Source organism: Globicephala melas, chromosome 2, assembly GCF_963455315.2.
Source record: "Globicephala melas chromosome 2, mGloMel1.2, whole genome shotgun sequence".
Taxonomy (NCBI): Eukaryota; Metazoa; Chordata; class Mammalia; order Artiodactyla; family Delphinidae; genus Globicephala; species Globicephala melas.
This window is the reverse complement of record NC_083315.2, coordinates 44,128,792-44,200,880: the sequence shown is the minus strand read 5'-3', so window position 1 is coordinate 44,200,880 and position 72,089 is coordinate 44,128,792.

The window sequence follows — 72,089 nt, the reverse complement described above, 5'->3', positions numbered from 1 at the left end:
AAACAGGTTTTCTTCTTTATGCTCCTCGACTGTGAATAAACAGAAATTCCAGTGCAAGTGCAAGATAATCTGCACATAATTCATCCCGGGGCTCCGTTTTCCAGATGTTCAGCCACTACCGGATTCCTGTGTCTGCGAGGCTTTGTTTCTTGGAGACGCAGGAGTCCATGAAGCTGGATCCCACTCCGGATCTGAATGCCGGCACCCCAGCCAGGCCGCCTCACCTTCGCCCCAGCTCCCCGGTGTGCTGCTGTCTGAGAGCCTCTGCTCTTTGGCCACATGGACTTTACATGCTTCACTTTTTATGCTTCAAAACTCAAATTGAATTTACCTTTATAAAGGAAACGTTTCTTATTTAACGTGGAGGATTTGTAGTTCCCTCTTGCTCACCTGTGAAAGATCTCTTTTAATATTGAGAAGCAGCTTCTGAAGTTTTTAAGATAATGCTTTATTTTTTATTGAGATAGAAAGGAGCTAAAGAACTGGCTTTTCCCCACCCACATTTTTGGGCCTCCTATGAGCCAGACACAGCTCAGCACTTCACATATCATTTACTGGAGCCTTTCCGGACGACCAACGTCAAACGCTTTCTCAATGCTGCTCAGCATGCTGTCCACGTTTCTAGTGAATGACTTGGGATAGGATCACAGAATTTGCTGAAGACTATGTGGGTCTATTCTGCTGCCCCAGTGCTCCCTAGCTGTGTGACCTCAGGAAGCTAAGCTACCCTACTCATGCTTCTTTTTCCTTACCTGTAACATGAAAGTTGCAAGGGTTGTTATGAGGGTCAAAAGAATATCTATAAAGTGCTTAAAGCAGTCCCTGGCAATAGTAAATAGTTCATAAATATTCTCTATTGCTAATTTATCCTATTTAGTCAGCACTGAAAGTTGTTATTTGTATCCTTGTTTTCAGCTATAAAAACACTAAGTCTTGGATTGATCTCATGTCTTAAACTAGGAGTCCAGCTAAATTCATAGTCATTATGTCTGAATTCAAATCCTGTGAACTTCATGCTACTCTACATCACTGTTCTCTCTGACTTTACCTTCCGTAAATGAACCTTGGAAATTCTGTATTATTTCCAGGTTGGCAAGGAAAGCAGCAACAAAATAAACTGTATTCAGAATATAATTTTCATCGCTGCAACATCTGTCTCGTTGGATTGGGTGTGTAGTTATTCTTCTAGCATCTGGGCAATTTAAATAATATTTTGCTTGTTTGTATCAAACATTTTCATGCTTTTCCAAAGCAAGGTCAATCCTGGTAAAATTAAACTGTTCGCCTGGCCAAATTTTCATTATTTCACATGGATATCTCCAGTGTCATTTCAAAGGGACATTAGCCTAGTACAATTATTCAGTTCATCCTTCCTGGCAATAATCATAGATATCAATTTGGCATTTCTCTATTGATGACCACTTCTAATCTTTAACTTCTCTCCCCCTGGTGACCTTTGTATTCCTGATTCTATGCCATTTGTTTCAGATTTACTCTTTGACTTTCTAGCAACTGGTGCATGAAATGATTCTGTGTACAGAAAGTCTGCTGGAAACCAATGGGGTTACCTACCATCACTCCCCTCAGACTGGTTTCACGTTCAATTGATGAACAGGAGCTTCATATGAATCAACATTGCTCAGGCTATATATTGCTCTACAAATATAATGTATCAGAAATACTTAACTTTATACAAAAGAAAATTGTTCATATGAGTCTCTGAATGAAAATTCACAACAATTTTATGATGTTTCGTTTATTCCCATTCTGTTAATTAGAAAACTGGGATCCAGAGACACTTGGTGCACTGGTAATTACCCACAGCTATACCGTGTGACAGAGGGGGCCCCAATCTGTCTCCAGTTCCACGTTCTCCCTTCATGGGAGTATTACTCATTAAGGTGGTGGGTTTAACATGGGCTTCATCATTTTAAAACATGACCAAATGTTTGTTTTCTCATGGGAGTATTACTCATTAAGGTGGTGGGTTTAACATGGGCTTCATCATTTTAAAACATGACCAAATGTTTGTTTTCATGAATAAGGAAAGTAAGAATTCCAAAACCTGTAGGAAAGGGAGGAAAGGAGTCTCTGCTTTCTTCTATTTTACAGATAGATGGTGAGAAAGACTGCTTTCTACTACAGAAGATAAAGAGGGGTGGAGCCTTCATCCCTCATACATCTTGTAATATAGTGTTGTGTTTACAAGCGAGCACTGCCTCAATAAAATCAAAGAAGAGGAATCTCCCGCATCACACAGGGAGGTCCCTTGACCTCTGGGAATACAGCAAAGCAGAAAGAGCCTACAATTTGGAGCCAGATGAACTTCCTTCTTTACATTGTTGCTGTAAGTCAATGAACTCCTCTGATTTCGTGTATAAAGTATGAGTAATACTACTTAACTCTAAGAACTGATAGATGAATTAAATGAAATAATATGTAAAGTACCTGGCATAAAGTAGCCACTCAATATTTTTAATTTCTTGTACCTGTGACTTGCCTAGAGTCCTGAAGATGCTGTCTGCAGTGTAATCAGTTTGGTCTTCTGACCCAAGGCACTGGAACACCATCTTGCCATCAACCATTACTATTTGTCAAAACTATTGATTTGACTGCACAGAAGACTTTTCCAGACATTATGGAGAACAGTATGGAGGTTCCTTAAAAAACTAAAAATAGAATTACCATATGACCCAGCAATCCCACTACTGGACTTATACCCAGAGGAAACCATAATTCAAAAAGACACATGCATGCCAGTGTTGATTGCAGCACTATTTGCAATAGCCAGGTCTTGGAAGCAACCTAAATGCCCATCGACGATGAATGGATAAAGAAGATGTGGTATATATATACAATGGAATATTACTCATCCATAAAACGGAACAAAACTAGGTCTTTTGTAGAGACGTGGATGGACCTAGAGACTGTCATACAGAGTTAAGTGAGAAACAGGAAAACAAATATAGTATATAAATGCATATATGTGGACTCTAGAAAAATGGTACAGATGAACGAGTTTGCAAGGCAGAAATAGAGACATAGACGTAGAGAACAAACGTATGAACACCAAGGAGGGAAGGGACGTGGGATGAATAGGGAGATTGGGATTGACATATATATATATACTAATATGTATAAAATAGACAACTAATGGGAACCTGCTATATAGCACAGGGAATTCCACTTCGCTGTACAGTAGAAACTAACACAATATTGTAAAACAACTCTACCCCAATAAAAAAAAAAATTTAAAAAGAAGACTTTTCCGGGAAATGCTCTTTTTCCCACTTTAACCCTGTGATTTGAATGGGATAGTCTGTTGATTGGGCCAAGGATGCAAAGTTACTCAAAACAGAGTACTGCTCTGTGATTTTGAACTTGGGATCAGAAGGTGCAAATCTCAGACTACTGCTGGTGGTGAGGCTGGCAGACAGAAAGGGACAGAACTGATGTCACTGGTACCATATTCTCCCCCATGTAGAAAAAGTGGGACTGAGAGTAGAAGCAAAGACAAGCCTGGGAGAGAATCCCTGAGACCAGCTGCCCCCTGCCTTTTCTTGCTTTCTGAAAACTCCCAGTACCTCATAGTCCCTCCTCCTCTCCCAAATACTTGCATAACCTAATTCAAATTTGGTTTCTTTAACACACAACTAAAGGAATCTTAAAACAATATTTCCCCCAATCATTTAAGATAGATATTATTTTCATTTATTAAATGGAAATACAAGCCCAGAGGGGTTGAATATGGATGGAGGTCAAGAAACTAGTTAGAGGCAGAGCTAGGGTTACTCTTGGAAGCCAGAGGCCAGGCTGCCTACACCCATGCTCAGAAAACTTCTGTTCACCAAGAGGCCCAAGCACCAGTCTAACTTGTATTCTTGGCTTTCCAGGGGCTCCATCTGTTGCTGAACTGAGGTTCAGCTACTCACTGCTCGAAGGCCAATACTTGAGAGACAAGTGTTGGCAGGAAAGAAAAGGCTTGCTTTATTTCAGCGGCTGGAAACTGGGAGACGAGGTGGACTTGTGTCTAAAAGCCAATTCCCCACTGCTGATCAGGAAGCAAGAGCTTTTAAAGGGGAGTTTCCGGGGTGTATAGGCAAAGGCTGGGGGGCTGCATGCAAAACAGCACAGTCAGCTCCGACAGTCATCTTGAACTTGGTCACGAGGTGGTCTGATCAGTGTCATCTTGATTTTTTAAAGTATAATCTTTAGTTCCAGGGTCAGTTTATTCCCACTTTCTTTGAGGCCAGTTCTCAGAATTTTGCAAGATGGAGCAGCTTATGTCATGGCGACAGCCTGGTCATCATGTAGTTAACTTCTTCCACCTGGTGGGGGTTACAGTATCTATAAGACAGCTCGCAAGATATCACTCAGAATATTGAGGAGGAACTAAATGTCCTTGACTTTGTTTAATGACTATACTATTGTTATTTTGTCCTGTTTGACTGCTTTTCTTTGCTTCTGCATTTTCTAATTTCTATGATTAATTTTCCTCTTTGGCTAAAGTTTTTCTACAGACAAAAGGCAGGTGGAGGATATGGGTGGAGGGGGTCTGTCCTGGGAAGGCCCCATAGGGTCCTGCTCTGTTACACATCTAACCTGCTACAAGTCCCTTTCTTCTGTAATTCCTGACTACTCTGGCTGTATCTACCAGGCCAACCCGCACTCACATTAGCCTCTCTAACTCTTATTAATCTGGTCTAACATCCTGTTCTGACACTGGAGTCTGATCAGGTTCATCTCTGTTCTGAGAATGTGAGAGGGGCTTTTTATTCTGCTCCTCCCTAGACCAGGAGTTTCTTGAGGGCAGAGATGGTCCATTATTCCTTTTTGCTTCTCTGAGGGCTGGCATATGTGTTTGTGCAATATCTTTCATTGAATGAAAGAAACAAACCAGACAGGTGATGTTACTGTGAGATAGAAAGAGGGGGAAAGATGCCTCCTCAATTTTGAGCAGTAAGGAGTAATGGACAGAAAGACTGTCTGCAAAAGTTAACAGAACCCTTTATGTGAGGTCTTTTCTTGTGCATCCCACCATCTCCTAACATTCCAGTAACATCCTCCCAACTTCTGAGCAGTATCAGAATAGACAAGACTTTATCTCAACTTCAAACTCCTATTCTCCCAGAAGGAAAGTCCACTGTGACAATTTTATTCTTCTTTATTTCTCCTCTGCACTACTATATGTGGGACAAGTAGGGTGAAATAAGGACAGACTTAGAAACAACCAAATTTAATGTAGGACTCCCATATTGGAAAACTGAGTTAAAGACATGTAAAATTTTTTCTGGGTTCCTGAGCCCAGTTCCAGTGTGAGTGTTGGCAGCGTGGTTGGGGTAGGGGCTTGTTCCCGCACAACACCAAGCAATTATCAGACACCAGCAGGGTGTCTAAATTCTGACACTATCTACCCAGAGATAGCATCAGATTCCATGGGTTAAGGGCTCAGTCCCACATGACTGATCCCACTTCCTTCACTGCAGACACTAGTCTCAATCCCAGATTGTCACCTGTACTTCTGACCTACCTACCAGCTACAAACTGAAGATTCCAATGATCCCCTCCTTAGGTTCAATTAGTTTGATAGAGCAGCTCACAGAACTCAGAGAAACATTTTACTTACTAGATTAACAGTTGATTATAAAAAGATATAATGCAGGAACAACCAGATGGAAGAGATGCATAAGACAAGGGATGGGGAAAGGGTGTGGAGCTTCCATGCCTTCTGTCAGCACCACTCTCCCCATCTCTCCAAAATGCCATGTGTTCGCCAACCCGGAATCTCTCTGAACCCTATCCTCTGGGGTTTTTGTGGAGGCTTCATTACATAGGCATGATTGATTAAATCATTGGTCATTGGCAATTAACTAAACCTCCAGCCCCTATCCTCTCACTCCTCCCTGGAGGTGAGGGGTGAGATTGAAAGTTCAAACCCTCTAATCCCATGGTTGGTTCTCCTGGCAACCAGCCCCCATCCTTAGGAGGGGTCTAAATACTTTAGAAATTCTGCTCCAGAAAAGGCAATGAAGACTATATATATATATATATATATATATATACACACACATATATGTATATACATATATATATACATATATGTATATACATATATATATATGTCTTATTATACATCACAATATCACAATATCATAAAAATGCCTGTGTGTTGAGTGTCTTGTGGGTACCAGTTTTCTTGCTAATGATACTATCTAAAAGGTATTTTGAGATCTTCACCTGAAAGTTCTTGAACATTATATATTAAGGGATCCAGATGAAAAGCAGAGGTTCCTCTATTTGTTGAAATCTAGATTCCTCACTGTGAGGTCAGAACTAGTTGCAGTCCACCTTTTATGATGCCTTTGACTTGTGCTGATTTGAGGGAAGCTCTCCAGCTAACGATGCAGGAGAAGGATTCAGTTTGGAACTGCAGCACCTTGAAGAGAAGGGCCACCTCCCTCTGCTCTCATTGCCTTCATCTTTGTCAGGACCTCCTGATGCTTGCTCTCCAGGCAAGTTCTCTTTATCTCAAGTACAGCTAATTCATTGCCTGAATATTAATATTGCCCACAACACAAAATTTCAAGGGGAGAAAACTAAGAAGGTGGATAGGGGAAGGAATGACATGACAAACCACACAGAGCTGACTTCTTACAGAAAAGGTGCCCTTGGAGGGAAATTTTAAATAGAAATCTATAGTCTGGCAACAAAGTGAACATACATCATTTTGTAATTAATTTGGAGAGTTGAGAAGAAACATTATTGATTCCAATTAGCTTTGGGGGCTAAATTCATCAGACAATGGCCCAGAAGTAGGGGCAAAAGCAATGCCTGCAGTATGGAATTACTGGGTCAGAGGATTTCTTCATCTGATTTTGCAACTGCTTTTCTGATTGCCAACCCATTCAATGCTATTCTTCATGAAGCGCAGAAAAACTCAGGCATCTTAGGCCATGCCGTGGTCACAGTCCCAGCCAAAGGCCAGCATTTTCAAAGTCATTTAGAATTTAGTGGCTTTTGCCATTTATAGAAAATTAACACCTGAGGGTTATTGATTATTGCAGTTAGATGGTTATAAAACACCCTTTCTTACTCTCTAGGCTTTTAAAAAGGAAAAAACCTATACTTGGGGGAAGATCTAGGTATCTGGTGTCTTGAGATATGGTGGACTTAATTTGTCCCCTTGGTTCCAGGTATGAAGTTCACCCTGCCCACTGAGGCCCCTAGAGTTTTACTCACTTATTCCTACAGCCCACTGACCTCATCTACGACAGTGAGCCTCTTCCAGAGACCTTTATTTATGGTTTACAATTGCACATGTGTCTCCTCTCCTGTTTACTAGTCAAGGATCTTTTCCACTTCACTCTTGTCAAGACAATAAGTTGGTCCCAGACATAGAAAACAAACAGATATTGACACTCATCACTTGCTTTTTTTTTTAACTTTTAATTTTATATTGGAGTATAGTGATTTAACAATGTTGTATTAGTTTCAGGTGTACAGCAAAGTGATTCAGTTATACATATACATGTATCTATTCTTTTTCAAATTCTTTTCCCAATTAGGTTGTTACAGAATGTTGAGCAGAGTTCCCTGTGCTATACAGTAGGTCCTTGTTGGTTATCCATTTTAAATATAACAGTGTGTACATGTCAATCAAATACTTAGTTTTGTTAAGGGGAAAACAGGTTTTCTTAGCACTTCTATGGCTGATCATTTTATAGTAGGTACCAAGGCAGAAAACCAGAACAAAGAGGTTTTATATATATTTATACATAGAGGTTTTATATGTATATATATATATATATATATATATATATATATATATATATATATATATATAAACAAATAAATCTGAGGCATGAGATATTAGCTTCTTGCCACATTGGGGAACACCCTTCATGATCCTCAAGGGAAAACCCAAGAGTCAGGGAAAGAAGGAGGAGGGCAATTTTTCCAAACTGAGTATGCCGGCTTCCCCTTCAGAATTGAAGCAAAGCCTGTAAGGGCCTTGCTTCTTTGGGCCTGGGCTGCTAGTAAAGACAGAGAGACTTCCAGAGAAGGCATGGTTCCACCTCCAGTAGGATGCCCAATGGAAACATGGCAATGGCTGATGGAGTTTCTTGGGCCAGTGGATCTTAGGCAACAACATAGGGGGAAACAACCCTACTTGTTTCTCTGTAATACAGAAAAAAGTCACCCAGAGTTACTGAGACCAAGGAAAACACAGAAGGACTAAGTAGGCTTATGGACTGGAATGGGGCTGGAGTTGCCATGGGAGACCACAGAGCATGGGAATCTTTCAGCCAGAGGCAGTAGCAAAAGTGGCCGTCATCGGTAGGAGTCACCTATCCATGCCCAGCTACACCTCAGCAGATGGAGCCAGTATGGAGGTTGAGGGCTAGAAAAAAAGGGAATAAAACACCTCAACTAGAGGCTGGCAGGACTGGATGCCTCTTTTCTGATATCCAGAAATTTGAATCACCCGAGGGAAAAAGGCAGGAAAACAGAAGGAATCCTGCAGTCAAGTATTTATTAAGAGTAACTAAAAACAGAACTGGGAAGTGGATGTGTTCATATATATTAACTTGCTGAAGAATAAGCATAAATCAGCTCTCTTTCTCAAGGATGGATATGTCAAGGCCTCAAGGGGAAGGTCAAACACAAGCAGAGGAGGGTTTACCAAGAAGCTCATGAGGCTTAACCCTTGGGGCCTCACTTGCTCAGGCCCCACTGAGGGTTTCTGTCTCATTCTATGCTTGTCATTTTATATTGTTTTTCTTCAGGAGGGCTTCCCAAAATCATGATCAGTCTCTGAGCTCAGATGCAGAAATTAAAGAAAGGTAATTTTTTTCAGTGTGTAAAGTGGGACTTTATTGAGAACCTCAGGTTGTCTTGGTTCCTGTACCATGAGCTTCATGAAGTTAGAGACTCTGATTTGTCTCTGTTTTCCCCTGTGCCTTGAACAGTACACAATCCTCAGTATATAGATGCTCAAATGAGTCCTAAAGGAAGAAGCCAGACTTGGGCAGAGCAGTCAAAAATGGTTTCTTGGAAGAGAAAGGCTAAAGTTAGCTTTGATATTGACATTCAGACCCCTGAGAATTAGCACAGAACAGAGGTAGAGGTACTAACAAATTCAGAGAGGGGCATGCAACTGGCCAGAATGGGAGGTTCTAAATAAATATCCTGTAGTCATGATAAGATGCACTCTTAATGACATATCATATTCTGGAGCTTAATGTGGTCAGAAAGGAGATCGACCCCAAGATGGATCCATAGTATACATAATCTACTTAAGATAAGATGACAGTGAAGCCTTAAAATTCTTCTCTAACATCTCTTTATTTGGGTCACTCAGAGAAAATTATTCAATAATTTTCCCTGGGGAAGCAAAATGAAAAGGACAAATGAAATACCTAGAAATCTTTTTCAAAAGTAGACTTTGTTTTATTAAGGGAAAAAATGTGTTGCATACAAAGCAAATATCCAGGTGACAGGTGTATGTTTCCTTCCAAATTATAAAATAACTAAAATTCAAAAGGATATCGTATGTTTCAATATATTAAATTGTTTAACTTTGCTGAAAGCCATGCTGGAGATTCATCAGCATGTTCAAGAGGGTTCTCACCTCCTGTGTAACTGACCAGGGCAAGCTGAGACCTATGGCCTGAGTGACAGGCCACAAGCAGGGCTGTGCCACTCATGGCCAAGTGTGTCCCTCTTCACAATGATACAATTTTATTTATTAGTTCATATCAGAGATAAAAGGCAAGTTTTCTCAAAAAAGAGCAGGATCCAGACCTATTGTTCAACTCTTGAACTTAGTGGGGCCCACAATTTAGCTCTAAGTAAATCCTAGGAGATTTGAAAGGCACCTTTCCTGCTTCTCCATAGAGTACATTTGAGGAGATTATAGTTGGCATTCAGATAGAAAAAAGTTCCCAGCAGCACAAATGGAGAAAAGTGTGTGTAACTGTGTGCTGAAAGTCTACATGCCATATCTAAGATACATATAATGTGTTTGCTCTAAGGGACTCAAAGCAATCATTTTATATTACAGAAAACAAAAATGATACTGTGCCCTGTTTCCAATATCACTAAATTCCTCACATGTCACAATCAGGAAAAAAACAAAAACAAACCAAAATACCAAAAACATTTTGTCCTCTGAGAACTCTGAGATAAACCAAAAATAACAGGGTCACTCTGACTGGTTCTGTTTCCCCAAATAATAAACCTTTGACTATCTCCCATTAACCCAAACTCAATCATCATATAAATCAGTTGCTCTTTGTTTTACTGTGAACAGACTAAAATAATTATAATAACCTTGGAAATTTAACTACTTTTCCTCTAAATACTTATTTTTTTTTAATTTGGTGATGGAAGATTTTAGTCTTCTCCAAAATCTTACTTTCTTGAACACACTGAAAATAAACTTTCTTAATATTTTTGACTCTCTGGCTTCCTTTTACAGTGACTTCTGGAGATTTCATGAGATAAAGTCTACCTGAGTGCAACTAGTAATAATGTATCCTCTTTCCTATCAGGATATTATTGGATACATGTGATTCGTAAATATAACCAAGGCTCAAATTTTATTTGTCAGTCATGCTCACTATTAAGGAATAAGGAACACGTTTCACATGTAGATATTGTACTCTATAAAGTACTCCAGGAAAAATTAACATGAGTCCCATGTTTATAAAACAGGCGGGCTCAGAGAGAGAGTCACGCCCTCATGGTAGTTTGAATCACTTTTAGGGGCATTTCTTCTGGGTTTCCTTTGACCAATCATCTTGCTTTGCCTGGTTCTGAGTCTGTATTTGATATATCTCAGTGTCCTCACCTGTGTGTGCACATCTCTTAGCCAAGATGGATTCTAGTAGAGAAGCCTATGCGTAGGTTGACATCACTTACTATGGGGTGGCGCCCCCTCCATTTTTGACCTTCAAGGAGCCTTTCTGTGCATGTGTGGTTGGGAAGGTCTCCTTGACTTAAAGAGTGAGGAATATGTGATCTTTTTTCTCTTATCTGAGCAGGGCCCAGCCTCCTCTATAGTTTTGCTTTTATGGAGTTTCTGCTATTATGGAGTTTCTGTCCACAGGGGAGAAACTATTCAGCCTGGGGCCCACCTGATTTATATCTATACACTATATATATTGATATATAGAGAATATATATAAGGAATATATATATATTTATTTATTTATTTACTTAGCAAATTCAGATAGATGTACCCTTAAACGTTGTGTTCAAATTTTTACTGTAATAGATTAGGCTATTATTAATTCTTATGTATCTGAAAGTTTTCTCCCAGTCTTCATTATTTGCTTAAGTAAAATTTCAAGAAATAGAATTGCTGAGACAGTATTCACAGTTAGAGTATTTGAAACATATTGTCAAATTATCCTGCCTAAAGATAAAGGTTGTGCCAATTTACACAATTTATGAAATATTATGTTTCCCTATCTTTATATTATTGGGATAAGAAATGTAACTTATTTTTCCAGTTATATGGAACCTGTTTAAATAAATTATTATGACAGAAACTTTTTAATGCTAGTATTTGACTGTACTAGAAAAAACTTTAAAACATTTATGTTTGGTTTTATTTATGTCAATTATCAAAATTTATTATAAATAAATCTCTTACATTGATTGGTAGTGTTAGCACTCAAACTCTTGACTGTTTAATACCTAAGATTTAATATTTTCAAACATACTTACAGAAATTCCAACATATTTACCAAAAAATGTTATAACTACTAATAAGTACATTAAGTCATTGTGACTATCATTTAGGGAAACAGTTATCTTTTGGAATAGAAGTTTTAAGCAAAACCACATGTGTGAATTTGCAATTTATTCTTTTTTACTGTGTAGACCAATTGCCACTTGATTTTTAGCTCTGACATATATTAAACAATATATATTCCACTTGTAAATACACAAATCATAGTCACAGTAATACCAAGTCAATGCTGAATTTCAATTCTCTAGGGATTTAGCTTTGTAGTTGGAGTCCATATTTGGGCTAAAAGTCATGTGAGTTATGGGCTCAAGTAATAAATATTAACTCAATTTCCTGGTTGCCCCTCTTGTACTAAAGACCTGTTGATAACTGGTCAACTTAGAGGCACCTCATCCCTGTTTACTCATCACATACTAATACACACAAGCCACTTTAACATGAACCAGATGTGGAGTGCATGGCTGGGCACCTCAGGCAGAGACTGCACCTTATGGAGGTTTGCTTAATGAGGTGTCCCACAGTTTTAGAAGGGGCAATTAATTTCCTCATGGTACTATGCAGTATACCACAGAATGCCAGGGAACAGGATGGTTTTCTTTCTCAGCAATCCTACATCCACATGTTTTATAAATTATGACTTTAATAAAAAACATGACAATGTGACAGCCATGGTCAGTAAGTCATCCAGAGGTACACAGGTAAATTCAGATTTTACTTTGGGCATGGATGTGCCCCGGGCCGGGGAATAGGTTCAGTTAGTGGACGCGTTGAGAAGCATGGGAGGATGAAGGGCGTGTGGAGCCCTCTCTTAGGCACTGGCATTTTGATTTTTTTTCTAAGTCTCCTAAGTGGTTCCTTAAAAAGGAAAATTAAATCTCAATTGAAATGTGAGAAGAACCCCAGAGACACACTGAAAGGTTAGATTAAGGTAGTCATATTTGACTTATAGATGCTTCACACTGATCAATTAACAGAAAAATAAATATAACCTAATCATGAGGAACAAATATGCTGCAACTTTAAAGACACAGAGGGCATTCCTACTGTGAAAAAAATTAGAGAATTGTGCTCCTCCTTGATGGGAGTTTTGAAAAAAATTTTACTTGTATTCTTTTTAAAAATCTTCTTCTTTTTCTTTTTCTTTTATTTTTACTCTGTGGCAGGTTCTTAGTAAGGAATACATTATTTCCTTCTAGGTTTGGCATAGCTCCTTGCTCTGGGGGAGAGATCAGTAAATATTGCTTCTTGCATTTGAAGATAGTGTTTACTCCTGCTTCCTATCTGTAGGGCTCAGGGAGTCTCTGGAACAGCTTCTCTCTCTCTCTCTCTCTCTCTCTCTCTCTCTCTCTCTCTCTCTCTCTCTCTCACACACACACACACACACACACACACACACACACACTCAGTCCTCTATCATTACTTGACATTGACTTGGAAAGTATTAGATATATTGTTTACTCTTACACATTCTACAAGATAAGCTGAGTAAGAATTTTTTTAATTTATTGATAACTCCAGGGTTATTCAAGGTTGTAAGGTTAAGCTGTTACCTATCAAGCGTAGGCTCTTAAGTGTGATACCCAAGATGCTTCAGGATGGAGCCTGCAACCTTTTCCAGACTTGACCTTCATAACCTGGTGAATCGGATACCTCCGTTGCCCACAGTTGTGGTTCCTCAGACACTCCTTTCCTTGCCATAGAGCTGTCAGTCTGGAAAGCCCTCATTCTCTCTGCAAAAGCACTGTGTGATGTTCACCCCTCTCAGGAGCCCCAGTCTTGTACTCCCAAGGGCACATCTCATGGTGCCAAGGCATCTGAGACTTGACAAGTCCCAGACTGAAATGACGACCTTCCCCTCAAATCTGAACATGCTCATCCCTTCTATGGTCCCTTACGCTGTGCTCTGGTCCTACCTCCCTCTACAGGTGCACTCCCTGCAACTTTCCAGGCCATCCCACCCTCTGGCCTGCTGAAATTCTGGATACCTTCAGAAGAGGCCACAATGTTAGAGAGTTTGTCCCTCCCTGTAGTCTATGGGATGGGGGACACCTGGCTGTCTAACCATTCTCACCACCAGAACTTCCCTGCCTTCTCTTGGTGACTTGACTGAGCTTCCAACTCAACTTGGTATCTCACCTATGACATGGCATGCCTTTGTTGGCATATTTCTGTTACCTTCTGGAGAGTGCTCTCTGCAAGAACAGACCATGTCTTATTTATGTTTGTATTTCCAGCACCAACACCATGCTGTCACTTACAAGATGATCCAGAAGGATCCTTGCAGTTTTTCTTTAACCTTCTAGTCTTTCCTCCGCTGAGATCCAAAGGGTGAGTATGAGGTCCTTAATATTCTATTCACAGCTGCTTTATATTAGAGTTTATTGTACACCTGTTGGTCAAGAGAACAGCAAACTCACTCTCATGAGGCTTAGCATAACGTCTTGATTATCTGTAAAATGACGAATTAGAAGTACTACATATTACCATTATTTTGGGTACTAGAGATGCTATGTGAGAGAAGACATCCTGTATAATGTACAATAAAACATTGATCAAATAATTAATTAATTATGTTATTGATCAATAAATTATTTATTATTAAGTGAAATGCTTTATAAATTAGCTTTATAATTGGATATTGTTACTGTTCTCCCAGGAGCTATTTCAAAAATATTATTTTGTTCAAATAGAGAAAAGGAATCTCCTTATTATTTATTCATTCAAAAATGTTTTTTGTGTGCCTCTGTTAAGTGTCAGCTTCTCGACACTGGGGAAACAGTAATGAATGATTCAGAACCAGCCCTGCTCCAGGGATAGTGGGAGACTGTTTAGAAAACCAGGAAATTATGATACCATGTACTTAGATTAATGGAAACAGACAAGAGGAGCATAAACCGAGGCTTGGGTGGTCAGAAGTGACATTAAGTTACATCTTTGAAGTGTGACAGGATGAAAATCTGGCACTTGGAAAAACAGCAGCCAACTCTGAGGAAGTCCAAATTTCCAAGATTTCTGGTCCAAACTATATATCTTTCAGTTGACTGTACAGTACCCAAAGCAAGTTAGATCAGAGCAAATATTCAGCAACAAGTGAACTCCTCACATATGTGTCTGCCTGACTTCAAGTATCTTTGAGGTATGTTTGCACCACAACTACCTTTAGACCTTGAAAAAACTAATGGAATAAATCATCTAAAAAAGCACCCTCTTTAAAAGGATACTATTTCCATTCGCATTGTTCTGGGGGTAAAAGCAATAATAAATATTTTTGCATGTGTTATTTCACCTGAGTGGTACAATTCTATCTCGTCACTTTTAAAATGCCCTTGTTTAAGATCATACAGATGGCTAGTAGCAGGATCAGGACTTGTACCCAGGCCTGTCTGATCCCAAAGCCAGTGTTTTTTAGCCTGCATACTATACTGCCTCCTGCTAGTGAATGGGAGTTGTGACTTGCTCCCTCTCATTCAATGCATACTCAAAGATCAATACGTTAAAAAAAAAAAGTCAAGATGTTCAAATACACATTTAATATTTACATAGGATATTGAAACAAGCCTAAAATTTTTGCTACTTAACATTTGTAATTCACTAACATGATTTATATTATGGTTTAACCATAAATATATTTGCTGTAAATAACTCAAATCAGGAAAACATATCACCTAAATCCTATTAGAGTTTGAGAACTTTAGCTATGTCAATTGTGACATAATAAGAAATAAACATTTGTTCTCTGCCCTTGGTTCCTGTCACAGAGTTCTAAAAATTCTTGTAATTTCCTGAGCAATAGGGGTTCTAAGAGCATCTTTTGTTCTAAAGTCTGATCTTTGATCCCAGTTCCTGACACAGAGCTCTTAAACCCCTTGGAATTTCCTGGGTGATAGGAGTATCTTGTGGTCTAATAAGGCAACTCTCAGTGGGCTTCAGGATGGAGGCTAGTCACCTGAAAGACCAAGCCATGATTAGAAGCTTAAAACTTTTAACCCCACTCTCCATACTACAGGGAGAGAAGAGGAGCAGAAGATTGAGTTAATACCTGTTTATGCCTACGTGACGGAGACCTTGATAAAAATCCCCAAAGTATAGGGTTCGGAGAGCTTCTGGGTTGGTGTACACATCTGCATTCCAGGAGGGTGTCATATCCTGGCTCCACAGGGTCAGACACTCCTGTGTTCAGGACGTTTACAGACCTCACCCTATGTACCTCTGTCTATTCACCTGTATCTTTTGTAATATCCTTTATAAACCGATAAACATAAGTAAGTGTTTACCTGAGTTTTGTGAGCTGTTATAGTAAATTATGAAACCTGAGGAGGGAGTTGGGGAAACCTTTAATTTAGTTATTATTTACTTTGACCTAGCCATCCTCATTCCGGGAATATATCCCAAAATACATGGCCAAAAATATGAAGTATGTGCATGGGTATTCATTGCAGCCTATTTGCAATAGCAAAACATTGGAAACTTTTCAAGCGTTCATCACTAGTGGGCAATAAACTATGGATCAATCACAAATGGAGTACTATACCATCATAAAAAGGAGTGAGGACTACCCTATATCCTTGTAGGAAATAACCTCTGGAATATCTTGTTGAATGGAAAGACAAAGTGAAGAAAAATGTTATAGAATGAAACTATTCATCTAAAAGGAGGGGCAAAAAATTATTTTCTTATATTTACACATATTTATATTAACATAGTTCATAATATGTTAATATCTCTTATATTCACAGTTCATATATTATATATTCTTATAGTAAACCTAAAATACATACACATATTTTCTTTTATTAACATAAAACATATTAAATATAAAATAATGAAAAGACTAAAAAATTAATAAATTACTACCTTTGGGAAGGTAGAGAAATGAATGAAGGGAACAGAGAGAATATAGCTGACTATATTTTATTTTGTAGATTTGGAATCATTTAATATTTTGTATAATTATAAAAATTGAAAGCAAAAAAAGTGTACCAATTTGGTGACATAATCACCCAGAGAAATTTAATTATTTGACTATTCATCCCTAGTGCTATATTCCCTAAGAACTGATTTTAAAAAAGTCTTAACATGTTTACAGAAAACATTGACGGTAGTAGTGTTTATATTATAATTTTGAGACTGTGGCATGTGCCCCTTTGGACAAAACAGGTGAGAAATCATGTCAGTTTCTTTGGTAACCAGGATTTTCAGTATAGGTGCACCTGGCATATTGATGAGGTTAAGAAAAGTGTTAGTGGTTCTGAATGTGAATTGGCAGTATCAGTATGAACCCATGAAGTATTTTATTTTAAAAACATTTCATGTCTCAGTTCACTGAAAAACAATAGAAAACCATGACCAATTCAGTAGCAAGGAGTACCCTAGCACTTCAAATGTGGTCTCTAAATAGGAAACCAGAGTTCCTTGGATGAACAGCTGATTAAGAATAACAAAACCTAAGAGGTATACACACACACACACACACACACACACACACACACCATCCGCATAATATTAGGAGGAAAAAAGGGACATAATTACAGGTATAAAAGACATTTTTTAAATAACTTGAGAGAATATTTTTAACACTTCATGCCAATAATATTTTAGTAAATTATACTTTACCAAAATTAACTCTAATTTATGTATTTATTTAATATTTATTTATTTTTGGCTGCATTGGGTCTTCATTGCTGTGCACAGGCTTTCTCTAGTTGTGGCGAGAGGGGGCGTACTCTTCATTGTGGTGCGCGGACTTCTCACTGCCGCGGCTTCTCTTGTAGCGGAGCACAGGTTCCAGGCGCACAGGCTTCAGTAGTTGTGGCATGCAGGCTTTAGTAGTTGTGGCTCGCGGGCTCTAGAGTGCAGACTCAGTCGTTGTGACGCTCAGGCTTAGTTTCTCCGTGGCATGTGGGATATTCCCGGACCAGGGCTTGAAGCTGTGTCCCCGGCATTGGCAGGCAGATTCTTAACCACTGAGCCACCAGGGAAACCCCAAATTAGCTCTAATTAAAAAAAAAAAACTGAATAGACTAAAATAATACACCTCATGTAGTCAAAAACCAGCTATTTAATTCAAAACTGTAAGGATATATGTTAAAATATAGATTATTAACCTACACATGGTAAGATTATGGGTAGTTTTTATATGCTCCTTTTTGCCTAGAGGCACTTTTCATATATATACACATATGTATATATGTATAGATACATACATATAACATATATATAAGTATATATACGTATCTATACATATATACACATACAGGTATACATATATATGCGTATATACACACATACAGGTATATGTATATATGCGTATATATACACATACATACATATATGATGTCAAGAATAAGTAAATCAAAATAATAGAAATAATTTTTAAGACATTTTTTGATTTAATTTTGTCCCTTGTATTTTCTTAACTTATGCTATTTCTACGGCTTGGCTCACAACAGTCTATCCACAAGAAAGACATTGTTTGTCTCTCCTGGAACCTCAACCATGTTTAAACTTCTATCTGACAAGATTGTCCCACTTCATCCAGACGGTCCTGGCTCTCCACTCATCTTAGGCACCTAGAACACCATCCTGCTGGTCTCCCAGTTCACGTCTCACCTGGGAGTTCTGTCATCCCTAACCCTGGAGAAGGTGACTTTCCCACCTCTGTTCTTCATTAGCTGTAGCACCTTAGCCCAGTTCCTCACTTGTCCAAACATCAGTTTCCTTACTTTCAAAAAGAGACAGCAACCTATGGTGAAGACGGGGTTTTCTGTAAAGCAACTAGCGTCTTTCCTGGTACAAAGTGGATACGGATTATACTGTGGTTAATTTCATTCTTGGCTTCAAAGGGACACAAGAGAGCATTTAGCACAGGTACCCTGACCAATCGTTAGCTGAGCAAAGTGTCACAGAAACACTTAAAGTGAAGACTATTGAGAAATACCAAAGCTGGAGGACACATATGTTTTCTTATTGCAATGGCAGAACTTCCTTCCTACTTTTGTGAACCAGTATTGCATGAAGCATCACCGAGTGTGAGTGTGTGTGCATGTGGGTGTAAGCACATTTTTGAGCAAGCATCACACCCTCCCTCATCTAAAGATCCCTTATACCATGAGGCGAGGCCAAAAAAATTTAAAAAATAAATCTGCTTCCACACTTCCCCTCAGCATTCACCCTATATCAGGGAAAAGTTGGAGGCCAATGATAAGAAAAAGTTTACCTATATTAGAAACATTTGACCCCATCACAACATCAGCAAAAAAAAAAAAAAACAAGGCCAGCCCACTGCATGCCCTCTCCCTGGAGGCCCAGACAATCTGCGTGTGGTAACAAAGCCTGATAAAAAATTGACACCATGCCACCTAGTTATGATTGCTCAGAGAAAACACCCCTTTCATAATAATCTTATTAGGACAAGAGAGTGGATTTTTTTGTCTCTCCTTTGTGAGGAGCAATTTATTTTTATGGATAGCAAAAAGAAATAAATTTTCCTGAAATGGTTCTTTGGTGGATCAGTGTTCATGCAGCTCATTCTGCGTTTATAGATAAGCAAAAGGTCAACTGAGTGTTACATCTTTTATGGTGAGTCAGTTAGGCGCTGCACCATATGGTGTGGGGAGGGAGCTAGTTGGCAAATTCAACTGTTCTTCTACTTTCCTTTAGAGACTGGTTTGAGGGGAGATTTCTGTGCCAGGGACTGTCAGGGGAAACACCTATCAATCACCTGTCACAAGGTATTTGTTTTGGTGGTGGGATTTGGTATTCTGTAGGAGATTAGGATGTATTGCTTTTGTCACCTGTGGAAAATATACAGATGATTTTTCAAGTGCGTGTTTGACAGATTCCAAAGGAGTGGCATATGTGTCTCTGATTAATGACTTCCTCCTGTGTTCCTGAGGCCACTGCAACATTTCATTAAACTGTAAAAGCAGGGACCTGTTTGGAGATAGTGGAGAGAATCTGGGTCCAGAGCCCGTTCTGGGAGAGAATGAGGGTTTCAGACCCAATTCCTCTCCAGACACACACGGTGTAAAATTGCAGTCAGCCCTCACTTGGGAGTGCCCTTGCTTTCCCAGTGACATTTCTCATTTGTTCAACAAATATTTAATTAGTAGGCACCATGCACAAGACTCTACATGCAGGACCCAGAGAAGACCCTGCCCTTATAATGTTTAATTTCTAATAGAGACAGAAAGGAGGGTTAATTCAATAAGCATTTGAGTGTCTTTTGTATGCTAACTCACTAACTACTAAAAATTTAATAGGGAAAGAAGCAAGAGAGGACATTAATATTTAGCGAGCACCTATAATGGTCCAGACAATATATTAAGCATCAAACAAGATTTTTCTCAATTTTATCATTGTAAATATTTTATCTCCGTTCCCCACCCAGCCCCCGTTCCCAGGTAAGAAAATTGAGACTCAAAGAGGTCTTGGCAATAAATGACGATATGAAAATCCAAACCCCCATCGTCTGGTCACCACTGAAAGAGAAAGAAGGAGGTGGGATGAGGGCAGAAGGTAGGGATGGAATGTGGGTCAGAGGTGGGCATGCGCAGAAAGAGCTTCTCGGAGGAAGTGGAGTTGAACTGAGGGCTGGACAGGAACAGCATTGAAAAGCAAATCTTAGATAGGCTCTGAGGAAAAGGAAAAGGTGAAGTTGTTCTGGGCGGACAGCAGTGACCGTCTCTACACCCAGCCCGTGTGCTTTTTTGCTTTTTTTTTTTTTTTTTTGCGGTACGCGGGCCTCTCACTGTTGTGGCCTCTGCCGTGGCGGAGCACAGGCTCCGGACGCGCAGGCTCAGCGGCCGTGGCTCACGGGCCCAGCTGCTCCGCGGCATGTGGGATCTTCCCAGACCGGGGCATGAAGCCGTGTCCCCTGCTTCGGCAAGCGGACTCTCAACCACTGCGCCACCAGGGAAGCTCCCCGTGTGCTTTTTAATGTGGCAAAGAAACTAGTGAGAGGGAGCATTTTTTCCCTCCGCCAGACCCCGCCCAGTCTCAGGAAGGGATACAGGGTGTGATGGAGAGACCCTAGACAGAGGGCTAATAGGCTGCAGTGCCGACCACTCCTTTCTGAGCTCTTTTTGGTGGCCTCTGTAGTTGTCACTTCCTTCACCGTGGTCTTTTTTTATGTTTCTGCTGCCTCTCCCCTGGGGGTTCCCCAAGCCCAAGGCCAGGCGCAGCCTTCTGACTCAGCAACCTCTGGCACCACCTCCGTTCAGCCCTACCCAGGTGATATCCAAACCTCTCTTCCAGCTTCAACCCCCACCCCCCACCCCGCTCCTGACTTCCTGAAATGTCAGTTCTGACTGTGAGTCACTCGTGCGGGCTCTCCTTCTTACACATTCCTGTTCCCCCATTTTAGTGCAAGTCCAGATTCCATCCCACCTGGACTACAGTGGTCCGTTAATAGCCCCTCCTTCTGGTTCCTTCTTAAACGGTGGCCAAACTGTGTTCACATGCGTCTCTCATACTGTTCTGAGAGCTCTTATAGACCATCGCTGGTGCGGTTCCTCTTTGCGTTCCAAGCATCTATCGTTCTCTAAACTCTCGGTGACACTTGTGGGATGAACAGCTCATCCTATGCCCTCCAGTCTGTTCTGCACACATCTGAAAATTCAACCACCTTTATAGACAGAATAAAGCTTAAATTCCATAACCTTCCATTTGAGGCCACTCACAAACTGGCCCTGGTTAACCCTTCCAGTCCTGTCTCTTACCACTCTCCAAAAGTAACTCATTATTACAGCACATTTTGCCCCACCCCTTGCCCATCACACCTGTGGTTTCTCACCTCCTCTGCTGTATCCTCTCCTCCTCTCTTCCGAATAAAATCTCACTCATTTTACAAAGCAAAATTATAACCCCATCTCATCCACCAGCATTTCTAGATTTCCCTAGCCTTAAATCATCACTTCCTTTTCTGAACCCTATTGGCATTTAAGGTCTAAAATGCCATACATCTTTCCCCAGCTGCCCTTTCCTGTGAAGCATCCTCTGTGGGGCTCAGGCTTTTTTCTCTACTTGACTGTACATACTGTGAGAACCAGACCCCTGGCCTTCATGATATTTGCACCTCTGATGCGCTCTGCATGTACAGTAAGCTGAAGAAAGCTATCCTTGTCTTATCACCTCCCAGAATTCACAAACGATAATTCTTTGGAATGTACCCTTTCCTTCTTGCATGAGTCAGATTCCAGTCATTATTCAACACACATGTACAATGCAAGTCCACTCAGATCCCGCAAGCCAAGCCCTTGCAAGGCTTCTTTTGAGGTGGCCGTGTCTGTAGGGCACATACCTACTCTGACTAGCAAATGGGCTGGGTGTGTGACATTTCAACAGCAGGTTCAGTTGGGGACTGCGATTCAATTACAGGGTTTGATACCTGTAACGGGAGCCACTTGTTCTCTTTGAGTGACTTTTGGAAAAAAACAAAAAACAAAAAAAAACCCAGCCTTCTTGTAATCAGAAGGTCTTGCTGAGTCAGCACTAGGCTCACGCTCCATTTATGTCATACCACTTCATACTAAAACTCATTTTATACTTTTGATACATTGTGGCTCAGAGAGTAAATGGTTTATGCCAGAACATGCTACCTGATGGATGGTACACTGACTTTCTCAGCTTAATTAAATATCTACCTGGAGGGATTACTGCCAAGCAGTGGCTGAAGCCTGAAATCCTACCCACCTGCTTCTGCATACTTCCTGCACCTGAATGGCCGGGCTGAAATGCCCCAAAGAAAGAAGGCTGTTGTTGTGAAAAGAGGTTGCATTACCTGCCTGTCCAGTGGAGTGAATTTTCATCACGCTGAAAATCTTAAGCTGAACAAGACTCTGGGATCCTTGCAAGGGGAGAAAGATGACTGGAAATTTCCACCAACTTTGCAAACTAATCCCTCCCCTGAACACTGATACAGGAGCAAACTGTCCCCTTCTTAACTGTCTTAAAAAGAAATACAGGAATTATGAAAGAGGCTGAAATTTCAATCTTAGCCGCTTTGCTTTTAACTCTTCAGGTACCTGCATAATTTCTCCCAGACAATGACCTTGTGTTTCAGAGACTCATGTCAGCATCAGTTGGCTCTCAAAGATTTTCAGATGCATGGACAGTTTGCTTACTGAAGGACCAATCTCTAGTTCCCACATGTTCACTCACTTTGCCTTCCAATAGGCCAATGGCAGCACCCTGGCCATGACAGCTTTCCCAGGGTGACACACAAGGAACTTGCTACCTTAAGATATGGGCAGTTAAATTTAATATTAAGGTCAAATGTATAACTCCAAGAAACTGTGTAATCATATACTGTTCCTAAATGAAAGATATTTTCATTCAAAGTACAAATTGCCCCAAATCTTGCCAGATGTTCAGATCCATGATAACCAAATCTATATCCTGCATCCACTTTTACTGATGGCTCAGTAACAATTTTGGCAAAGGTCATGATGATTGAGATCAGATGAACCAGACAGAATTCAAACCTGACACATGAGCCTTTGGAGAAGTCCCTTGCTGTCTTCATTTTCTCCTCTATAAAAAGGGGAAATAATACCTGATTCCCAGGACTGTGGTGAAAATTAGGGAGACAATGGTTTCACAGTGCTTTGTACCATGCCTGGCACATAGTAGGTTTAAACAAATGGTGCTTCATTTCTTCTTTCTTCCCCAGCATCGAATTAGATGGTGTTCATATACTGCCAAAGGAGCTTGTTCATTTACTTTGTGAACATTCCAATAATTTATTACCAATAAGTAACAAAAGGAAAAATCATGGCTTACATGGCATATGGCTTATTCAGAACACAATCAATTGTTGAATTTTTGCCTGGCTGTTGTATCAGGAAGCCATCATTCGTGAAGAGGTAAGAGAGACCGCTAAATAAAAAGTGAAAGCTTTGCATCGAATCTCTTTTTTCATTGAAGAAACTGGTGTTTTCTAAGTCAGTGCACATGTGTGTTTATTCACCATCCTTCTTTAATTTCATCACATCTGTCTTTCTCAATTGCTCAGCTGCAACCTAGTCTCAAATATTTTATGATACTTAATTTCAAGAAAATTGTTTCACCATGGTAGCAAAATAACAAGTGTAATGGAAAATATATTAACTATAATTTGTTACTGCACAGAACTTTGTCATCAATATTTATATAACGTGTAAGTGGAAAATCAAAGATAACTGAGACTGAGGCAGGGGTCATATATCAATACATACAGCGTTCCTTCCTGAGAGTGGGATTTTCCCTGCTTAAATTAGAGGAAAATATTCTGGGTTGTTTAATACAACATGTCTCCAACATATCTGAAAATCGCTCTCTAATCCAAATGCAACCCATATTTTCCCATTAGATCAATTATTCTTACATTTTTTTAGTTAGAATTTTTTTTAATTAATTTTTATTGGAGTATAGTTGCTTTACAATGCTATGTTAGCTTCTACTGCACAAGAAGACATACAGATGACCAACAAACACATGAAAAGATGCTCGACATCACTAGTTATTAGAGAAATGCAAATCAAACCTGAAATGAGGTATCACCTCACGCAAGTCAGAATGGCTATCATCAAAAAATCTACAACCAATAAATGCTGGAGAGGGTGTGGAGAAAAAGGAACCCTCTTGTGCTCTTGGTGGGAATGTAAATTGGTACAGCCACTATGGAGAACAGTATGGAAGTTCCTTAAAAAACTAAAAATAGAATTACTTACATTTTTAAAACAAGGTTGCCTTAGACTTCATTATCATGGTATAACAAATATGAAATATCAAAGAAGAGTGTCAGGGAGGAATAGGACCAAAAATTAAGGTCTCTTATACAGGTATTCGATTGTAATTATAAAAGAGGGATCATTGGATAGAAAACTGAGTTAAACTTTTGTTGAATCATAGTGAGTTGGTAAGGCCTTTTTCCATAACAGCTATTGAGACTCCAGACTACTTGTCATAAAGTAGTATCTTTGAAATCATCAACTCTGGAGGAAAATGTGTTATTTTGCTAATGTTATGTTAAACCACCGTTGACATCTTGGGCAGAGACTCGAGTTCTGACCTATTTAAGCCACCCACTTTATGCCTGCCACTGTGACATTTGTTTGCTTTCAGTTAAGACAGGAAACGTGTTCATCTCAATTTCTAAATCACAAAGTATGCACTGAAACAAGTTTCTTCTTTACCAATCTATTTAATGTGTTGTCTGGAATTAAGGTAAGTAATGAGATCGCAGAACACTGCTCAGTGGATATGAATCCATCCCTCCACTTTCCAAAGCAGGAATGATGATCAGCGTTTTATTAGGCAGCAACTATGCTTGTCATTTTCCATACATCACTTCATTTCCCCCTTGCAACAGCTGTTTGAGAGACAAATTACCATACCATTTTACGGCTTAAAAAGCTAAAGTTTAGCAATGTTATGGAACTTGTCAAATGTCACACAAGACGTAGCAGAGGACTTCCCTGGTGGCGCAGTGGTTAAAAATCTACCTGTCAATGAAGGGGACACGGGTTCGAACGCTGGTCCCGGAAGATCCCACATGCCACGGAGCAACTAACCTGTGCGCCACAACTACTGAAGCCGGATCGCTTAGAGCCTGTGTTCCGCAACAAGAGAAGCCACCGCAGTGGGACGCCCACACACCACAACAAAGAGTAGCCCCCGCTCGCTGCAACTGGAGAAAGCCCATGCGCAGCAACGAAGACCCAACGCAGCCAAAAATAAATAAACTAATTAACTAAAAAAAAAAAAAAAATCTACTACATCTGATTCCTGTTAAAAAAAAAAAAGAAGGAGCAGAATCCGGATTCAAGCAGAGACATATTCAACTACAGAACTCTCATTCTTTCTCCTCCATCTGGCCACCTCCCTCAGAATTATTACAATGCGCTTCATATGGACAAAAGACTCCTCAGACAGCTGTTGATGGTTTATTTTCCCCGATGGCATTCCAGGGAATCTGCTCCAGAAATAGTTTTTAAAAGTAAACACACATTTATAGCAAAGAGGTGTTACATGAAGTATTTTCGTTTGGAGAATGAAAACTACTTATGCTTACTCTGCCATTCCAGTCTGGTCCTGCATTGTCTTTTTCTTCTCTACGTAGAAAAATTAGGACTAGTGTGTGAACTCTGCAGCCACCAGTTTCCTAAAACTGTAACTCCTCAGAGAAGATGAATCACATCAAACATTGCTGACTGACAGCCTTTTAATCTCAGAACCAGTGCCTCAATTTCTGTAGTTGCCAAGACAAGAAAGAAGAAACATGAAGACTTTAGGGGAAAAGGTCATCCCCAGTGTTGCCAAGAGCTGAGTTTGCAAGCAGTGTTCATAAATAAGTTCAATCATGTTTTACCTCCTCTGCACAGCTGGGTCATTCCACTGAGAGATGTTCCCCTCACCAGATGTGCTGATTCCTCAGTGCAATGAGTAGCTCGCAGTTTATCGGACACACATGTATTTAGTTCTGAGGGTCACTGCTCTCCCAGGTCAGCATTTTCCTCACTTCTCAAGTAAATCAGGCATGACAAACCAGTGTGTCATCCTTGCTTTTCTTTCTTCCAAATACGCTGTTCAATCAATACCAATTCCCAGTTGGTTACAACAAGGGCGAATTCTTTCACTCTGGGCTGGTGTGCTCCCTGTCTGGAGGCCTAATGATGGTTGAACAACATTGAATGGGTGTGTTAGAAATAACACATCTCCCTAATGGGATACACTGGGAAATAATCATCTTCCTTGAAGAGATACAAGCCCAGGAAGGGTAGGATGGAGCTCACACTCTTATAGAATATTTTCCCACCTAGTCTTTCATAGGCCCTCAGAAATATTTCTCAACAACTAGGTTGTAACTTACAGTTTTCTAACTAGATGGCACAATAGAATATTGACTTGAAATTCTTTGAATTAAATATAACTGCTTGGCACCTAAATAAGAATCCCTTAATAATTGAGATCCGCTCATAAATGCCCCCAGAAATGTAGGTAGTATAAATAGTTACCTATTAGCAACTGGCTTATTAAATCATCAAAAATATCAGAGATTTTGTACATCATACCTGAAACTAGTCCCAGCCACATCTAAAAAGTGGAATTGCAAATTATCGTGTTCCCTTTTGCAAAGATGTTTTTTATCACTATATGTCATTGTTACACACTGCATCTTTGCATTCCCTGCAAATCCATACACTGAAGGCCCAACCTCCAACATGACGGTACTTGGAGATGGGGCTTTTAGGAGGTGATCAGGTTACATTAAGTCATGAGGGTGGGGCCCTCTTGATGGGGTTATTAGCCCTAAGAGGAGGAAGAGAGATCCCTCTCTCTCCATGTTTACCCGCTGAAAAGGTGACACATGAGGAATTAGAAGTCAGCCGTCTGCTGGAAGAAGGTCCTCACCAGGAACCAAATAGGCCAGCACCTTGATCTTAGACTTCCAGCCTCCAGAACTGTGAGAAATAAATCTTTGTTTAAACCATCTAGTCTATGGTATTTTTTTTGTGGCAGCCTGAGCTAGGACAGTCATAAAATCCCTTCTAATCAAATTTAGCGAATACTATTTCCCACAAATAAGTGAAAAATCTTGAAGCAATGGGGTGAAGAGCTGTGTAAGGTCATGGTCCAGGCGGGGCCAGATTAAGAATGCTCAGTTGTCTCTTGATCAAAGTAGAACCCCTGAAAATGATTCTCACCACATTACATCCCCAATTATATTTCTGTTCCAGAGCAGGAACAAACGTAGTGGGGTAGGTTTGGGGTAGAAATGCATGCCAAGTGACTGTGTCTGATGAAATCAGATTGAGAAGTCGTGGCCAGACAGATGTACTTCTGGGAGCCGTAGGACAGAAAGACCAAATTCAGGACAAGAATGCACAACCATTGTAATTATGCATGGAAAACTTTTTCTCTTCCCTTTCTTCCCAAAACATGTGTGTGAACATGAATGTACTCAGCACTTTTTAACCTGAAAGTGACCGAAACTCATTTGCAGCAGCTTAAACACCTCCCAGAAAGTGCTGGAGTGTGGTTTCAGGCATGCCACACCTGGACACTGTCTCCATGTCCTGGGTGCCTGTATCCCACCAGCCTTCAGTTCCATTTCCCCTGTGAGTTTTATTATCAGGAAACTTCTCCCCCAGTGGATGGAGAGAAGGGTACCAGAAGCCTCAGGTTTACAATCCAGACATAAGGGAGTGAGAGATCAGGGGCGGATGGTCATTGGCCAGGCTGGGTCATATGCACCCCTGACCAAGCCTGAGTAACCATGGGACAAATCTTGGACCTGTCCCTACCCCATAGGCTGGGATTTGAGGACAGCCACCCTGACAGTCTAGGAGAGGGGCAGTTCCCACAGAAAAGTGGTGCTCTCCCCGTGTGGGAGGAAAGTTGCTTCAATTACTTACCAACAGATGGCTATCACTTAACCTCTTTCTGTTTAAGCTGCTTTGTTTGATTGTATTATATGCATCTTATCTGAATTCTGTATAGTCTTCTAACATTGAATATCATGTAAAACTGTATGATGTGCTACAAACTCCATTCAAAATACATTAGGTTAAGCTGTAATGAAAGCTCTAAAGTACTTGTTAAAAACTGCTCCACTGAATGTTTAAATTTATGCTTTTCTCATCAAAATGTACAGCTTCCTATGTAAATTTATATGTATATTTGTGTACATATGTGTGTGTATCTAGGTACACATAGATCCCATAGAATTTGCTAGAAACCAAGCTTCCTCCTTTCCCTGCCCCTCTCCTATCACTTTTCCATCCTTCCCGACCAGCCGCTGTTCTAAGAGCTGGGAATACAGCCTTGAACCAGAGAGACGAACGCCTTGCCTCATGTAACTTGCTTTATGGAGGTAGAAGCGGAGAAGCAAATAAACAAACTAGAATTTATGAGTAATGTCATCTGGTGTCTGTCTCCCATAAAGCTGCTATCCAAGGTTTTTAAAAAGTCTGGCCTCACTGGTGGTGGGGGTCCCTTGCGAGTGTTGTGGACGGAGAGGAGTCCAGGCATTCTCCTCACACTCCTGGAGCTTCTTCTCATGGGCAGCTACTCCCGCCCCAGGGCACTGTGCCTGATGCTTGCCCGGCAGCCTTCCTCTTCCCTTGAACAAGCTTCAGTTTTAAGGATACTGCGTCAGCTTTAAACCAACCTCAGGATGCAAGGTCTTTCTACTTAGAGAAAAACTGCCCTGGTTGAGTAACTGTCCTGCGTTCTTGTTAGATATGATGTTTATTTCCTCCGTCCAAAATAAATTCTCTAAATTGTTCCTTGGGTCTTTTCATCATTTTACACCTGCACATTTGTTGTCATTGTTGTTTCGGACTGAACCAAAAAGCTAAGACTGTGGACATAACTAAATTACTAACATACAGCTCAAAGTCAGTGCAGAGTTAGTTGGCAGGGGCTTTGCCTGTTTTGTGGATAAGTGTACCCAAGTGGTAAGAATGATCCTCAAGGGACTTCCCTGGTGGTCCAGTGGTTAAGACTTCGCCTTCCAGTGCAGGGGGTGCAAGTTCAATTCCTGGTCGGAGAGCTAAGATCCCACATGCCTTGGGGCCAAAAAAACAAAACATAAAACAGAAGCAATATTGTAACAAATTCAATAAACACTTTAAAAATAATCCACATCAAAACATCTTAAAAAAAAAAAAAAAAAAGAATGCTCCTCAATGTTTGTAGAATGAATGAACTACCGAAAGTCCCCAGTGATGAAAATACGACTTTCAGCTGCAACTTTAATGACTTATGATAATTCTGCACTTGACGAAGTTGAACACACTCCCTCCCTGTCCACATACTTCTTCATCACAGTCATCCCCTTACGGCTAGTTCCCCCGGTGGCTGCTCCCCCCACCCCCTCTGGCTAGGGGTTTGCAAATCTGTTGCCTCCAGTACTATTATTTTAAAATGTATGCAAATAAAAATATGTGTGTGCATCAGAGTTGTTTGTTGTATTCAAATCCCCTTCCATGTTTGTGCATAATATCGTATATATCCTATAATGCTTCAAAGTATGATTTTTGATGCTTTTCTGTTTCAATTCATTGTATCATTGCATTTTAATATCCAGGAAGGATTCAGAATCTCTGGGGGGGAAAAAAGGCATAGAAAACAATATAAGCCTCAGAACCTTGTGAGGTTTGCTGTATATATCCCACAACACCCGTCTTCAGAATAATGCAGCTAAGCCTTTATCAATGCTTTTTCAGGTTTTTGCAGTTTGAGCATAATCTCCCTGGAATGTGCTAAATCTTATCCTCCACATGACCTTGTAAGAAACCAGAGTATTCACAGATTCAGCACGGGAGGTGCTCGGCAACCTGTTTCAAAAGCTCTGGGTAGAAATTTGCAGGGATTAAAAGGAGTAGATGATTTCAGTTAAATGGTCCTCAGAACCTGGTGTTAGCCTTGTATCTTTAGGATCAAAATATAGCAGTTATTACACATACACAGACACACACACACAGCCTACTTGGTATATCACAAAAAGGAGATAAAATCTTAGATTTCTACTGTGGCCACTTTCCTCCCTCTCTGCTCCCACTTGGGGCAGAGAGCTTCATCTTTCAGACCATGCCTGTCTAGAGCTACACTTTCTGGACTTCCTTCCCAGTTCTGAGAACTTGGCTAGTTACTACCTTTATTTCTCAGCTTCCTCATTGGTAAAATGGGGTTAATCACAACCTGTATCTCAGAGAGTTGTCAGGATTAAATGAGCAAATTCACATGAAAGGGCTTAGCACATAGTGAGCCTGGACCCTCAGCACCCAGGAAGACTTCAACAAATGCAAAGCCTTTGGAGTTGTAATGAAAACCTTCCCTCTTTTCCGAGAACTAATGTGCAGAGTTTGGGATGAGGGATGTAGGAGGTTTTATGGGGAGAATAATCTGGAAACTGGACGTGATTAAAAATCTAAAAGTAATAATTTGGTGGTAAAATAGTTCTGGACTAAGAGTCAAGAGGTCTAGATTTAGCTCTGGCTCTATGGCTAATTAATGATGTGACTTGAGCTGAACAAATAACTCTGGGCACTTACCATTTGCCAGATACTGAGGATTCAGAGGCCAATAAAACACCATCCCTGTGCTCCAGACATTCACAGACATGTAGAAGAGAAAATTATGTGAATGGTGAAATAAAATACTATGTGATTCACACAATCAAACAGTTATAGAAAAGGGAATAATTTTTATATTCCCTGGAGTTAACTGATGTGAGCACAACTTAGAGGGTGGAGTCAGATAGATATGGGTTAAAAACTCAAACCAGCATCTTAGAGTCAAGTGAAATTGGATAAGTTATTTACCCTACTTTGAGCCTCGGTTTCCGTTTTTGTAAACTACCTGTTCTGTAGGATTCTTAGACATTAGAAATAATACATATAAAGCATCCAGCCAGGATTGTTAACGTAAGTGTTGGGCACATGGTAGAAACACAGATGAACGTCCTTTCCCCTCTTAAACCTTTTTCAGTCCTCACATTCTAAGTCTCTATGCATCAGGCCCAAAGGAATGTTATATCGTCACCTCCAAGTGCAGTTTTAGAAGATGCTATGAACTTTTCTGGAACTGAAAGTTTAATGTGGAAAGTTTCATGCATAGTTGTTGGTTCAGGTAGAGAGCCTGGGTGAATAAAGATATGAATATATTTCTAAATTTCACCAGCTCTTCTGCTAAGGCAAGGCAAAGGTTAGTCATTTGTTCTGCCTTTTACTTCTCTTTCATTTCTTGTGGGAAGTTATTCCAACCAACAAATTATCATCAATGCTATTTTCTCCTTCTTGGTGGGAGAGACATGCCACCCCTCAGGATAAGCCTGATGAGAAAACATTGTCTCTCTCTAGAGAAAATTCCAATTCTCTCACCCCACCCAAACCAAGGGAGACTCCCTTACCTGAATTGGGAAACCAAAATTCCAAACTGTAGTCTTATTCACAGGCTCTTGCCAGTTTGAAAACTCAACTGGATTGCAGAAAGGAGCCCACATTCTACCATCATAAAACTATAAAGGAGAAGGATGCTCAGTGATCATTTGGTCCTTCCTATCCCTGCAAATGAGGAAACTCAGACCAGGAGAGATGCAATGACTTGTCTCATGGTTAGCTTAGAAACAGGGTCAGGAATTTGAACTCCAGACTCCTAGACGGTACTCTCCCCCCACACACTCAGTCTTTTCAAGTAATCAAATCAACATAAAGGCCAACATAAAAATCCAAATGTAATAAAACACATTTAGTCTTCCAATTGCATTTTCTGGAAACCTCTGATAAATGCAAAACTGACACAGAGGAGGAGAAAAAAAAAGAAAATTAAAAACAAATGTACATAAGGTTAAGTCATATGTTCCCTCTAGGAAGACGTTTGCTATTTTTCATTAATTTCCATGAAGCCCATGAACATCATGGGGTTTGGGATTAGATAAATATTAATTATGAGAAAAGTGGAAGTGTTCTGGGATTGTGAAGAGAATGAAATGTTGTATCCCTTCATTTCAGTGACAATATAAAATATAAAGAGACATTAGGTAAAAACTAAGAAAATCTGAATAAAGTATGGACTTTAGTTAATAATAATGTATCAATACTTGTTCATTAATTATGACATATGTGCCATACTAATTTAAGATGTTAATAATAGGGGAGACTGGATGTAGGGCATATTGAAACTCTTGGTGCTCTCTTTTCCATTTTTCTATAAATCTAAAACTGTTCTAAAAGTAAAGCTTATTTTAAAAAATAAAATAGAAAATAAACAAGCAGGAAAACTTCCACGTGTCTTCCACCATGCTCTTAGATCTTGAATCATCACAATTAATTCTAAGCTAGAATGGAAACTTAGGAGTGCTTAAGTGGCATGAGAGATCACATATAAATGAATTTGTATTTCAGGCTATATGCAAGGTAAATGCAGGTGAAGTCTATCTGTTTTTCTTCTAACCTCACTCCATCACAGTATATTGGATGGAGTGAAGCTCCATCCTTCAGGATGCTGAGCACTTTATGTACAAGTTTTCCCTAATCCTCAGGACAACTTTCTGAGGTATACATTATCATCCTTATTTTGTCAGTGAAAAAATTATGTTCAGAGAAGGCAGGAGATCTGCTTAAAGTTTTTCAGATACAATAAAGTTTATTCAAGATTTGTTTCCCATCTCCAGATTACTTTCCTTAAATATTTGATGTCCTTTCCTCTTCTTACTGTCAATGAACATAGACACAATTTTCTAAAGAGCTGGGCAAAATACGAGATAGCTGTTAATAGTTTTTAGTCATTATGTCTCTTTAGAGCCTTCCTGGATGTGAGTTTCTCAGAGCTTCTTTTGTTTTTTTTAAAGACCTTGACAATATTGAAAAGTAATGATAAGGCAGTTTGTATGTAGAATGTCTCTTGACTGGGATTGGGATTTGTCTGATGTTTCTCTCATGATTATAATGGGTTTAAGGGTTTTGTGAAGGAAGGCCACACAGATAACATGCCATTTTCATTATATCATCATATCAAGGGTACTTACTATCAATTTGATGTATTACTACTGATGTTGACCTTGATCACCTGGTTGAGGTAGTATTCATCAGGTTTCTCCACTGTAAAGTTACTCATTTTCCCTTTTTCTATATGGTACTCTTTGGAAAAAATAATCACATGCAACCTGCTCTTGGGTGAGATTTATGCTCCACACACTTGAGGATAGAATATCTATATAAATTATTTGGAATTCTTCAATATAGGAGATTTATGTATTCTTAACCATTTATTTATTTATGCAATCATTTATTTATATCAGTATGAAGTCATGGATATTTATTTTACACTTGGGTTATAATCCAATACTACTTTATTTTGTTGCTCAAATAATCCCAGCTGTGCCATTGGGGAGATCTTTCAGCAGGCTTACATGTCTTTTCAAATAATCCCCATATTGTGATTTTTTTTTTCTTTTTGACAGTTTTCTTACTTTTTAGCATTACAAGATGTTCTAGGCTTGTCTTGTATATTTCCTGCCCCAGAAACTAGAATCTTCTATTTCTGCAAGAAACCCTGGGTCCTTTCTTTGGAGAATGTTATTAGAAACAAAGACCTGGCTACTAGGTGTATCCTAACTAGTGCATATATGCATATCTGTAAATATTTCTATATGTGACCACAAGCTAAACATGAGTTCATACTGATGTCTCCAACTCCATTCCACTTTCATGTCCATTATGACATGGTTCATTCTAGCCATGCTCCCCTTGCTTTTCTATAAACTCTTATTTGAACAGTGAGAAGCCTGGCTTTCACTGGCCACCACCCATTTACTTAATTATGCAAATCCAGGATACATGTAGAGTGGTATCAGTATTGTTAATACCTACCCCAATGGAAACCAGCTTTATCAACTAGAGCACAGCAGTTGTGTATGGTTTCTTTTGCCCTTAGTCTTACAGACTCCACTTATTTCCATCATTATTTAGGTCAGCACTTTCCTCCCACAACCTTCAGTAATGTTGTTTCACACATTTGTAATATGGTTAGATTCTTTTGTCACTTTCTGTATTCTATCCTGGGATCCTCTGGCTTCCTAAATGATCTATTTTTAAGTTGCATGCATGAAGGTCTGTTTCTTGTGCTGTAAAGTACTATGGTTTTGACAAAAGTATAGTGTGGTTTCATTGCTCTAAAAAAATCTCTTGTATTTCACATATTTAACACACCACTGAACACTCCTGCCTCCCCCAGCCTGGAATCCCTGGAAACCACTGATCTTTTAACTGTCACTGTGGTATTGTCTTTTCAATTGCCATAAAATTGGAACCACAAAGTACTTAGCCTTTTCACACTGGATTCTTTAATTTAGCAATCTGCATGTAAGGTTCTTCTGTGTGGCTTTTTTTGTAGCTTAATAGCTCATTTATTTTTATTGCTGAGTAATATTCCATTGTGTGAATGTTTGTTATCTACTCACCTATTGGAGACATTTTAGTTGCTTTTAGTTTCAGGCAATTATGAATAATGCTATTATACATATTTGTAGGCAGGTGTTTGTGTGGGCATAAATTTTCAAATCAGTTGGGTAAATACCAGGGAGCAGGATTTCTGGATCATAACGTAAGATAATGGCTTTCTAAGAAATTGTCAAACTCTCCTCCAAAATGACTGTATCATTTTGCATTTCCAGTAAAAATAAATGATATTTCCTCTTGATTTGTATCCTCTGCAGCATTTGGTATTTTCATTTTTTTGGATTTTAGCCAATTTAATAGGTATGTAGTTGTAGCTCACTGTTGTTTTAATTCACAGTTCTCTGATGATACATGATGATTTCTGTTACTGATCTCTAGTTTAATTCCATTGTCATCTGAGGACATATTTCGTGTGGTTTCTGCTTTAAAAAAAATTAATGTGTGTTTTATGGCCTAGAATGTGGTCTATTTGTTGAATGGTCCATGTGAGCCTGACAAGAATGTTTATTCTGCTATTGTTACATGGTATATTCTGTAAATGTCAATTAGATGAAGTTGACTGATAGTGCTGTTAAGGTCAACTTGCTGATTTTGTGCCTTTTTGATTTATCATTATTGAAAGAGGGAAGTTGAAGTCTACAGCTATAATAGTGAATTTTTACATTTCTCCTCAAGGTTCTGTCATTTTTTCACCTCACATATTTTGATGCTCTGTTATTAGGCACATACGTGTTCAGAATTGTTATACCTTCTTGGAGACTTAACCCCTTTATCATTGTGTAACACTTCTCTTTATCCCTGATAACTTTCCTTATTCTGAAGTTTGCTTTGTCTGAAATTAATACAGATACTCTGGCTTTCTTTTAATTGGTGTTAGCATGGTATGTCATTAGCATGGTATATTTTCTTCCATCCCTTTACTTTTAACATATTGGTGTCTTTATACTTAAAGTGGGTTTCTTGGAGATGACATATAGTTGTATTTTGTTTTTTTTTATCCACTCTGGAATCACATATCTTTAAGTTGATGAATTTAGATGATTCAAGTTTTAAACTATTATTGATACAGTTGGATTGATATCTATCATATTTGTAACTGCTTTCCATTTGTTCTTTATTTCTCTTTCTCTTAATTTTCTGCCTTCTCTGGTTTTAATTGGGCATTTTATATGACCTTAGAATGGGAACTTCACTCACCTAATTGGAAACCTAAATACAACAAGAATAGTGGATCCTGGGGGAGCAGGGGCCAAATGGCAGCAATCAACACCAAAGGCAAAGCGGGTCTGGTTACTGTAATGGGCAGCAGAGTCAGAGCAGCAATCTGAAGGGCTTGGATGTGGGGGAGTAAAATGATAGCAAAGAGACATGGAAAATTTTTAGAGGATGAAACTGTTCTGTATCTTTCTCATGGTTGTGTGCATATAACTGTATATATTTGTCAAAACTCACTGGACTCTATACTTTAAAGAGGTAAATTTTTCTGTATGTAAACTATAATTCAATAAGCCAGACTTTTAAAAACCACACTGATAAAAGTGGTGCAAAGGAAATAAAATAACCTTAGGATTCAGAAATACTTGAGTGTGGTTACCAGCCTCTCTGCTTATGACCTCTGTCATTTGACCATTCATCTACTGATTCATCTATCCATCCTTCTATTCAATCAAAAATTAAAAAATATTCTATGTGTTGGGGATGATTAATTAACTAGGACAAGGAAAATCATTGCCCTCTAGATCTAGTATATTTGAATTGATGTCTGAATAATGAGAAGGAGCAACCCAGGAGACCATCTGGGAAATGCATTATAGGCAAAGATAAAAACAAGCAGTGGAAAGAGGTGGGAGCAAACATGACATGTTTGAAAGTTGTGTAGAGCACCAGAGTGGCTATAATGAATGAGCTAAGAAGTGGAAGGAGATGAAATCACAGAAGATGTAGTTACCAGACCAAACAGAGATGCATCCATGGGCTCTGATAAACCGGGGTTTTATTCTGAGAGCAATGGTAAGCACTAAAAGACATTAAGCCAGATAGGTCACATGTTCAGATATATGTTTTAAAATGTAATATTCTAGCAAATGTATGGAGAATTGCTTGTGGCAGGTGGGCAAAGGACACCTTTGGAAGTAGGGATTGAATGAAAATTGATGGATTGGACAGGATAAGTGAGAAAAAGAGGATGTCTTAAGATTCTTCACTGAACCTACTTGAATTTTTTTTTTATTTTATTAAATGAAATGAGTAATATGTATTTCACAATCTTATTGAGAGGATTACTTGGAACAATAAAAGTAAAATACTGAGTTTACCACAGATTAGGTGCCCAAAAATTATTTGCTAATTTTTGTCTAACAGTATTTTATCAATATGAATGTCCATAAGATCTCTGTCCTTTAGAAAACATTCAAGAACCCAATGTTTTATTTACTGCCAAATCTCAGGTTCTGGTGCCCTAGTGCTCTAAGGCCTAATTACCATCCAATTTGAAATAAGTAAATAATAGCTAAATAGAATTGAAGGATTGGCTTCTGGGCCGTGGGTTTGGGGGGCAGATATCCCTTGTGTTGGATCAGAAATGGGGGTCTTGTTTCTAAAAGACAAGAGCTATTTCATACAGCCTCACTTCTCACTTAGTACTTATTAAAATATAAATACTGCTCTGGTGTCTAATTCTTTCATTTAAAAGAAGGCAAATTAAACTTTATGGAGAAACTAGTAAAAATAAATATCATCAATGTCTTATATACTAGATTTTCCTCCTGAGAACCTTTTACTTTTTTAGTATAAATCTGTATATATATATATATATATATATATATATATATATATATATATATATATATTTAATTCCACAGAATCATAACCAGGTTCTGATAATTTGATTTTCAGTGTAATAGCCTTATGATCATGATGAAGGGCTTACCAATTTCTCCCAGACATGGTTGATTTACTCCCTAAAGTCTCTGAGGCAACATATGCCTTCAGTAATTTTTTACACTTTTATTTATTCATTACTGCAATCCTCTTTCTATTTATAGGATATTTCTGAGGGTCAGTGAAATGATCCATTAGGGTGACTACATCAATAAAGCCTCAAGTAGCAAATGGATATAATAAATGTTATATTACTTGAGTTGATGAAGAAAAAAACAGCAAACTTGTAGATTCATAGAGATTATGCCATCTGATAAATGGAAGGAAAATAAGAATAACATATTAACAGAGAATCAGAGAAATATTGGGCACCATTAAGAATGACAAATCTACATAAATGGAGTCACAGATGGAGAAGAGAGGAAAAAGAGAAGGAAAATTACTTAAAGAAATAATAATTGGAAATGTCCAGATCTGATGAAAAATATTAATCTTCATAACCAAAAAGCTCAATGAACTCCAAGTAGGATAAATGCAAAGAAATTTACACACACACACATCATAGTAAAAATGTTTAAAGTCAAAGACAAAGAGAAAATCTTGAAAACAGCAAGAGAAAAAAGATTCATCACATACAGGGAAATCCCAATGAGGTCAACAGCTGACTTTTCAAGAAAAATGGAGGCCAGAACACAATCGGATAACATTATCTGAAGTGATGCAGGAAATGGAAAACAGTCAACCAAGAATTATATCCAGAAAAATAATGCTTTAAAAAATTAAGGCAAATAAAAATATTCTGAGGTAAATTAAAACTGAGAAAATGCATTGATAGCAGATCAATCTTACAAGAAATACTAAAGGAATTTCCTCAGTCTAAAAGCGAATAACACTAGAGAAAAAATTGAATTCACATGAAAAAAGGAAGTGCATCAGTTAACGTAACTGTGCAAATAATTGTAAAATACAATATAATTGCATAATACACTATAATTGCATATTTGTTCTCCTTTTTTGTCTTATTTGATTTAAAAATCAATTCCTTAAACAACAATAACACTGTTGGTTCTATGACATACATAACTGTAATATATCAGAAGAAAGTACAAAGGAAACAGATGGGAACAAATTTGTCCTGGAGTAATAAAATGACACTGTACTGTAACTCAAATTCACTTAATATAACAGAACTATAAATATATCCTTGGTACCTTTTCTTGCCCCAGCTTCTTTGATATACTTAAAATTTTAGAGAGTGATAAACATAATGTATTGATGGGTTTATTTTATATGTAGGTATAATATCTATAACAATACCAACAAAAAAAGAAAACAAGAGGAAGGAATAGAGCAATAGAAATACCAGACAAAATAGACTTTAAAATTTTTAAAAGATTATTGGAGAGAAATAGGAATATTTTATAATGAAAACCTGGCCAATCAATCAGGACGATATAACAATAATATATAGATGTGCACATTTTAAAAGGGCCTCAAAATACATTAAGCAATACTGAAAGAATTGAAAAAAATTAGAAAATTCAACAATAACAGTGGGAAACTAAAATGCCCCAGTTTCAATAATGCATAGAACAACTAGAGAGAAAACTAACAAGGAAATGGGAGACTTGAAACACACTGTAAACCAAATAGACATAACAGACATCTATAAAACAACTATACCTAAGAAAAACAGAATAAACATTCTTCTCAAGTGCACTTGGACATTCTCCAGGACAGCCCCTATCCTAGGACATAAAACAAGTCCCAATAAATTGGAAAAGATTGAAATAATGCAAAACATGTTCTCCAACTGCAACGGAATAAAATTAGAAATACATGACAGGACTGCAGTGTACAGCATGACTGTGAGGAGCTCCATGGACCCACTCTCCAGTAAAACTGAGGAAAATTATTTAAAAAAAAAATTCAGAGCTCTAGGAATGCTCCTAAGGCATATATAGAACATGAAAAAAAATTAATCAAGAAAATCTATTAAAATTTAGTAAGAACAGCAAGAGTCTCTGGTATCTAAGTAGAGACCCTCTCTTTTCTGAAAGCCCTCCTGACACAGTGAGAAAGTCTGCTGCGTACTGGAGTTCCCTCTCACTCCAGCTCTCAGTCAGAGGTACCTTCCAGGGAGAGGGCAAGACATCAGCATTTCTCCCTCTGCCCCCAGTTACCAGTGCTGAGGCCAAGTTCTGGGTGGGTGCATGTTGTAACACATTAGTCCATAATGAATCTCAAAAATAGAGGGAGAAAGAGAGAGAGGAAGGGAAACCAAAAGCTATTATTTGCAGATAAAGCCAGGTAATAAAGGCAAAATAAATGCTAGAATTGAAAACTCATTCTGCTTGAACCACCAAAGTAATAATGAATTGGGCAAGGAACATCAGTGGATAATAAAACCATTCTGTGAAATGTTGTTGGAGAACATTAGAGTCAGATGGTGACATAAATCAGCCCACAGATTACTTATTAATTTGAAAGAGGGAAATAAAAAGACTTTACAATGAGGAACCTTGTCAATCACTACATTTTAACAAAATATGCTAAACTGAGGCTTACTAAGGTGAGAAATCTCACATCAGGACCTCACCTAAGAAGATACAGCATCACCTAAGAATGCTCTTGCCAAAATATGTTCAATCCAAGGCAAAGCAAACTTCCAGACCTCACTTTCTTTTATGGAAAATACAGAGATTGAAGACTAAATAAAATGATACATGGATGAAATAATGAGAACCAGACTGTGAGTCATTTTATACGATGAAAGGTTTGGACCCCAAAAAAAGTCAATGTTAAAGAAAATTAGAGGGAATATTCCAGAATAAAAGAAGTTAAAGAAATATTAGAAGCAAGTGAAATATGTGAACTTTGATGGCATACTGGTTAAAAAAAATCTCAACTATAAAATGTATTTGGGGGACATTGGAACATTTCAATAAAGACTAAATCCTAGTTTATACTGTATATTATTGCAATAATTTTACTTAAATGCATTAACAATATTGTTATAAAGTATGTAAAGAATGTCATAATTTTCAGAAGATACAGACTTAAGTATTTAGAGAAGAGGTGTCATGATATCTTCAACATAATTAACAAGGTTTAGCAATTTTGTGAGAAATAGATATAAATAGAAAGAGAGAGGAAATAAACAGTTGTGACAGCATGTTTACAATTACTGAATCTAGGAGTAGGGCATGTGAGAATTCATTCTACTGTTTTTTCTAAATTGTACAAATGGAAATTTTCATAACATAAAATTGAGAGAATTGCATATGTTTGAAATGTTAGAAAACAGACTTATAAATAACTCAAGGAATAAATCACAAAGGAAATTAGAAAAATACTTATAATTGATTGATACCAAAACCAATACTGAGCAGTAAGAACAAGAAAAATACTGTTCCCCTGCAGGCTGGCATCCCCTAACAGAGGTTGGTTGCATACAAAGCTCTAGAAAACTGCCCAGGCTCAGAACTTTAGGCCAACCAGGGTTCAGGTCCCAGTCCCAGAATTATGCCCAAGGAAGAACTGGTGCTTACCCAGCCATGAGCATAGAAAAGGCAAGATAGGACTGAAGAATGGGTCCTCCCATATCATATTGCTATTGAGTCCCAGCTCCTAATCCCAACAATGTAAGAGCCAGTACTTTCCTAGTTTGTATACCCAAGACTTGGGTTCCCCCTCCCAGATTGTGACATCTGAGCATTCCAGATTGCTGTGAGCAGCGACGGGAGAAGATACAGATGTGAGAGATCTGCATTCCTGATCCTATCCTGCCCAATGATTTTTTCCAAACGTGTGCAGTCCTGCAGCCTGACATACATGCTGCTTGGCCATTACTTGCATGAAAGATATTAAAATTTATGAGATAGAGCTAATGCAATATTTAAAGGAAATGTATAGCTTGAGCAGATTGTATTAAAACAAAACCTGAGACAGAAGACCTTCAAGATGGCAGAGGAGTAAGACATGGAGATCAACTTCCTCCTAACAAACACATCAAATATATATCTACATGTGGAACTACTCCTACAGAACACCTACTGAACACTGGCAAGACCTCAGACTTCCCCAAAGGCAAGAAAATCCCTACGTACCTGGGTAGGGCAAAAGAAAAAAGAAAAAACAGAGATGAAAGAATAGGGACAGGACCTGCACCTCTGGGAGGGAGCTGTGAAGGAGGAAAAGTTTCCAAACAGTAGGAAGCCCCTTCACTGGCAGAGATGGTGGGGGGAAGCTTCAGAGCCAAGGAGAGTGCAGCAACAGGAGTGCAGAGGGCAAAGTGGAGGCATTCCCTCACAGAGGATCGGTGCTGACCAGCACTCACCAGCCTGAGAGGCTTGTCTGCTCACCACCGGGGTGGGTGGGGGCTGAGAGCTGAGGCTCAGGCTTCGGGGTTCAGATTCCAGAGAAAGTACTGGGGTTGGCTGCATGAACACAGCCTGAAGTGGGCTACTGAACCACAGCTAACTGGGAGGGAGTCCGGGAAAATGTTTGGAACTGTCTAAGAGTCAAGAGACCATTGTTTCAGGGTGTGCAAGGAGAGGAGATTCAGAACACCATCTAAACGAGCTTCAGAGATGGGCACAAGCTGCAGCTATCAGCATGGACACCAGAGATGGGCATGAAATGCTAAGGCTGCTCTTGTACCCACCAAGAATACTGTGTGCAAGCACAGGTCACTATCCATAACTCCCTTTCTGAGAGCCTGAGCAGCCTGCCACTCAGGGTCCTGTGATCCAGGGAGAATTTCCCAGGGGAAAACACAGCATGCCTCAGGCTGTTGCAATGTCATGTTGGTCTCTGGTGCCACAGGCTTGCCTCACATTCTGTACCCATCCCTCCCCTTGGCCTGAGTGAGCCAGAGCCCCCTAATCAGCCGCTCCTTTAACTCCCTCCTGTCTGGATGAAGAACAGATGACAGAGGGTGACCTACATGCAGAGGTGGGGCCAAACCCAAAGCTGAACCCCAGGAGCTGTGCGAACAAAGAAGAGAAAGGGAAATCTCTCCCAACAGCCTCAGGAGCAGTGGATTAAATCTCCACAATCAACTTGATGTACTCTGCATCTGTTGAATACCTGACTAGACAAAGAATCATCCCACAATTGAGACAGTGGACTTTGGGAGCAACTTTAGACTTGGGGTTTGCTGTCTGTGACAGACTAGTTTCTGATTTTTATGTTTATCTTAGTATAGTTTTTAGCACTTGTTATCATTGGTGGATTTGGTACTGGTTTCATTGCTCTTCTTTTTATTACTTTTAAATTTTTTTATTACAATAAATATTTTTCATTTTAGTAACTTTATTTTATTTATTTATTTTTCTTTCTTTTTTTTTTTTCTCTTTTTTTTCTAAGCCGTGTGACTGACAGGGTCTTGGTGCACTGGCCGGGTGTCAGGCCTGAACCTCTGAGGTGGGAGAGCCGAGTTCAGGACATTGGACCACCAGAGGCTTTCCAGCCACAAGTAATATCAATCAGCAAAACTCTCCCAGAGATCTGTGTCTCAATGTAAAGACCCAGCTCCACTCAACAGCCAGAAAGCTCCAGTGCTGGACACCACATGAAAAGCAAACAGCAAGAGAGGAACACAATGCCACCCATTAGCAGAGGGGGTGCCTAAAATCATACTAAGTTCACAGGCACCCCAAAACACACCACCTGATGTGGTCTTGCCCACCAGAAAGACAAGATCCAGCCTCATCCACCAGAACACAGGCACCAGTCCCGTCCACCAGGAAGCCTACACAACCCACTGAAACAACCTTACCCAATGGGGGCAGACACCAAAAACAATGGGAATTATGCACCTGCAGCCTGCAAAAATGAGACCCCAAACACAGTAAGTTAAGCAAAATGAGAAGACAGAGAAATACACAGCAGATGAAGAGGCAGAGTAAAAACCCAACAGACCAAAAAAACGAAGAGGAAATAGGCAGTCTACTTGAAAAAGAATTCAGAGTAATGATAGTAAAATGATCCAAAACCTTGGAAATAGAATGGAGAAACTATAAGAAACATTTAACAAGGACCTAGAGGAACTAAAGAGCAAACCAACAATGATGAAAACACAATAAATGAAATTAAAAATTCTCTAGAAGGAATCAATAGCAGAATAACTGAGGCAGAAGAATGGATAAGTGACCTGAAAGATAAAATAGTGGAAATAACTACTGCAGAGCAGAATAAAGAAAGAAGAATGAAAAGAATTGAGGACATTCTCAGAGACCTCTGGGACAATATTAAACGCACCAACATTCGAAATATAAGGGTCCCAGAAGAAGGAAAAAGAACGGGACTAAGAAAATATTTGAAGAGTTTATAGTTGAAAACTTCCCTAATATGGGAAAGGAAATAGTTAATCAAGTCCAGGAAGCACAGAGAGTCCCTTACAGAATAAATCAAAGGAGAAACATGCAAAGACATGTATTGATCAAACTATCAAAAATTAAACACAAAGAAAAACATATTAAAAGCTGCAAGGGAAAAGCAACAAATAACATACAAGGGAATCCCCATAAGGTTAACAGCTGACCTTTCAGCAGAAATTCTGCAAGCCAGAAGGGAGTGGCAGGACATATTTAAAGTGATGAAAGGGATAAACCTACAACCAAGATTACTCTACCCAGCAAGGATCTCATTCAGATTTGACGGAGAATTTAAAACCTTTACAGACAAGCCAAAGCTGAGAATTCAGCACCACCAAACCAGCTTTACAACAAATGATAAAGGAACTTCTCTAGGCAAGAAACACAAGAGAAGGAAAAGACCCACAATAACAAACCCCAAACAATTAAGAAAATGGTAATAGGAACATACATATTGATAATTACCTTAAATATAAATGGATTAAATGCCCAAACCAAAAGACATAGACTGGCTGAATGGATACAAAAACAAGACTCATATATATGCTGTCTACAAGAGACCTGCTTCAGATCTAGGGAAACATACAGACTGAAAATGAGAGAATGGAAGAAGATATTCCATGCAAATGGAAATCAAAAGAAAGCTGGAGTAGCAATTCTCATATCAGACAAAATAGACTTTAAAATAAAGACTATTACAAGAGACAAAGAAGGACACTACATAATGATCAAGGAATCAATCAAAGAAGAAGACACAAAAATTGTAAATATTTATGCACCCAATATAGGAGCACCTCAATACATAAGGGAAATGCTAAAAGCCATAAAAGAGGAAATTGACAGTAGTATAATCATAGTAGGGATTTTTTTTTTTTTTGCCGTACGCAGGCCTCTCACTGCTGTGGCCTCTCCCATTGTGAAGCACAGGCTCCAGATGTGCAGGCTCAGCAGCCATGGCTCACGGACTCAGCCGCTCCGTGGCATGTGGGATCTTCCCGTACTGGGGCATGAACCCGCGTCCCCTGCATCAGCAGGTGGACTCTCAACCACTGTGCCACCAGGGGAGCCCCCATAGTATGGAACTTTAACAGCCCACTTTCACCAATGAACAGATCATCCAAAGAGAAAATAAATAAGGAAACACAAGCTTTAAATGACACATAAAACAAGATAGACTTAATTGATGTTTATAGGGCATTCCATCCAAAAACAACAGAATACACTTTCTTCTCAAGTGCTTATGGAACATTCTCCAGGATAGGTTATATCTTGGGGCACATATCAGGCCTTGGTAAATTTAAGAAAATTGAAATTTCATCAAGTATCTTTTCTGACCACAATGCTATGATGGTAGATACCAATTACAGGAAAAAAACTTTAAAAAATACAAACACACGGAGGCTAAACAATACACTACTAAATAACCAAGAGATCACTGAAGAAATAAAAGGGGAAATAAAAAAACCCTAGAAACATATGAAAATGAAAACATGATGAACCAAAACCTATGGGATGCAGCAAAAGCAGTTCTAAGAGGGGAGTTTATAGCAATACAATCCTACCTCAAGAAACAGGAAAAATCTCAAATATAAACCTAACCTTGCACTTAAGCAATTAGAGAAAGAAGAACAAAAAAACCCCCAAAGTTAGCAGAAGGAAAGAAATCATAAACATCAGATCAGAATAAATAAAAAAGAAATGAAGGAAACAATAGCAAAGATCAATAAAACTAAAAGCTGGTTCTTTAAGAAGATAAACAAAACTGATAAAGCATTAGCCAGACCTATCAAGAAAAAAAAAAGGGAAAAGACTCAAATCAACAGAATTAGAAATGAAAAAGGAGAAGTAACAACTGACACTGCAGAAATACAAAGAATCATGAGAGATTACTGCAAGCAATGATATGTCAATAAAATGGAAAACCTGAAAGAACTGGACAAATGCAGAGAAAAGCACGACCTTCTGAGACTGAACCAGGAAGAAATAGAAAATATAAACAGACCAATCACAAACACTGAAATTGAAACTGTGATTAAAAATCTTCCAACAAACAAAAGCCCAGGACCAGATGGCTTCACAGGCAAATTCTATCACACAATTAGAAAAGAGCTAACACCTGTCCTTCTCAAACTCTTCCAAAATATAGCAGAGGGAGGAACACTCCCAAACTCATTCTTCGAGGCCACCATCACCCTGATAAATAAAAACAGACAAAGATGTCACAAAGAAAGAAAACTACAGGCCAATATCACTGATGAACATAGATGCCAAAATCCTCAACAAAATAGTAGCAAACAGAATCCAACAGCACTTTGAAAGAATCATACACCATGATCAAGTGGGGTTTATCCCAGGAATGCATGGATTCTTCAATATATGCAAATCAACTAATGTGATATACCATATTAACTAATTAAGGAATAAAAACCATATGATAATCTCAATAGATGTAGAAAAAGCTTTTGACAACATTCAACACCAATTTATGATAAAAACTCTCCTGAAAGTAGGCATGGAGGGAACTTACCTCAACATAATGAAGGCCATATATGACAAACCCACAGCCAACTTCATTCTCATTGGTAAAAAATTGAAACCATTTCCACTAAGATCAGGAACAAGACAAGATTTCCCACTCTCACCACTATTAATCAACATAGTTTTGGAAGTTTTAGTGACAGCAATCAGAGAAGAAAAAGAAATAAAAGTAATCCAAATCAGAAGAGTAAAAGTAAAACTGTCACCGTTTGCAGATGACATGATACTATACACAGAAAATCCTAAAGATGTTACCAGAAAACTACTCGGGCTAATCAATGAATTTGGTAAAGTAGCAGGATACAAAATTAATGCACAGAAATCTCTTGTATTCTTTCTTATACACTAAAGATGAAAAACCTGAAAGAGAAATTAAGGAAAAACTCCCACTTACCACTGCAACAAAAAGAATAAAATACCTAGGAATAAACCTACCTAAGGAGACAAAAGACCTGTATGCAGAAAAGTATAAGACATTAGTGAAATAAATTAAAGATGATACAAAAAGATGGAGAGATATACCATGTTGTTGGATTGGAGGAATCAACACTGTGAAAATGACTATACCACTCAAAGCTATCCACAGACTCAGTGCAATCCCTATCAAACTACCAATGGCATTTTTCAAGGAACTAGAACAAAAACTTTTACAATTTTTATGGAAACACAAAAGACCCCGAATAGCCAAAGCAATCTTGAGAAAGAAAAACAGAGCTGGAGGAATCAGGCTCCCTGTCTTTAGACTATACTACAAAGCTACAGTAATCAAGACAATATGATACTGGCACAAAAACAGTAATATAGATCAATGGAACAGGATAGAAAGTCAAGAGATAAACCCATGCACATATGGTCACCTTATTTATTTTATTTTTTTTTTTGCAGTACACGGGCCTCTCACTGTTGTGGCCTCTCCTGTTGTGGAGCACAGGCTCTGGAGGCGCAGGCTCAGCGGCCATGGCTCACAGGCCCAGCTGCTCTGCGGCATGTGGGATCTTCCTGGACTGGGGCACGAACCCGTGTCCCCTGAATCGGCAGGCGGACTCTCAACCACTGCACCACCAGGGAAGCCCCAGTCACATTATTTTTCATAAAGGAGGTAAGACTATACAATGGAGAAAAGATGGTCTCTTCAATATGTGGAGCTGGGAAAACTGGACAGTTGAATGTAAAAGAATGAAATTAGAACACTCCCTAACACCACGCACAAAAATAAACTCAAAATAGATTAAAGATCTAAATGCAATACCACAGTCTATAAAACTCTTAGAGGAAAACATAGGCAGAACACTCTATGACATAAATCACAGCAAGATCCTTTTTGACCCACCTCCTAGACAAATGGAAATAAAACCAAAATTAAACAAATGGGACCTAATGAAACTTAAAAGCGTTTGCACAGCAAAGGAAACCATAAACAAAATGCAAAGACAACCCTCAGAATGGCAGAAAATAGTTGCATATGAGTCAATGGACAAAATAAACAAGCAGCTCAATATCAAGAAAAACAAACAACCCAATCCAAAAATGGGCAGAAGAGCTAATAGACAGTTCTCCAAAGAAGATATACAGATTTCCAACAAACATATAAAAGGATGCTCAACATCACTAATCATTAGAGAAATGCAAATCAAAACCAAAATGAGGTATCACCTCATACTGGTCAGAATGTCCATCATCAAAAAATCTACAAACAATAAATGCTGGAGAGTGTGTGGAGAAAAGGGAACCCTCTTGCTCTATTGGTGGGAATATAAATTGATACATCCATTATGGAGAACAGTTTGGAGGTTCCTTAAAAAACTAATAATAGAACTACCATACAACCCAGCAATCCCTCTACTGGGCATATACCCTGAGAAAACCTTAATTCAAAAATAATCATGTACCACAATGTTCATTGCAGCTCTATTTACAATAGCCAGGACATGGAAGCTACCTAAGTGTCCATCAGCAGATGAATGGATAAAGAAGATGTGGCACATATATACAATGGATATTAGCCATAAAATAAAACAAAACTGAGTTACTTGTAGTGAGGTGGGTGAACCTAGAGTCTCATACAGAGTGAAATAAGTCAGAAAGAGGAAAACAAATGCCATAGGCTAACACATATACATGGTATTTAAAAAAAAAAAAGTTTCTGAAGAACCTTGGGGCAGGACAGGAATAAAGACAAAGATGTAGAGAATGGACTTGTGGACATGGGGAGAGGGAAGGGTAAGCTGGGACGAAGTGAGACAGTGACATTGACATATATACACTACCAAATGTAAAATAGATAGCTAGTGGGAAGCAGCGGCATAGCACAGGGAGATCAGCTCGGTGCTTTGTGACCACCTAGAGGGGTGGGACAGGGAGTGTGGGAGGGAGGCACAAGAGGGACGGGATATGGGATATTTGTATACATAGCTGATTCACTTTGTTATACAGCCGAAACTAACACAACATTGTAAAGCAATTATACTCCATAAAGATGTTTTAAAAAATTAAGAAAATAGATAAAATAAAATATAATGTTTCCAACACCCCCAAACCTGATAATAAATGATTTAGACAAAACAAATTACCAAATCATAGAAAAGAGAAACAAAATAAACACAGAAAAGTAGACAAAAGGGAAATAAGATGAGAGAAGAAATGAATAAACACAAAATATCAATATACTATAGGGGATTAACACTGTCAAAGTTATTTCCTTGAGAAGAAGAATAAAATATAAGACCCCTCCAAGAGTGATTTAAAAAAGGAGAGTCACAATAAGAAATTATTATAATACAATTTATAAATGTAGTGCAAATTACTGATAGAACATTTTTTAAAAATTCTCCACCAATAAAATTGACAATTTATATAAACGGGCAAATCCTTTGGAAAGTATGATTTATCAAGATCACTTGAGAAGAAATATTTAAAAGCAGCATCATGTTATAGCCTTTAAATAAGTCAAATCATCACTCACAGATTCTCCCACAAATACAGTCCAGATGATATTAGGAAGTTCTGTTAAATATTCAAGAGACAAACAATTTGATTATTATGTGAAATATTTCAGAAAAATTTAAAAGGTACAAAATTCTTTATCCAATCTTAATAGGTGGAGAAGAAACATTTGATAAAATTTGACAACTACTTATGACAAATCTTTTAACAAACTGAGAATGGAAGTGGATCCATAATAAATCTACAGCAAACAGCTCAGCCAGTGATGAAACATTAAAAGCACTCCTTTTAAAATCAGAAATAATCAGACGCATAATAAATCCTTTAGTATTTCTTTTCTTGTGCATGGCTCTGCACTGATTTATTTTATTTTACTTTAAAACTCTTTTGAGACAATAATGAAAAGATAAAACATCCCATTTCAATGAACAAAAGGTATAATAGTCATTTCTTGTATAAGAATTTCATAAAAGAAGAACCAAGAGCTGTCAAAACACTCAAACTCAATATGCTGCAACCCATTAGTAGTCAGGAAAATGCAAAGTAAAACCAAGATTAGATTCCATTCCATACCCACTAAATTGGTAAAAATTAAGATGATCTATAATATTAAGTGTTGGCGAGGATGCAGAATGAGAAATACTCTATACACTGCTGATCAGAATATAACTTTGACAAACTACTTTAGGTACAATTTTCACTGCCCAATAAAGGGAAAAATACACATATCTCTCTACACAGAAATTCCACTCCTAAGCAGTATACAGGAATGCTGTTGGCAGCATTGCTTGGAATCACACAAAAATTTTCTTTTAAACACACAAAGGTTTTTCAAATATGGAGCAGACGTATAAACTTAGATATATTCATGCAATTAAATATCATCTAGCAGTGGAAATAAAATAGATACATCTATGCATCAACATGAATGGAGCTCAAAAATTCAAATTTAGTGAAAAAAAAAACCATAAAAGAACACATACAGCATGATTCCATTTATTAAAGATCAAAAACAGACAAAACTTATCAATGTGCTGCTTGGGAATACATACGTAAGTATATAGCAAAACTGTAAGTGAAATCAGGGAATGATGAACACAAAGATAAAATGACGGTCATGCCTGTGGGGGCCACAGGGATATGTACTCGGGAAAGGTACACAGAGGTTCCTGGATTGATCTCTTTTTAAACTGCATGGTGGACACCAATGTGATTATTTTATCATTATTCTCCAAACTATATACATACACAATATATACTTTTAAAAATGTGTGATATACATTTAAAGTGTATGATTAATATTTAAAAGTTTTTAAAAAGGAATGTAAGACATAAAACAAGTCTGGATGGAGGCAAAGAAAGCTGTTAAGAGTTTGTTATTGTTTTCATGTGTATTTAGGGTCAGAAGAGAGTTCCACATTTTTTTTTCTTTGCTTTTGCATCATTTTTCCCCCCATAATCCCAAATTAGTTTTAGATTTAAAAATAAGAACAGTAATGCTTCAATAGGAATGTTTGTCTATGGTTAGGATAAATTCTACAGCATTTCAAGAAAGAGTAAGTTAAACAAAACCAAACCAAATGTCCTTCACTGGGTGAAAGAATAAACAGTGGTGCACCCATTGGGAACACTACTCAACAATGAAAAGGAACTGATAGGTATTGATATGTGCAACAACTCAAGAGCATCATTTTGAGTAAAAGAAACCAGTCTCAAGAGGTTACAAACTACATGATTCCATTTTATGATATTCTCAAAAATTTAAAATTATAGTGAACTACAGTAGAGAACAGAACAGTGGTTGACAGGGAGGAAGGGTGGGAGAAGTGAGGGGACTTTTATGGGAGGTGGAACTATCTGTAAAGAGACTATGGTAGTGGCTTTCTAATACATGTGTTAAAAATCATGCAACCTTTTGTTTATTTTTGTTTTTATGTCCATTTCTCTGGGAGGTGGGTCAAAAAGGATCTTGCTGTGATTTATGTCAGAGAGTATTCTGCCTGTTTTCCTATAAGAGTTTTATAGTGTCTGACCTTACATTTAGATCTTTAATCCATTTTGAATTTTTTTTTATGTATGGTGCTAGGAAGTGTTCTAATTTCATTCTTTTACATGTAGCTGTCCACTTTTCCCAGCAACACTTATTTAAGATGCTGTGTTTTCTCCATTGTATATTCTTGCCTCTTGTATCAAAGATAAGGTGACCAGGGCTTCCCTGGTGGTGCACTGGTTGAGAGTCCGCCTGCCGATGCAGGGGACACGGGTTCGTGCTCCGGTCCTGGAAGATCCCACATGCCGTGGAGCGGCTGGGCCCGTGAGCTATGGCCACTGAGCCTGCACCTCCAGAGCCTGTGCTCCACAACAGGAGAGGCCACAACAGTGAGAGGCCCGCATACCACAAAAAGAAAAACAAAAAAAAACCACAAACAAGCAAACAAACAAAAAAGATAAGGTGACCATATGTGCGTGGGTTTATTTCTGGGCTTTCTATTCTGTTCCATTGATCTATATTTCTGTTTCTGTGCCAGTACCATACTGTCTTGATTACTGTAGCTTTGTAGTATAGTCTAAAGTCAGGGAGCCTGATTCCTCCAGTTCCATTTTTCTTTGTCAAGATTGCTTTGGCTATTAGGGGTCTAGTGAAACTTAAAAGCTTTTGCACAGCAAAGGAAACCACAAACAAGATGAAAAGACAACCCTCAGAATGAGAGAAAATAGTTGCAAATGAAGCAACTGACAAAGGAGTAATCTCCAAAATATATAAGCAGCTCAATATCAAAAAAACAAAAAACCCAATCCAAAAAAGGGTGGAAGATCTAAATAGACATTTCTTCAAAGAAGATATACAGATTGCCAACAAACACACGAAAGGATGCTCATCACTAATCATTAGAAAAATGCAAATCAAAAGCACAATGAGGTATCACCTCACACCAGTCAGAATGGTCATCATCAAAAAATATACAAACAGTAAATGCTGGAGAGGGTGTGGAGAAAAGGGAACCCTCTTGCACTGTTGGTGGGAATGTGAATTGATACAGCCACTATGGAGAACAGTATGAAGGTTCCTTAAAAAACTAAAAATAGAACTACCATATGACCTAGCAATCCCACTACTGGACATTTACCCTGAGAAAACCATAATTCAAAAAGAGACATGTACCACAATGTTCATTGCAGCACTATTTACAATAGCCAGAACATGGAAGCAATCTAAGTGTCCATTGACAGATGAATGGATAAAGAAGATGTGGCATACATATACAATGGAATACTACTCAGCCATAAAAAGAAACGAAACTGAGTTTTTTGTAGTGAGGTGGATGGATCTAGTGTCTGTCATACAGAGTGAAGTAAGTCAGAAAGAGAAAAACAAATACCATATGCTAAAACATATATATGGAATCTAAAACAAACTTGGTTCTGATGAACCTAGGGGCAAGACAGGAATAAAAACACAGATGTAGAGAATGGACTTGGAGACACGGGGAGGGGGAAGGGTAAACTGGGATGAAGTGAGAGAGTAGCATGGACATAAATACACTACCAAATGTAAAATAGATAGCTAGTGAGCAGCAGCTGCACAATACAGGAAGATCAGCTCAATGTTTTGTGACTGCCTTGAGGGATGGGATAGGGAGGGTGGGAGGGAGATGCAAAAGGGAGGAAATATTGGGATATAAGTATATGTATAGGTGATTCACTTTGTTATACAGCAGAAACTAACACAACATTGTAAAGCACTTATACTCCAATAAAGATGTTAAAAGAAAAAGTAAAGGTTTGATTTGATTCAAAAAAAAAAAATTCATGCAACCGTACATCGCCTGACACCCACACACATATACACACACCCACACACACACGCACCCGTTAATTTTACTATATAATTAGAAGAAAGGGAGGGAAGGAGAGAGACAGATAGAGGGATGGAGGGGAAAAAAAATCTATGTTTAAGTGCAATCCAGAAAAGACAAAAACTCTAATTCAAAAAGATACATGCACCCCAATGTTCATAGCAGCACTATATATAATAACAAGACAAGGAAGCAACCTCAGTGTCCATCAACAGATGAATGGATAAAGAAGATATGATATATATGTGTGGAATGTTACTCAGCCATAAAATGAATGAAATAATGCCATTTGCAGCAACATGGGTAGGTCTAGAGATTATCATACTAAGTGAATTAAGTTGGACAGATAAAGACAAATATCATATGATATCACCCATATGTAGACTGTAAAAAACTGATACAAATGAACTTACTTATAAAACAGAAATAGACTCATAGACTAGAAAACAAACTGATAATTACCAAACAGGAAAACAGGGGTGGGGATAAATTAAGAGTTTGGGATTAACAGATACACACTACTATACATAAAATAGATAAACAACAAGGACCTACTGTATAGCACAGGGGGCTATATTCAATATCTTGTAATAACTTACAATGTAAAAGAATCTGAAAAAGAATACGTATGAAGTCTAAATAAAGTCTGCAGTGTCATTAATAGTAGTGTACTTATTTTAATTTCTTAGTCTTCACAGATGAACCACAAGAAAGTAAGATGTTAACATTAGTAGAAACTGGGTAAAGGTATAGAGAAACTCTGTGTTACCTTTGTAACTGTTCAGTAAACCTAAAATTATCCCCCCCAATTATTTAGTTTTTAAAAATCCAAAGAAAAGTGTAGATGCTCTAATTTTTATTTTAAAAAGTGGAGAGAGGAACATATCTGTGTACTTGTTTGTATGGTCCATACGTATCTCTAGAGAAAAGAAACACAGGAAACAATACTGGTTGTTTCTATGGTTGGGGAAGTCGATCTTTAGAGGACAGAGTGTGAGAGATTTTTAATTATGTACTTTTTTTTGTATTTTCAAATTTGAATCATGTGAAAATGTTCACTATTTTAAAATTAAATTAAATTTAAAAAATCCCAGGTGTTGAATTGGTTGGCCAAAATTGTGTGTCATTTACACTTTGATACCCACAGTCAGATTGCCTGGGGAGATTTTTCTCCTGAATGATAAGGAAATAGCCCCAGGTTCATTTCCACTAGTTTCCTTAGTTCACAGTAACAGTTGTGTAATTCATTATTAATCTTCAATTGTTTCAATGCTTCTAGCAGCTTCTAATCTCTGAAATCTGAACCATACCCAGCTCAGGGCAGCCCTGTCAGGGCACTCAGGTTGCAGAAATAGAACTCTCCTAGGAGGGAGTTATGATTTGAGGACACCAATGAGACTGCTATATTATAGGATAAAGATCGTCTGCCCCTGTAGGTGGCATTTGTCATTGACTAGCAACATCCACAGAGAAAAAGAATCACTAACCCTATTAGGTGCTTCTGTGAAAACAATGGACTCTTCCTGCAGAAGCTCCAAAGGGCGAAGAAGTCAGTGGGGGGAATCTGGCCTTGCAATCAGCAGTCCTTTCTGCAGGAGATGGGAGGGGCAGTTTTCTCCTCCACTGGGAAAATCATTTAGTAAACTTCCTGTGTCTATGACACCAATTCATATTCACATTCACCTTAGAAAAAGAAGAAAGAAAAAAAATCCTGGAAGTTATCTTCTAAAGTGGTTTTATTATTCAGTTTTTAAATCTTCCCTTTTGACAGAGCCATCCATAAGTTTCAAGTGCCAGAGAATGACTAAATAGCCTTTAAATACCTTTTCCTTATCTCTAAAAGTGGAATATAAATGAGACATTTCTTTGCTGCTTATAAAGCAACCCAGACTTCAGTCCTTCTATTGGGAATTGATTGCACACTCACTGGGGGTTTTATTCAAAGGGACCAGGGAATCATTCCTTCAGTTCTAATAATACGTGTTTCTGTGTTTCTAACTCTGCAGGGTGGCTGCCCATGGCTGTGCTCATTGTGCATTGGCAAAATGCCAGGGATAGTCCTTCACAAAGACTAGGGTATGAATAACACCCCCTAGAGTTGTGGAAAATTCCATTCCTGCTACCTGTGTGCATTGTCTGAGAACAGACAGTGAAAGGAATATGAAAGAAGCCTGCCGTAGATGTCACGTTTCATATTCCATGGATGACGTGAACGGATATTGCACCCTAAAGCATAAAGCTCTTCCAAAGGCAAAAGCTGTCAGAGCAAGTGTCCATTGATCTGATGGAAATGGAGAGGCACAGTGTGATTCAATGTAAGTATATGTTTTATACCTTTGATTTCTTTCAAAGTTTATATATTTTTCAAAAGCAGTTTCTCACTCTGCTTTCAGGATTCCTATGCATAAGATACAAAACAACGATTTCACTTGTTAGTTTGCCATTACTGAAAAAATAGAATCACCTAGCTTGTCACAAGAGGTTTTCAGTGATTGTGACAAAACAGACTTTGCTCAAATCTTCTGGGATACAAGAAGCCCTGTGTAGCGGAGGAATAGATGTAACCAAGGGTGAATGTGGAAGGTGGGATGCAACTTGCTGATGGGCCAGACATCTTGTTGCGCTGTGCTTGGAGGAGTGTTTATAGAAGGAGGAGCTTTTAAAAGGATATATAACATTGAAAGGGATACAGAGAGAAGAGAGAAGCAGAACATATAGGGAGAGGATAGAGGATCTTTTCAGAGAAATCCCAGAACAGAGGTTAACTAGTAATATCCTCAGGGATAACCAGGCCAGCTGTAAAGGTATGAATTTAACCTGAATCCAAAAGGGGACTTTGAAAGGAAAAAGGACCCTGTGTTCTTTGTCACAAGCAACAGAGACAGGTTCTAGCTAACTCAGACTAAAAAGTAGTGAATAAAAGACTACTGGGCAGGGAGGGAGGCTGTAAGACCAGGCTTGGAAGATGGGCAGGAAGCCTGGACATCAGAGGTAGAGTCAATGGCACATGCAAGGGGCAGACTGGCTAGAATAATATCACTAGCACCACTGACGTGGTCACTAAGTGCTTCCAGGGCTTCACTCTTGACTGCATAACTTCTACTATGAATATTTGGGCAACAATCCCTGTGTTTTTGTGTCAGTCATTTAAGCATCACAGTCCCAGGTGGAAGCATCCAACTGGCCAACCTGGACTATGTGCCCATGTTCTAGTTGCCAGGGGACAGCCAAAGAGAGAAACTGGCTCCTAGTTTGGATAACTTTAGGAAGAGGCAAGGCTCTGCCTCCCAGCAAGACTCTCTGTCAGTGTCAGGGATTTTCTGAATAGGAAAGATATTGGTTAGCCCAAACAAACAAATCGGTAAGCAAACTAATGCCCATAAAGACCTTCATTACTTTGTAGAAGAATAGGAGACAGGGACATGGAGAATGGGAAAGAGTTGAAGGAAAAGAGGTGGAAAGAAGAAATATGAAAAACCTAGACCAGAGGAAAGAATTGGGATGATGACTCTTAAAGATTCTTTAGGTTGCTTAAAAGAGAGGTAAAATCAAACTTGAACTGAGGAGGTCTTATCTTGGACTCTATCCTTGTCCCCAAAAGCAGAGTCTAGAACAGGGCTTGCATGTATTTAGTTCATTTGAAGAAGTGACCAGAGAAGTAGAATGGGGACCTGGGAAGAGTAAAAGAGAGAAGGAGAAAAAAGGTGTAGACCTGATGGGTCTATGCTGTGGGCAGCTAAGCTCACTCCCAAGTACACACTTGGAGGAGCTGAGTAGAATTACTCACCCGAATGATGGAACAGAGTGGCAGTCATCCACCTGCTCCAGTCTCCCATTGGCCAAGATCACCCTATGGACACTAACTCCCTTGCATTTATGAATTCCGGAAGCTTCCTATTAGGAATCCCATACTACAGAGACCAGAAAGCAAAACGAATAGGGTAGAGCTGAAGTAGAATCCTGCAATAAGGATAGTTTATGGCAACAGTGATCACCAGGAGAGCTGTTCCTCTGTTGGCTTCTCTGTTTAGGCAGAGCCCATTCAATCATTATAATAGAGAGGGGAATAAAAGATCTTGGCTTCTAGAACTTTCTAACATGGACCATGGCCCTCTGGTCATCATGGGCACCAGATACATTTTTTAGATGAGGTAATCCCATTCTGACTTCACAAAATTGAACGTGGGAAGACATAAAGCCAATATATATTTATTCCATCTCTAAGAAAGGATACTATGGAATCTACCTATAGAGCCTAGTGTGGGGGATGAAGCTCTTTTTGTGAGCAAACCTCAGCCACAAGCAGATTCATAAATGGTTCTGGCAGTGCAGACACTGCACACTTAGAACATTAAAGAAGGAGATTGTTAACAAGCCCATAAAGAAGACTGTGTAGAAAGGGTCAGGGATGGAGGTGGAGATATAGGAGAAGTGTGTCCTGGAGCCCAGGGGGAGGAAGGCTTCAAAAATCAGTCAAGTGCCAGATGCTGCTGGTTCCTTGGATTTGTGGAACCATCTGTTCTCCATGGAGTCCTTTCCTCTGTTCACTCAATGCCATCAGATGCATGCAGCCCCTCCCATGCCATTGTGGCCTTCTACTGTCCTTCATTCATAGACAGTCAAGTGAGAAAGATGAAACATAGCGGGTGATTCATCATCTCCAAGGAACAAGCAACAGCTGACATTTGCCTAGCTTTTGAGAAAGATATTGTCCCTTCTTTTGTTCTCAATGTTTGTTATAACCCCTTCTCTCTAGGACATAGGTAGGAGTCTTTCCACAGTGGACTGTAGGACAGTCTAAATAACCCACACAATGCTGGTCTCAAAACTAGTTTTTCTCAGTGACTAACCTTGTTATCTTGGATTATGACTGTGCATCTCAATTTTTTCCTTACTCAGTGAATTCTTCTCCACAAGTCTCTGCAAGCTGATAGATCTTACCAAACAGATCCCCAGACAAAGCTTGAAAACATAAGTATTTAGAGGTGATACTCAGTAGTGAACCACCAATGGGACCCATGTTGCACAAAGAGTACTTAGTCCAGTGAATACACTCACTTTGTATAAGCCTTCTTTTTTAAATAAGGAGAGGAGAGAAAATGTGGTTAGGATTTAAATGGTAATGCAATGATTCCTCTAGGCATGGATTGAATGGCAAAAACAAGGTGTACAGCTTCTGGGTTAATGTACCTGAGTGCTATGTTACTACAAAGGAGCAGGAGAAGAGGGAAGATGAGGAGAAAGAAGGAGAAAGAAAATATCTGAAAGAAAAAGAACTGGACAAGTTTCCCTTTCCTTTAATGTTACTCAAAAGAATAGAGTTCATGAAGAATAACTTTCTTCTTCCACACACCAAAATGCAATTATTTCTTCAAATTGTTCAGATCTCAGAAATTGAACAGCATGCTTTTCAATGACACTTTTCCTAAAAGAGCACTATAGTGGTTCGTAAACCCACTGACTGGCAGCATGCATCATTCATCAAGTCTGGAAAGAGTCTAATCATCCATTCTATTGTCAATAGCCTGTAAATAGTTGCTTTTGACAAGAACATTTAACATCAGCAAGAAGGGGGTTCAAGGAGTGAAGAAGGCACAAAACTTGAAATAACAGGGTCAAGAAACAGTTTGGAGCTTACTTATTATGGTAGCTGGAAGCTGCTGCTAGAAAGGCAGCCTCTCAGCCTAAAGCTCATGGCAGATTAGGTGAGTGGTGTCCTTGAATGACTGGAGAGAGAGAGAGAGTCAACCATCCCCATGATAGAAAATGAGACTATGTCTGTAGTGATGCCTCCTGGGGGAACAGGTAAAAAGGCCACTCATGGTATTGGGTAGAGATATCCCTAGGCTTCATCTCATGCTCTCTCTGGGCACACCCCTCCCTCTTTGCTCCTCTATCCCTCTTGCATCCCTGGAGCTTCGCAAGAGCAGACTGTCTTTCCCTTTTGAGTTTCTCCATAACCTCCAGCACCTTATTCGTGTTCAGTAGAATGCAGAGGAAAGGGATTACCTGGTTTTTCTTCAGAGTTGTCCCTGGTCAGTCTCTCACAGAAAAGGTGTTTCTGAGTCTCAGTGTCCACTTTTGGTCCAGAGGATAAATAATACTGACCTCTCAGGTTGGGCATGATGCTTGAATTAGAAAAAGCAGGTAAAATTTCTGATATCATGCTCATCACTTATTAATGTGCTCATCACATATTAAGAATGCATTTGGTCCTTAATCAATGTTAGTATCCTTGCCCTTTTCCCTCATCTGCGAGTCAGAAAGCACACCTGTTTTGGAGGCTGGTGGTGAAGGTTAGAGGAGATGATGTTTGAGAGAGCAACAAAGGGTTTTGTCTATGTGGAGTAAGTTTTTTTTCTTAAATAAAGTCTAGACCTTTGTTAAGAATAGAGTCTTCTATATTTATTTCTCTAAAAATGGAAGAAGCCCATGACTAGATATATGGAATTAACATATGGCACACAAAAGCCTGGTGAAAGAGCAAAGAAGTAAGTAAGCAGCATTTCCCGAACATCACCCATCTGCAGACAGTTTTAACAGATTCATTCATGTTTCCCTGGAATGTGGCTCCTGCCTGCAGGTTGTCAGACTTCCAGCTCCTCACACAGTCTCTCCTCTTTGTTTTCTGGAGGTCCTGGATTGTTCCACAAGTACTCACAAATCATCCTCTGTTCTGCCCCAGGCTTCTTGCTGATGTCGTTTCCTGAGAATCTAGGGTCTTTCTTGAGAAAATTGACTTTCATAATAAATTTTCCATCCCCTTGGACCCCCCAAAGTCACCAATACAAATAGTGATTCATTTCTCCTGGTTTTTGCCATATGGGAGACAAGATGTTTCCAAGAAGGTAGAATACTTTCTTCCCAACTCCTTTGTCTCCTGGACCTTGCTGTGTCCCAAGTCTCAAAGAGACCCTAGGGAAAAGTGTTTTACCTCAGTCTCCTGTCTGCCTCCTTCCAAAGAGCCCAGCCTCAGTCCAAGGAGATCTTCCTGAAAACATTGAGTATACAGGGCTCTCCACTTCCCAGCACTGCCCCGCTCCGTTCCCCCATCTTTGTCTTCAAGCACCTATGAATGAAGCTCCTCTCAGGGCCCCCCTCCTTCCACATTATGCAAACAAATCCAAATTCATGCAAATAGTGCCTACAGCTTAACAATGCCACCAGCTCACAAATGTTTGAACACCCTTCTGCTGCAACCACAGGACACACATACACACACTATTTAAACCCACAAGATAAAAACTGAGTCACATTCACACAGGGAGATTCTTCCTGTTACTCATTTTCACCTTCTCTGCTCTTAAAAAGAAATTCAAGTGAAGAGTCTCTGTCCTCCCATACATGGCTGGGACATTTTAAATAAAGCAAAATTAATTCTATACAATCTAATTTAGTTTCAAAGTAATAGCTACTTAACCCTCTTTCCTTATTGTTGGCTTCCCAGATAGCAGGTATGGATGCCTTGAAATGACTCCATCCAGTCAGTCAACTCCAGGGAGTAGTTGTGACATATCTAATGGGGACAGTCCAGATCTGCAGTGTAGACAGCCAATCTGCTCCTTCCAATCTACTTTTTTTTTTCCAGCTAAACCAAGCAAAAGCAGGCTTGGTGCCCATTTGACTCAAAATGCTGCCATATCGTGGATATAGCAACCAAATTAATTGGAGATGAATGACTCCCTATGGAGATAAAACCAAGGGAAAGTCAGAAAGCAAAAATTATAGGATTTATATTCATTTGCTTAATCACCACACCTAGCTCCTTGGTGCATGAAAGTATCAATAATAGACATCTTATTGTATTCCTGTCTGTATTTATATTCACAGCTTTATCTTACACTTCACCTGCATTACATTTCAATTCGCCATTTCTTTCCTTGCAGTACCTGCACGGTGAGAAGGTCTCTCCCTGATCTCCTCTCAAGGTTGCATCGGGTCATTTAGATGAAGAGCACTCTATGAAACGAAGTTAGGGGCTGTGTACTGCACATCTGTATTTTTTTCTCCAAACAGTTCACATTTTGCTCTTTATGACACCTTCAGTTTCAATAATTGGAGGATATTTCTTTTTTTAAAAAGGGGGAGTCTTAATCTGCCTTTTAGAGGGAAAAACTGCCTCTGGAAAGCTTTTACAATAAAACTAATAGAATAACAGAGATCTGAGATGGGAAAGATAAATGTGCTTATTTGGTCCTCCGTCTGAGGCAAAATGCTATTTAATTCCTTAGGAATCTCAAATGTGGGGGCCTGTGTCCTTGGCTTTCGTAAACAATTTCTCAGTTAACTAGTGAACATATACTGGAAAATCACATTTTTTATTGTGGTGCAATATACATAACATAAAATTTATTATTTTAACCATTTTGATGTTTAACCAAACATCGCCACCATCCATCTCTAGAACATTTTTATCTTCCCCAGCTGAAATTCTGTACCCATTAAACAATAACTCCCCATTTCTCCCCTACCCAGCCCCTGGCAGCCACCATTCTATTTTCTGTCTCTATGAATTTGACTATTCTAAGTACCTCATATAAGTGGAATTATACAGTATTTGTCTTTTTGTGTGTCTGGCTTAGTTCAAACATCACAATTTTTAACTTGAGGGCAACAGAGGTAGTTTGTCAAGGAGATAGTTGACATTTTCAAAGATACAGACCTGGGTTTAAATTCCACCTCTTCAGCTTAATACCTCTGTATTCTCAGGGAAATTCCTCTAAACATGTTTCTTTATCTGACCCAGATGATGGTATTAATAATGCTGGGTTGTGTGATTGTCAGGAAGATGTGTATGTCCACAGTATGGCATAGGATATAGAGTGAGTACTCAGTAGACATTATTTCTTATTCCAGCTACTAAGCCTGAGAAATTTGAGATAAATCTGAATGTCTAACTTCCAAGTTAAACTAACACTTCTGTGCTTACCAGAAATACACTGAAATTGACATTCTTTAAAATGAGAATAAATATCTTCCCCAAAAGTTTATTGTGGTAATAAAATTAGATTAAATATGAGAGCTCATATATAAAATTCAATAACAGTTGGTCCAATCTCAATGGGAGGGATTCCAGAATGGCATCAGATGATCTCTGATCCAAATGATGAAAGTGATACAGTTGTTGGCATCCCCAAGACCAGAGGGAAGAAAAGATGATGCAGCATCCGTAGCTTAAAAGGAGAGGGGTATGGACTCATAAAAAGCCCTGTATTTCCTGCAATAAAAATACTGTTGATTAGAAGCACACGTTCGATAGAATCTTTTTATTTTATTGTTGGAATAAAAGCTAAAGGTCATCGACTCCAGTATTATTATTTCCCGCAACTGGTAACAGCTCTTGCCGTATGTCCCTAACTCTTTATTCACCAAAAGACTGCCATTTAAAAAAATATAACCCTGAAAAATGAGCCTTGTTCTTGCCTTCCAGCTAGTGCAATGAAACTTTCTCTTGAGATAGCATATTCTTATTATTGAGATCCAGTCTGCTTCTGCCATATCTGAGAGGGCTCGATCTCTAAGAAACTAGGCTGAAATGTAGAGCTAGCAGAACATTCCAACTCATGAAGTTAAAAGATTCTGAACCTGTTACCCATGACAGGGAAAAAGCAAGATATCTGTATTTTCAGCTGGTGTACTTGTGGATTCTTATCTACAACAAACTTTGCATTGAATCCAATTAAGCAAAATATTTACTTTTATATATATTTAAAAATTTAAAATGAACTGACCCATAAAATCACAGAAAATATGTATACAAACAAAGATATATATGTAATTCAGACCTTAAGAGAGGAATTTAGGAATTCAGCAGTGTATTAGGCTGAATAATGACCCTCAAAGATATTGGGTCCTACTCTCTGAAACCTGTCCGTGTTACTTTACTTGGAAAAAGGGTCTTTACAGATGTGATTAAGTTTAGAATCTAGAGATGGGAAGATTATCCAAGATTATTTGGGTGGCCCTAAATGCAATCACATGTGTGCTTACAAAAAGAAGGCAACGAGAGATCTGACATGCACAGAGAAGGTGGCAAATGGGAGAAGGAACAAAAAGAGATTTGGAGTTGCTGGCCTTGAGAATTGCAATGATGTAGCTGAAAACCAGGGAATGCTGGCAGCCATCAGAAACTGAGAGAGGGAAGACAGGGATTATCTCCTTGAGCTTCTGGATGGTGGGAAGCCCTGTTGATACTTTGATTTAGACCCAGTGATACTGATTTCAGACTTCTGGCCTCTAGAGCTAGGAGAGAATAATTTCTGTCATGTAAGCGACCAATTTATGGTAAAAGTTTTAAGAGTAATAGGAAATTAATACAAGCAATATAAAATAGGAAATTAATACAAGCAGTATGAAAAAGAGAGCATGGATCTGGATCTCTTCTCTCATGGATCTTATAGTCTCAAAGAGAAGATAAAAAATTAAACAAATTAAACTGACAATAACATATGGTGGGGGATATGATGAGAAAGGACAGGATATTTTGAGAACATACTGGCAGGGAGGCAAATCCAGCTTTGGAGGTCAGGGAGGGCCATTCTGAGAGTGTTTACAATGAGATCTAGAGATCTAAATTTAGTAGGAGGTATATGGGAAGATACAAGGCAGTCATTGTAGTCATCTTAGGAGCCAAGAGGTTATGGAGAGCATTCCACATTTTAGCCCTGAAAACAGTACAGTGTGGAGTGAATTGAGTGATAGAGATGAGGCAGTGAGGCAGGCAAAGACCATATTATGCAAGTATTTATAACCATGGTAAGGAGTATAGAGATTTTTTTTTAATTATTGGAATATAGTTGATTTACAATGTTGGGTTAGTTTCTGCTGTACAGCAAAGTGAGTCAGTTATACCCATACATATATCCACTCTTTTTTAGATTCTATTCCCATATAGGTCATTACAAATTACCGAGTAGAGTTCCCTGTGCTGTACAGTACATCCTTATTAGTTATCTATTTTATATATAGTATATATATATATATATATATATATATAAATATAGTATATATATCAATCCCAATCTCCCAATTTATCCCTCCCCACCTTTCCCCCTTGGTAACCATAAATTTGTTTTCTACAACTGCAACTCCACTTCTCTTTTGTAAATAGAGATTATTTTTAAAGCAATAGGAAGTCACTCAAGGTTCCCAAGTCAGAGGATGGTGTATCAGATTTCCTTTTAAATGGATAATTTTGGTGTCACTACAAAGAATGAATACAGTTGGACTGGATCAGAACCAGTTGAGGAGGCCATAGCTGTGATGGTTGTGATCTGCACCAAGACCAAGGACAACAGCAGAGAGCCTAGAGAAGAGGAGTGAACACTGGCAAGAAATGTTTACTTGGTGGATGGAATGGGACTCTGCAGTTGATTGGATATGAGGTGGGTGACAAAGCAAAGAGTCAGGCTGGCTTTGTTTGATGGGATAGGGAATGCTGACATCTTGGGGGGAGGTGCTAATTATGAGTTTGGTTTGGGACATGTTGACTTTGAGGTACTGGTAGAAAATATAAATGGAACTATTGGCTTGGCAACTGGAAATACAGATGTGAAACTCAGACTGTCAGTCTAGCCCAGAGAGGCAGAAGTGAGATTTACTTCCTAGGAAGAAAGAAAAGGATAAGGAAAGAGGAAAAGGGCTTGGATAGAGACAAGAGGAACACTCAGTAAATGCCAGAGTGAGTGTCAGTCCCTGAAAAGCATGACCACGATGAGGGACGCTATCCACCAGACAACCTGTCCACGACTTAAAAACTTCCTGATGCTAGGCTGAAGTTTTTTTCAACTTTTACTCTTCAATTGCTTGATTTGACAGTTCACTTCTTTTTTACTTAAACACATTCCTGCAGACGTTTTTTTGAACTATTAAAGAATATAGTTACATCCTTCTTGGAAAATATCTGTTATTAAAGTACGAGCTGAATTTTTCAAGGTCAAAGTAGTCAGAAGAAGAAGAAGGATGAGGAGGAAGACGGGGAGTATGTGAGATAACACAGAAAGGTGATAACTGCCATGATATCACACTAGAAACATACTGTAATTCACAACAATTTAACTTAATACACCTATCCTAATTTTGTAATATAGCATCTCCAAATAGAAAATTGGATTATTTAATATGCCTGCAGGATATTTCAGGTTAAAAGAAAAATAATTTTCACCTATAAAATGTAGAAAATTGACCCAATGCTTAATTTGGATTGACTGTTCTATAAATATGGCTAAATTTCCTACTTTTATTTCTTCATTTAAATTGCTCCATTCACCACAAGGAAACGTGGATTTCTTAAATAACATGCTTACACAGTGCCTCACAAATTAATTCTTTTTTTTTTCACTTAACAATGAGATGACAGACACTGCAGAAATGAAAAGAAAAAAATATTAATAACTGCCTTCATTGTTCACAGTATTAAAAATAAATATGCTAGATATTGTGCACCAGTGCAGTAAGATCTGTGTTAACTGATGTGGCTGATATCTACTGAGTGCTTATTATATGTTAGGTATTTTATTTGACCTTCAGATTGTAGCATTGAACCAGATAGACAAGGATCCTATACTCAACGAGTTTATCTTCTAAACAAAGTATTTTAACATACCATGGTGATCCTTTTGTAACATATAGAAATATCGAATCATTGTGTTGTGCAACTAGAACAAACATAGTGCTGTATGTCAATTATATTTCAATTAAAAACTATGTAGACCCTGAGAGGAAATCAAAATGCTAATGATGGTTACCCTTAGCAGGTGGGGATTGTTAATTTTTACTTTATGCTTTTATGTATTTCTCGTTGTCTGCCATGAACATGTATTACTTGTAAAATTAGAAAGAAAATAATAAATGTCATTAAATTTTTTTTAAAAGACAGCAAAGTATTTTAAGAGCAGAGAGAAGAGAGTAAATACTGGATAATTTGCATGAAAGATTAAGGGAGCCATATTTTCTACCAAGCCAGAATATTGGTTGGAGAAATTGGAGAAGGTTGCTCAGACAAGGTGACATTAGCTTTGAAGTTTGACAGGTACAGAGGAATTCACCAGCTAATGGTAGAGGAGGGCATAGAAGGCAGGATACTTGACAAAATAACAGTACAGAGGTGAGAAAGTACCTAACATCTTCAGAGAATGAGGAACCAACAGATATAGCTAAAGAATTGGAGATTGAGGGCAGATTATGGGTAATATTCAACATCATGCAAAATGATTTGAACTCCAAGTATTTACAACCAACCAGGAATGAATAAAAAATGGTTTTAATCTGTTAATAGCCATACAGAGCAGAACACTCATGTCATGGATCATTTGATTAACCAGTTTAAGCCGTGCTCAATCTCCAGAATAAGCAATTAAAAGAAATAAAATGAGTTTGTGTGATGGAATGAGATTTATTCTTTAACTGAAAACTTCTGGCTAGTGATCGATTACACCAGGAAATGAAGTAGATTTTCCATCCCTGGAGTTGTAAGGCTTTGAGAAAATTTCAGGCTGCTCTTGCCTAAATCTGTGAAGCCAATCTATATGATCACTTTAGTCCCTCTGGAGCTCAGGATATTGTATGATTGTGAGACTTTACATGTGCAGCACATTTAAAGGACCAGCTGAAATTAGGTTGCTGAGGTGAAACTAAAATAATGAAAGATTTTCTTTTATATCGATGCCCACACCTATGTCTCCTTTAAAACTTGTGGCTTTTGCAGAACCTTGGAATCAAGCAAGGAGAAGATAGCTTTTGTGGTTTCTCAACTAATTATTTTGTCAGCCATCCAGCAACACAGCCTCAAGCTTCTATAATATATTTGCTAAGTCCTAATTAATATAAACCTTTCACCGTTATTTTCATAGTGAAGGATTAGACCATTGTCATATATCAAACAAGAAAATTAATTTTGTTTGTTACTGCTTTCTGTTAAAGCAACTATTGTATTTCTCTCCAAGTAGATTATTTACTTGGGAGTATTTTTACAGCTACATATAGCCATAATCTTTCTACAGAATGATGAATTTCAAAGGCCAAGACTTATATGATAAATTCCCACTATATAATTTAATGATCTAAAAGAATAGTTCTACCATCATTGAATTTATAGACTCTTTGTGTATTAAGAAGCAGACATGAGCTCAGACTTTGCTAGTGATGAATAGCTGCAAGGGCATGAACAGTAACTATTCATTTAAGGCCAGGATCTCCTCAAGTCATTCCGTCTTTGGGTTGAGATGTCCACAGACTCTTGCAAATTCTCTCATCACCTATTAAAAATGTAAACACTATGAGGTGGCAAAGCCCATAGCTTAAAAGAAGGAAGTTTCATGGCTTCTTACCCTGAGCCAGCAGACCCTTAGTAGTATGATGTAATCTTGGGCACAAACTGGTTTTTAATGTGATGTAGGTCACAGTCCAAGCAGATTCTGTAGAGGTCCAAGGGCACAGGTTATGGGACATCTTTCACTGTCAAAGCTTGGTTCAAGATTGATGGTATGACCAGCATGGCTCTGGGGATTTGAGAAAGAATGACAGCGGGCTGTGAACGATAACACCTGAAGCTGTTTTAAATTCAGGTGCTTTGCGTTTAGAAAGCATCAATTCTACTCTTTTTCATTCTGTGATGTCTATCTGTCAGTCTGTTTGTTTCTGGGAACAGCTCTAGGAACAGGGTGAAAACAAAGAAACATAACACTGCCTCAAGATAAGCAGCCTATAAATGAAAAAACTCAATGAATCCGTTGATTTACTGCATCTACACAAGGTCAAATTGAAAAGCAGGATGAAAAGCTAGAGAGGACAGTTATCTTAAATCTCTACAAGGGAAAGTGATCAGAATGAAAATGAGATAATCAGAGACCAAAAGCCAAACACCAAAGGATGCCCTCCCAAGTGATATGTAAAGTCACATTTGCCTCCTTATTTTCATAACTTGGGTAAAAGAAGCTATCAGAAATGCAGAGGAGGTGAGTGAGGTGTGGACAAAAACAAAGGGGCACATAGAGAAGGGAAGGGAATACAAAGTAACTGGCATTTGTTGCTCAACAAGTATGTGCCAGTGATTGTGCCACACGTACATAATTTCCCACATATAATAGCTCTATGAAATGGTATTACTTTTTATAGTAAGTGATGGAATCAGGATGCAAATGCAGGTGTGTCCTGTAGGAAAGCCACTGCTTTTTCCCAGTGTTTCATGCTGCCTCCCCCTCCCCTTCTGATCATCTGAGTTCTACTCCAGCTGAAGGTGGGGAGAGATGGGGAGTGTGGGGTTACAGAGAAGATCCACCAAGTGCAAACTCTGTCTCTCACCTGTGAGATTACATTTGGCAGGCATTCAGCGCATGCTGGGCTTTCCCCAAAATCCCTCCTCTTTGACATTGCACAGGTGCCATCTCTGAGCTCTTCCTAGACCTGCTTGCTTCTCAGTGATGCTTCTTCAGAGCATAGTCAGAGAAAAGTCAAGGATGAGGTGAGGGAACACAGAAAGAATTTGCTGGCATTTAACAGACCCTGAATGGACTATAACTGAAGACATATTTTCACGCTTACAAAAAAAAAAAAAAAAAGCCACCAATTTTTTCAAGTTTGGTAAGAAACAAACTTAAAGAAAAACAGAATCCCTGGAGATAAAATAAGATAACTATTTTTATTAAAAAGCTTAGAAAAAGCTTTCAGCATTTGCATTTTCTGATAAATTAATGAAGAATTCCGTAAAGCAAGACTTATTTAAACTGGAAGGACTACACCAAAACATTTGTAGATTTTTTTTCTCTGAGTTAAAAAAATAGGCTTTTTCAAATTTCTTTAGTGTTACCTTTTCTAAAATGAACCTATATTGCTTTTAAATTGAAAAATGGAAACAAACTTCAGTTTAAAAAGCAGGAGGGAAAAAGTTTCTGCTCTGACAAGCTCATCCTGAAAGTACTTATTGGAGATTTTGTGATAGACATGCCATGCGATCTGGCTTTTAAGATTATCTCTGACATAGATTGAGTTACCTTAGTCAATAAATTTCAGTTCAGGGGGGAATTTTCTTCAAGCCTTCTTGGTAGGAATTCTGCATATTCTCCCCTTTCCCCAGAGTCCTGGACAGGGCTCTTCCTCATTTGCTCCTATCTACTAATTTCTCATATTTGACAGAGATGCCACACAGACAAAAATTCAGTGGATTTCAACCCAAGCTGCCCCAAGCCATCTAATGAAGCTCCTTCTAAATCACAGAAAAATGTCTGAAAAATTCAAGAAGAATTCAAATGAACGGACAGAGAGGAAATCATTCTGATAGAAATTTAAATATCTAAGTCCATCATGTTTAAATTCTTCTTAATTTTAGGATAGTTTTAGACTTACAGGAAAAAATTGCAAAGAGGGGGCAGAGAGTTCCAACATAGCTTATACCCAGCTTCCCCTAGTATTGATATTTTATAATAGGGTCGCACATTTGTCATAATAAATAAACCAATATTAATACCTTATTATTAATTAAAGTCTGTACTTTATTCAGATTTCCTCAGTGTTTATTTAATGCCCTTTTCTGTTTCAGGATCTCCTCCAGGGTCCACATTACATTTAGTCATCATGTGTCTTTAGGCTCAGCTTGACTGTGACAATTTGTCAATTATGTTGTAATCTTTCAAAAACTGGAAGAGATAAAAGGATGCTGCTATTGTTCGAACTCTTTACAAACTTATGTATGGCTAGATATTCCCAGGAAGGTATCTGAATCCCTAAAATGTGTATAAGCTACCAATATTCATCCAAGTGCTAAGCAAAATGGAAAATAAAAGAAGTTTGCCAGCATATTTACAGAAGATGAGTGTCCTTTATTTCATGCAGCTGCCTGTGAAATGTAAGGGGGAGGAAGCGCATCTGGTTGACATCCAGTGCTTTTTAACAAGTAGAATTCAAAGCCAGGGTCCACTCCAAGGAATAAAACAGAAATCAGCCAAGTAACTAATGCAGTAAAGGAAACCGCATACATAGTGTCATCTGGCACACAGCACCTAGCATGGTGCCTGGCATATGTGTTGAATGGATGAATATAAATGAATGAATGAGGTCCTAAAATTGACTGCTGATAGGACCCCCGGACAGCAGAACTTAGTTTCAAAGGGTGAAACAATTCATGTGCAAAGTCAAATCTACCATCCACTCTAGAAGAATTTAAACCAAACTCAGAACACTATTATTTTTAAATTCAAGCTTATGGTTTTAAAAAGACAGACACCATGGGGTATGAAGGGCATATCTTGAATTGCTTCTGTTTACTAGTTGTGGAGTCTTTACGAGAGTTATTTAAACTCTTTGAGAGTTAGTTTTCTCATTTGTGTAATGCAGATAGTAATAGATCCTATATAGATTTCCTGAGAGAACTAAGTAAGACAATGTCTGTTATAAGAGTAGAAACTTGGCAAGTGGTGATGAAACATCATCTTCATCAACATGTTCATTTTTATTGCTACCCAACGGTATCACATGCAAACTAGGAACTACTCTTCTATTTACAATTGACCCTTGAATAACACAGCTTCGAACTGTGCAGATCCACTTACATGTTGATATTTTCAAGAGTAAACGCTGTAGTACTTACTACAAGTGTTGTTGGTTGAATGAATGCAAAACCAGGGATATGGAGGAACCACAAAGAGGGTGGGTCGATTCTAAATTACACATGGATTCAACTATGTGAAGGGTGGCACCCCTAACCTCTGTGCTGTTGAAGGATCCCCTATCCTTTCTCCTCCCTGCCACCTCTCTCCAGCATGGAATTCTCACCTCTGAAGCAGCTACATTATATTCTGTGACCTGTCTGGCAAATTCCTAACCGTTTTTTGAGATGCACCTCAAAAAGCATCTCCCTGAAAAGCGTTTCCATGCCCCTCTTTGTGCCTCCCTACTACCAAGTTAATATCTCAATATAACTCTTGTTTGAGATATTGAAATCTTGGTTCCTAGCCCAGCCACATGTGTTCATCTCAGTATACCTAGCACCCAGCATACTGTGAATATTATTTTTCTAGGACTGTTGTAACTTGATGGCTTAAAACAACAAAACTTATTGTCTCACAATAAGTCTTCTTGTCTCACAGTTCTAGAAGCTTGAAGTCCAAAATCACGGTGTCATTAGGGTTATGCTTGCTCTGAAGTCTCTAGGAAGGAACCCTTCCAAGACTCTTCAGGGCTTCTCAAGTTGATGACACTCCTTGGTTTTCTTGGACTTGTAGTGCCATCACTCCAATCTCTGCGTCCATCTTCACAAGGCCCTCTTCCCTCTGTGTGTCTGTGTCTTCGTTTGCCATTCTCCTCTGTGTGTCTATCTCTGTGTCTCTCTTCCTTTTGTTATAAGGGCGCCAGTCATGTTGGATTAAGTGCCCACCCTATTTCATCTTAATTTACATCTTAACTACATCTACAAAGACCCTATTTCCAAATAAGGTTATATTCACGCATCCCAGGGGTTAGGATTAGAACTTATCTATTTAGGGGATACAATGCAACCAACAACACTGTCCAACATGAAACAGGTACCCTATGATGAGGGGATGGGTGGATCAACGACTAAGTAAACAAATTCTACTGTCCTAATGACTAGATGCAGACATACAGGTGGTAGCTCATTCTTCTGTAGCCACAACTATGTTTTAAAATTCTGCAGTTTCTTGGGACCCACAGGATTCTGCCTTTTTAAATCCATAATTAAATAATCCCATGCTAAATCTCACAGTAGTTCCCTTCCAGGGTTTTGTATTTGTATCCAATTATGGAAAACCCAAGCCAGAGCCTCAAAGGCATTATT